The sequence below is a fragment of the Chrysemys picta genome, chromosome 14, assembly GCF_011386835.1.
Source record: "Chrysemys picta bellii isolate R12L10 chromosome 14, ASM1138683v2, whole genome shotgun sequence".
Lineage (NCBI taxonomy): Eukaryota > Metazoa > Chordata > Testudines > Emydidae > Chrysemys > Chrysemys picta.
Genome location: NC_088804.1, coordinates 6,844,492 through 6,913,431, shown reverse-complemented (window position 1 = coordinate 6,913,431; position 68,940 = coordinate 6,844,492). Strand labels below are relative to the sequence as shown.

The window sequence follows — 68,940 nt, the reverse complement described above, 5'->3', positions numbered from 1 at the left end:
TCAAGGCTGCTGGCCTGATTTCCAGAGCCCTGCATGGCATTGGTCCTGGTCAACTGTGAGATCCACTATCCTTCTGCAGCTACGACCTCCCATGATAGCTGCATTCCACTGGAACAATGAAACTGTCAAGCAAGAGGTGTAATCTCATGAACGAAGGAGACAGAACCTTCCCAGGAACTAGAGCAAGAATGGGGAGTATGCTGCCGGAGGATATAAGGCCAAGAATTAACCTTACCACATTCAGAGCTAAATGCAGAAACTTCACCCAGGCTTTCCCACAATAATACCCTCAGTCTCACAGATTCATTAATAAAAAACACCCAACCCCCCTAAGCCTGCTTCTGGCTGGCAGAGAAGGAAGAGAAAGAGCAGGTCATCTTTTAATTTAAGAGAGGTGTTTGGGTGCTCTGGTTTGAACATAATATAAGTGGATGGCTGTGTGGGTGGGTGGATAGAAAGGTGACCTTCTGTTGGCCCTGTGGTTCTAGGAATGGAAGATCTCAGTGGAATAGCTAACATAGATGGGTATTAAGTAGTAGGATCCTTTGAGTTGAAGACAACTCTGGTGGGTAAAGTCCTTTCCTTAGTCCTTGGATAGACTGGAATTCGTTATCCCAAACATCCCTCCTGGATACCAGTAGGTGCCGCGTGTAAGCTTTAAAATCTGTTTTGATGAGAATTCCAAAGCCTACCACTCAGTTCACTGCTAATATTTAACCTCCATTTTCTCCAGTGCAAGTTAAGCTAAGTATTTCAGATCCAGGGCAGCGTGGCATCATTACTGTGTGATGTGCAATACTCCTATTAACATAAGAGACTACAGCAGGTATTTTGTGTGTGCCAGCAGCCCATAGTTGGTTCTCTTTAGTGGATTGTGCAATATAATGGCTAACTGCAACCAGTTCTCATTCTATATCTGGTTGTACCTTGGAGAATGTCTTCCTGCATGAAAGCAACAGAGGGTCCTGTGGCACCTTTGAGACTAACAGAAGTATTGGGAGCATAAGCTTTCGTGGGTAAGAACCTCACTTCTTCAGATGCAAGACTGCATGAATTATTTTATAGTCCTCTGCAATGAATTTCGCAGTCTTAATTTTTGCCTATTTGTGTAATTCGTCAAGATTTTAGTGTCTTTTAATCCTGTCATCTACAGCAATGTCAATCACTTGGTATCATCCTCAGATTTGTTTTTATGTTCTCCACAGCCACTGTGTTCCTAACGAAAAGAGCCTGGTATGATTCTACTGATACCAAACCATGAATAATTACTCTGGGTAGATTACACCCTTCGTGTTTCAACAGAACTCTCAACTCAACTGGCTGGTGCCATGATATGGCCCTGTGTGTTTAACTTGTTTTTGACTTGTGTATCCATTATATAGTATTTTCATCCAATCCACTTTTAGAGTTTCCTCCTGAGGATTCCATGTGGAACTGTAGTGAATGCCTTACGAAAATGATGACATACTGTACAAAGTCTGCTGTGTTTCCTCTAACTACTAATCCTGAAATCCTTTCAAGGAAATAAATTCAGTTCCAGTAGTTTGGTAAGACTACTTTATTGACAAATACGTGCTGCCTACTAGTTAGCGCCTCACTGTCCTCTCCGAAATTGTCTGCTTTGATTTATTTTTTTAAAGCAATTCACCATGTATTTAAATGAAATAGACCGGTTCATAGTTCCCTAGGTTACCTTCCCCCTTCAAAACCAGACACTCTACTCAGGGGCGGCTCTAGCTTTTTTGCCGCCCCAAGCACGGCAGGCAGGCTGCCGTCGGCGGCGCACTTGCGGGAGGTCCGCCGGTCCTGCAGCTTCGGCGTACCCACTGCCGAATTGCCACCGAATCTGCAGGACCGGTGGACCTCCCACAGGCATGCCACCGAAGGCTGCCTGACTGCTGCCCTCGCAGGGATCAGCAGGGTGCCCCCCGCGGCTTGCCGCCTCAGGCACGCACTTGGAGCGCTGGTGCCTGGAGCCGCCGCTGACTCTAGTAACGCTTTCCCAATCCTCTCTACCCCCTGAGTTCTCAATGACCATGTCCAATGCTTCCCCTGCTACTCCCTTTAGCACTCTACAGCAAATTTCGCTGAGTCCTGCTTCTCTGAAAACAGTCCAGTGATGATTAACCAGTTCTCCTCCCAGATCCTGCCTTGTCTTACTTCCACATTAACTATTATTACACCAAATACCTTGTTACTATTAGCCTTTTTATGGACTGAAGCCCAATAACTATTAAGCATATTGGCCTTTGCCTTGACATCTATGTTTTCCCCCGATTCTTGCCTTGTTCTAAGACCCTTGCCCGCCTTCTCTTCAGGATTTGGTGGTCTATACCAGTGGTTCTCAAGCTAGGGCCGCTGCTTGTTCAGGGAAAGTCTCTGGTGGGCCAGGCCGGTTTGTTTACCTGCCGCGTCCGCAGATTCGGCCAATCGCAGCTCCTAGTGGCCACGGTTCACCGCTTCAGGCCAGTGGGGGCTGCGGGAAACGGCAGCCAGTATGCCCCTTGGCCCACACTGCTTCCCGCAGCTCCCACTGGCCTGGAGTTACGAACTGCGGCCACTAGGAGCTGCAATCGGCCAAATCTGCGGACGCGGCAGGTAAACAAACCGGCCCGGCCCACCAGGGGCTTTCCCTGAACAAGCAGCGGCCCTAGTTTGAGAACCACTGGTCTATACCGCTGCCCAAAGTCCCCATGAATCATTGTCGTTACTTTGCTTCCTTTGTCTTAAGCAGAAGACTTTCAAGATTTGTATCTCCTATATCCATATGTGCCCAAGCTGCACAGTATAAACATGTCCTCTATGCAACATCCCCACCCCATACTGATCTGATAAGGAAAAAGGGGCCGTTTTTACACAGCCGGTCTTCTGACCACAGCCTCGCCCTGTAACTCTGCCTCCCTTACCTATTGTGTTTGTCAACCCATTCCTGTGATTTTCATGCATTTTAACATAGATGAAGCTCTCGCATAACCACATGCCCATGCAAGACCCGTGCAGTGAACAGGGAGGGATAGAAGTCCGATTGCATGAACGACAGCTGTGATTCACTTAGTAGACTGTCTGAAGCGGGAGAGTTAACTCTAAAGGGTAATGCAGGTATAACTCATTCTAGAATAGAGTTAGGTTGCTTCTAAAGAGTATTAAGTAAATCAGGATAAAACGCCAGGTACATTGAAAAAAGAAATTGTGTGTATGGCTGCAAGGGAATTTATGGAGGAAAAACTAAAGTTATACCAAAAAACTTTCCAGTGTAGACAAAGCCTGACTCATGAGTCCTCATGGAACTCCTGTGATGTAGGTAACTGCTAGGATCTCCATTTTATGGATGGGGAAAGTGAGGCGGAGAGATGAAGTGTAACTGCACCTTCAGACTGCCGCTCAAATGTGCATTGTGTTAGATCTTGCATCTCATATATGTAAGTGTGACATTACACCCCATATTCTTCATAGGAATATCTGTGTGATATGAATACGGCATAACTAAAATACGCTTTCTGCAAGATGGGTCATGTGAGGTATCATTGGAAAGGTTACGATTTACTGGATATGATTAACCTATTTGTAGGTATGTATCATTTCTGTATCTGAAGTTAGAAATATTGACTATGTAATAATTACAACTGTGTTTTCACCTGGGGAACGCCCACCAGACAGTATGCAAACATCCGGGATGGGCCATTAGGAAGGACAATAGGTCTTTGAAGATACTAATCTTCCTCCGTCCTGAGAAGCTTCTTGGGAGGCTGCTTTGACACTGCAAGGTCATGTGATCATGTCACCTGGTACGGGATTCCATCTTGAGCTGGTATTTTTCCACTGGAAGGGGGTGGGCTAGGAAACAAAAGATTCCCGCCACATGTAAATCCTATTTAAGGCTGGGGAGTGAGTTAATCTTGGCTCTTCTCCACTGCCTCCCCGCCCAAGAAGGAAGACTGCTGAAAACACCTGAAGAAACAGAGGAACTAATCTGGGGGGAGGCACAGGCTGAGCCCAGGAGAGAAAGGTCAGCCTGTAAAAGGAATCCCTGGAGATTTAAGCTGAAAGCAGTGCAGTTTACCTTCAAGAAACTGCAACCTGCTAGAAACAACATTTAGGGTGAGAAATCATTATTTGTAGCCAGTATCCCTCAGTGTATTAAGCTTAGTTTGTGTGTTTTGTTTTATTTGCTCAGTAATCTGCTTTGTTCTGTTTGCTATCCCTTAGAATCCCTTCAAATTCACCTTTTGTCGTTAATAAACTTGTTTTTTGTTTATTCCAAAACCCAGTTTGTGCAATTCATAACTGGGGGAAGCTGTGCATATCTTCCTTCACATTGAGGAAGGAGCGAATTTCATGAGCTTACACCAGGGGTTCTCAAAGTGGGGGTCGGGACCCCTCAGGGGAGCGCGAGGTTATTACACGGGAGCTGTCAGCCTCCACCCCAAACCCCACTTTGCCTCCAGCATTTATAATGGTGTTAAATAGATTAAAAGTGTTTTTAATTTATAAGGGGGGGTCGCACTCAGAGGCTTGCTGTGTGAAAGGGGTCACCGGTACAAAAATTTGAGAATCACTGTCCTACGCTGTATAAATCTCTCTACATCCCAAGACAAGATAATTTGGGGTTTACACTCCAGAGGGTGTGTGCACCAAGGGGCTGGGCAATTCCCCGAGCTCCCCCACAGAGCTCATTGCAGACTGTGTGATTCTACAGCTGGGTGTGTCTCTACCTGTGTGTGTGCTGGAAGGGGGTTTGAGAGCCTGTCACAGCAGCACAGAGTGAGGGGAACCCAGGCTGGTGGGACAGGCGGGCTCAGTGGGACCCCAGCACATCAGGGGCACCCCAGAAGGGGGGTCCAACCCGTCACAGTAAGATCAACCACTAAGGCTGAATCAGAACCTAAAAGAGGAAGCACATGAACTGCAACTCCAAGACACTGCCCGATCAACTACAGAGTTGATAGAGAAATAGGAATATTCTGCACTAACATAACACCACTATTATCCGAGGATGCCAAAGTACTTTACAAAAATCAGTTACAACTCTCCGCACCCGGTGAGGTAGGTTAGTAGCATCGTTTCTATTTTATGGATGGGAGAACTTGCTCACGATCACCCACTGGAAACAGAAACTGGAAGTCTTAACGCCCAGTCCCCTGCTCTAACCACTAGACAGCACTGTGCTTTACAATGGCATGTCTGTCTCTAAATATTTGCAGCAAAACAAACTCTAACTGGACCTCAGTCCATCTACAGGACAAACTGGTTCTAAAACTTAAGCAATGCATGGATTTGAGTTTTCCTGGCTGCTCCAAAACGTAAAAAACAATGTAGCTATTGTATAGCTTTTAAAGAAATATTTTAGATTTGGGCTAATAAAGTGTAAATCGAGTTTCAGCTGCGCACAATGTAAACCAGGACGTAAGACAGGAAATGGCAGTTTAAAAATACAATAGCATGTCTTCTAATGGAAAAGTGACTCGATCCTTGAGGCATGAATATGCTCCAGGAGCCGTAAATGTGAATTGATGCAAACAGTCCGAACCAGAGGAACTTGCTTTGCTACAGCTGTGGCCTGACTGCATACAGATGTGATTGTCTCAAATAAGTGGCTTCCTTGGCAGCTGTGTTCTTCGCCCATACACACATGCTCGGCACCCAGAGACCTGTGCCCAACAGCTGTGCCCTACTTCCACACACGTACCCTACACCCATTCATGTGTTCCCTAGTCATATACCCAGCTACCGTGCAGCTGTACCTTTTGCTCGTTCATACATGCCCTACTCCCCAGTCCCTGTGCCCAGGCAGCTAGCCCATATTCCCAAATGCCTGCAAGTCACTTGCTGTGTCCTGCAGAACCGGAGCACCACAAAAAGGCTGAATCTGGGAGCAAATTCTTTTCCTGCTGCAAATGGCAGCTCTCTCTGTTGCATGTCACCTGTTTGCAAAAGAATTACACCTCTACCTCGATATAACGCTGTCCTCGGCAGCCAAAAAATCTTACCGCGTTATAGGTGAAACCGCGGTATATCGGACTTGCTTTGACCCACCGGAGCGTGCAGCCCCGCCCCCCCCGGAGCGCTGCTTTACCGCGTTCTACCCGAATTTCTGTTCTATCGGGTCGCGTTGTATCGAGAGGTGAAGTTCAGGTCGTCTGCATTGATTTACGGGCATCTCAGGAAAACACGGCACTCACTCTTCAAAGCATCTAGTTCTTGTTATGCCGCAGGTGGAATCCATTAAGGTAAGAGATAGCAAGTATTTCTGGGGCTATTTGGAGCTCCTTAATCCACACGTACCCAGCAGGAAGCAAGAGAGTTTATCCCATGCACAGCCACAGCCTTCTGTCTGCAACATATTGTAAACTCATCCCGCTCACTGGAAACAACTCGGGGTTTGGACGTTCACCCTCGCCCTCCGCTTAGCACAACAGCTTTTGCGTGCTCAGAAATCTTTGGATCCTTAGTCAATATAAACCCATAGTGAGGCACCTGATGAACACTGCCCTGATTGCTACAGGTATAAACGTGTGCGGGGTGCAAAAATGCACGTTCAATTGCACACCTAATTTGTGCGTGCAACTCTTGCCTCCCACCAAAAGTGCATGCACAGATTGGGCACTTTTTTATTATACGTGATACTTTGCTATTATTGGTTACTTGGAAGGTGTGCGTTCAGTGCGGCACAAAATACAGAAACTGTCTCTGCCCAAAGAGCTTTGAATTTAAAAGATTTTAGACAAAAACAGACCCAGAGGACAGCAATCACTTCATGGGATGGTTTCTTCTGGAGAAACCGTTGGGTGAGCAGGATAGTAGAGAGAACACACAACAGGGTTGTGTGGCCTAGTGGTTTTAGCACCAGGAGTTTAGGGTAGTCACATCCCTCACAACTGGCAAAGTCAAGAGAAAGTTATGCGACTCCCTCCAAAATGAGCGTGGATAAAATCTTCCAGGGCTAGAAGTGAATGTTGGTTCCCACGGGAAAGCTTGAAATCTCTCTTCCCATCAAGGTCAAGAGATAGTAGAACGTAACCACCTCATCCCTGGTGCAGGAATGAATATTGCACCAAGCAAAGTTGATTTTTCAGGGGGTGGAAGATCTGTGTGTAGGGTGGGACTTGCACAATGGGAAGAAAGATGGAAACATTTCCTTGGCAAGTTGCTTTAACAAAATATGGCAACTCTTTGAAGCTTGTCATGGGTTTGGAATGTGATAGTTAGACCCGGCAGAGACAGATTGGTGGGCAGAGTGCTGGTGAGAGGGTCAAATGTGCAGGATAAACTGCAGATATATTATCATTAAGTTTTGCAATTTATCATATATATTATTATTATTTATTATTATCATTGATGCCAAACCCCAGAGCGTGCTAGGTGCTGTCCGGATATCCAGAAGCACTCCCTGCTATCTAGAGCATAGGGGTGCAGTGCTGAGAAGACAATGGTACAATGCAGAGGTGGGTTAAACATTTGTGGGTCTCATAAGAAGTTGGTTTTCAGGAGAAACAGGAATCACAAGAGGCCGATGATTTGCCCGTGCAAGTAACCATTGGCATGGCAATTGTACTAATTGCATGGGCAAATGAGGTGCACAATCATGCACACATTTTTGCACACACATGCATGGTTAAAAATAAGACACATGATGTCTGCTAGCCTCTCTCTCCCCGCACAAACACCCGGTAGCAGTGTATCTCCATTCCATACTGCTCCTTACCACTGACTAGTATTTGTACACAATTCACGCCAGGCGAGCTTATCTTGGGACACTGCGCGTGGCCCTATTGGTTGAGCTGAGAATGCCAGGGGCGGGACATTGGTAGAGTTCCACTAGAATCGCAGCAACAAGTGAGCGCCTCTCTTTCACTGTACCCGCTCATACTCCAGCCGCCCCCTGGCTGGTTTCTAACCTATTGCCTTCCTTCCTTTGAATACCACATGGCCCTGGAACCGGCAGGAGGCAAAGAAATTATTAGCAACTTTAAATAATCCGAGAGCCATTTTAAAGTTCCCTAGGGTGGAACTGAACTTGTGTCACTCAGTTAGTTACTGGTTAAGCACAAGTGACCAAGCTTCACTCTCTGCTACGGGCACCACCCACCTGCTGTTATTCTATGTTCTCATAGTCACCTAATTACACGTCTGCCCCACTATCCCACAGCCGCTCCCTGTATCATTCCGCTTCAATTGTCCCTCGCACCTCTGGCTCATTACAGATCAAACACCTCCAGGAGCTGTACAAAGCTGCCATGATCCCCAGTGTATCATCTTCCTCACATCTTTCACTGCAGAGCAGAGCTCTCCTTCATCCTATACAACCCTTCTGTTATTCTGCCTTCACTCACTGCTCGCTCCTCTCTCTCATTAGCGATCTGAACTCTCCACTCTCACTCACCGGTTTACGATACTCCTCACTGTTTCTAGTGAAAGAACCCAATTCCTTTCTTAGCGGAGACTGCAAAATTCAAATTAGGATGCACACTTTCCCAAAGTTTGGGGATGTTCGGATACAAGATGTTGGTTTCGGCCCATCTACCTCCTCCCCTCCATTAGCTAACTTGAACAGGGAGGGGGCTGGCATGCAATCACTGAGAGCTTGGGAGGCCACAAAGCTTCAGCTACCCCATCCTTCTCAGACCCCATCTCCACATCCCTCAAACCCTTTGTGGATTCTCCTAGGGGCCCAGTAGGTGGCTTCTGCCTTTCACCCCTTTGGTTCTTCCGGATACCAAAGGGGGAAGTGCCAACCAGGATCCCAGCAGCTGCGGATTTAGGGGCAAAGGATCTCTAAATCATTCCCAGTATGGGGTCGCTCCCATGGGCTACTGTCCGAAACACTCGGCTGGTCACATTTCAAAATGCAAACAGACAGGCCGTCACCCCTACTGCATGGTCCCTCTCCACACAAATAAATCCCCAGCAATCCCCCTCCTGCTTTCCCTTTACCCACAACCTCAAAGACAGAATTTCAACATCAAAACCAAAGCCAGAGAGTTGGATTCAGCCTATGGCTTCGGCCCTACAGCAAGCTCCACGGGCTACGAACCCCCAGAGCTGTTGCCCTGTCACTTCTACTACACATCAGCCTCTCCGCTCATTGCATCTTCTTCCACGCTCACTCCAGCCGCCCGGTAACAGGACTTACCACAGGGTGTAGTCTGGAGTAATGCAGAGGTCCTGATTTTCCCTGTGTCATAGGAATTCTCCTGCCAAAAATGCTCGAGAGGAAATGAATCTAAGGAAAGGAGTTTGTGTCCTTCTCTGTTTACCTTGTGATTTATTGTAGCAGCTAGTGCGAGAGCCTGGATTACACAGAGTCACTTTAATCCTGGCAGGGGATTAGCAGAGCACACCGTATGAAAATGGGATTAATGGAGTAGAGCTGTCCTATAATCCAGAGGCACAAGACTGTCCCATAACTCAGACACGCCAAAGTGCGTGACTATTCCAGACCACGGGGTGTGTAACGATGCCCCACATGGCTGACCAACAGCCCAGTGTGATCTCTATTCGCATCGCTTTCCGCGCTGTATATCAGACACGGATCTCTGCTTCTTAGCATGGCACTTGGGAATCTGCACATTCCTCTTAGGACTTGCCGCAGCTGGAGACGTGAACATTATAAAGCACCGAAAAGACCCCCAAATTCAGAGATCTAGGGCTGCCCCAAAACTCAGGTACAGGAAACTACGGAGCTGTCCCAAACGATAGTGACTGCAGGTTTATCATAATACTGTAGTCCAGGGGTAAGCCCTGAAACTGATGCAAGACTGCACAGAGGTGCTGGACTCTAAGATTGTCTCCTAAACCAGGAGTCTGAAGGTGGGGGACTGTAAATATTAGGGGCACAGGAAAGATCTGTCTAAAAGCCGAAGGGTAGGATGATGCCAGGCTCTGCCCTAGCTCAAGATTTAAGAACACGGAGGGCTGCCCCTCCTCCCAAGGCTCCATCCCCGCTATCACACGGGGGGAGAAAGCAAGTCTGATGGTAGGCAGAGGATGTCATTGAGCTAATCCTGCCTTTGCTGAGGATGCCAACTGCAGGCTGATCCATTTACTGCTGACCCTGTGAGGCTAACAGGATTTCCAGGTGTCCCTAATCCCTCCCTCGCTGTTTTTACGTGCTTCTTCTGGAGAGCAGGGGGCGCTGAGTGAGGGCGTAGAATCCTCCCGTCCATGGCTGGATTGCCCAGGCAGACAATCCATGCCAAGCACAGCCCACTTTCTGCACTCCTCTTGCTGCCAGCGGGCAGGTGAGTGGGTGCATTCTGGGTCAGCCTGTATCAGCACTGACTTCAGAGCCTGGCAGAGTGAAAGGCAGGTGGACTGGAGCTGTAAATGCAACAGGCAGTGGAAGCGGGATGCTCAGCCTACCTTAGATTAAATTTTCCCATGATGCAATAGAATCCAGGCCACTTTCCAAGAGTGCAGCTGTAACCCCTGTGCCTTGTGCTGCGATCTTTGATGTTAAAGTCTAAAGAAAGGCAGAGAAACAGGTGGGGAGGAAACATGGACTTTTGTTTGAATCCTCTGCTCAGCAGCGGAGCTAGAAAGGCCTAGAATCACCCACAAGAAGGGTCTGCGAGTTACTAGATATCCTTGGTAGCTGTTTCTGAAGCTGTATAGAAAGTTTCCATTAAGGGCAAGCAGGCTTGCAGGCCATACACATATTAACAATCTGACAGTTGAGCTACTCAGTGGGGGGAAAGTTATAAGTACAGGCAATAAAGACAGTCCTGTGGAGTCAGTGGCTGATCAATGCAGGACCAAGAGATATTTTTGCTGTGAGGGCTGGATCCCAATCCTGTACCACTTTGGATAGAAGGGACAGGTTTCCTATCTCACCAGGAGCTGAGGAGACCAATGTCCTATTAACCCAAAGCCTGGAATGCTGCTAGCTGGAAGGTGCCTCAGACTTTAGTTTGCTGACAAGATTTGGAAGTGTTTGGACAGGAACAGAGATGCTGCATCTTCTCAGGAGAATCCCAGTGGCACACACTACGGCCACCGTATAGAGACTGAGAAGTCATCACTGAAAGATGAGAGGGGAATGGGTTCATACATGGGTGCTAAAGTATTGAAAGTAAATGTCATGTTAAAATCGGACACTGAATCTGACAGTGGCAGCAGAATGGTAAGATACCGAATGAGGAACACCAGCAGATTTACAATCTAATAGCTTTTGTTTAAGAGCTTTTCATAAGCATTCCAAATACGCTCTGCAATATTTTTGCGTGTGTTAAATATTTGTGTACTAAGAATTGTGGGGTACTCGGTTTGAACTGGGGGCTGTAATTAACTCCCACATGCAGGGCCTTGCATACAATAACTCTGAGGCCTAACTCTGTTAAATGTCTTCCTAAAAGACAGAACCCTGGTCTGTGCTTCCAGAGCCGAGGTGCAGGAAAGGCACGTGGAATAGAGTGGTACATAATATAATCCCTAGCATGCCCTAGTGCCCCCCGCCCCTGGCCCCGCCCTGACTCCACCCTTTCCCCGCCCCTGCCCCGCCTCCATTCCAACTCCTTCCCCAAAGTCCCCGCCCCAACTCCGCCCCCTCCCTGCCCCTATTGGACCCGTTCCCCAAATCCCCGCCCCGGCCCTGCCTCTTCCCCGCGCACACCGTGTTCCACCCTCCTCTCTCCCAGCCGCGCAAAACAGCTGTTTTGCGGTGCAAGCGCTGGGAGCTGGGGGGGAAGCAGCACGCGGTGCGCTCAGGAAAGGAGGCGGAGGTGAGCTGGGGCGGGGGGGCGGGGAGCTGCCGGTGGGTGCAGAGCACTCATCAATTTTTCCCTGTGGGTGCTCCAGCCCCGGAGCACCCACGGAGTCGGCACCTATGGCTGAGGCACTGTGAGCACTAGACTCAAGGCTCCAGCCTTCACTAGGTCCCCTTTAACACTCCCCGTACAGAGGAAGTAGCAGGATTATTTGCCTAGGCCTGCCAAAAATAAAAGGTGCGAATACACCACTAGGCACAATGACTTTAACACATACAATGGACACCTACCCACCAGCTCCTAGCGCAGCCTCTATGGGGGGGATGCCCATGGCATTCCTCAAGCCTCACACTAGGCCTGCTCCCTTTCCAGTCCATCCATCTCCCAGGGAAATGCTGATCTCAGTTAGAGATCTCGTCCATCCATCCATCTCCCAGTTAGTCTCTAAGGTGCCACAAGTACTCCTGTTCTTTTTGCGGATACAGACTAACACGGCTGCTACTCTGAAACCTGTTTGAAACAGGCCACTCTGATTACCACTTCAAAAGTGATTTTTCCTCCCTTGGCATCCTGCTGTTAAGTGAATTGTCTCGTTAGACTGACCTCCCACTTGGTAAGACAACTCCCATCTTTTCATGTATTTATACCTGCTCCTGTATTTTCCACTTCATGCATCCGATGAAGTGGGTTTTAGCCCACGAAAGCTTATGCCCAAATACATTTGTTAGTCTCTACGGTGCCACAAAGACTCCTTGTTGTTTTTGCTGATACAGACTAACACGACTACCACTCTGATACTAATCATTTTGGTCGCCCTTCCCTGTATCTTTTCCAATTCTATCTTTTTTTGAGAGGGGGCGACCAAAATTGCACATGGTATTCAAGGTGTGGGTGTACCATGGATTTATATAGCGGCATTATGATATTTCTGTCGTCTTATCTCCTCCTTCCCTAACGGATCCTGATTCTGTTAGTTTTTTGACTGTCACGGCACATTGAGTGGATGTTTTCTGAGAACTATCCACAATGATTCCAAGATCTTTCTTGAGTGGTAACAGCTCATTTAGATCCCATCGTTTTGTATGTAGAGTTGGGACGATGTTTTCCAATGTGTGCTACTTTGCATTTATCAGCATCGACTATCCTCTGCCATTTTCTTCTCTGGCGCTAGGGCAGAAGGCAGCCAGGCTGCTCGAGCTCTTCCCCTCTCTCTGCTCCCCTTGCCAGCTAGCAGCCAGCATGCAGTGAGAAGGAGGCACCGGAGCCCCCTCGTGCCCCTGGCAGGGAGGGGAGAGGCTAATGGGAACAGGGTGGGCAGAGGTTGGAATGCAATACCACAAGGGTCGGGACAAATGGGGCATTGTTGGGATGGAGGATCCTAGAGCAGAGGGGTGGCTGGGGTAGGTGAGAGCTCCCCTATTGTATCCTGTATACAGCTGCTCCCTAGGCTCCAGGGTGTCCCTTCCCAAAATCTGCCCCTCCCCCAGACTCCCTGTTTATCCCTGGTTCTCCCCACACACGCTCCCCTCCCACCTGCACCCACTCCTTGAGGGGACGGAGTCCGTGACCTATTCTCATCAGGGGAAATGTCTCACACGGAGCGGCACAAAGCTGAGCAGCTTCGGGTGCCTGAGTTTGGATGTGAGGGGCTAACTTTAGGCTGCCGAGTTTGGAAGTGATGGCCACAGCCTTCTGCTGCGTGGCTGGGTGCTGTTCGCACTGCTTAGGGTTACCATATGTCCGGATTTTCCCGGACATGTCCGGCTTTTGGGGCCTCAAATCACCGTCCGGGGGGAAATCCCAAAAAGCCGGACATGTCCGGGAAAATAGGGAGGGAGGGCTCGGCGGTGCGGGGCCGGGGCCGCTGGGGCTGGGGCCGGCGGTGCGGGGCCGGGCCGGGGCCGGCGGTGCTCGGCAGGGGCCGGAGGTGTGGGGCCAGGGCCGGCGTTGTGCCGGGCCAGGGGCCGGGCCGGGGGCGCGGTATTGGGCTGGGGGCCGGGCCGGGGGTGCGGTGCCGGGCCGGCGGCCAGGGGCACGGTGCTCAGCCAGGGCCGGAGCCGGGGCCGGGGCCAGGGGCGCGGTGCTCGGCCGGGGGCCGGGGCCGGGGGGGCGAGCACTTGGCCAGGGGCCGGCGCCCCAGGGCCCGAGCCGAGCCGGGCAGGAGACGCCGGGGCCAGAGCCTCTTGGCCTGGGCCGGCCGGCCGCCGAAGGAGCCGCTCAGCCAGGGGGGCCGGACTGGGCCGCGCCGCACCCCGCCCCAGGCCCAGCTTACCTGCTGCCTCCCTGTTTCAGGCTTCCTGCAAATATTTGATTCACTGGAAGCAGGGGAGGGAGCAGAGTTGGGGCGGAGCGTTCAGGGGAGGGGGCAGAGTTGGGGCGGGGCTGGGGGCGGGGAAGGGGCGGAGTTGGGGCAGGGGCGGGGCCCCATGGAGTGTCCTCCTTTTTAAAAATTAAAAGATGGTAACCCTAGCACTGCAGGCCTGGCTGTTCTGAGCACAACGGATGCCCTTTAGACACCCACCCAGCTAAGCGCACAAACTGAGAGGCCCCTTGCAAAATTAGCGACTCCTAAAAGTGAGCATTTTCCTTACCAAGGTAGGGGAGCCAGATCCTTCCATTCAGTGGGGCTGCACCGACTTAATGTGTCAGATCCTGAGATGACTGATGTATTTTCTAGGGCTGTCAAGCAATTAAAAAAATTAATCGCGATTAATCGCGTGATCAAAAATTTTAATCGCAATTAATCGCGTGATTAATCGCATTGTTAAACAATCATAGAATACCATTTATTTAAATATTTTTGGATGTTTTCTACGTTTTCAAATATATTGATTTCAATTACAACACAGAATACAAAGTGTACAGTGCTCACTTTATATTATTATTTTTGATTACAAATATTTGCACTGTAAAAAAACAAAAGAAATGGTATTTTTCAATTCACCTCATACAAGTGCTGTAGTGCAAACTATTTATCATGAAAGTTGAACTTACAAATGTAGCATTATGTACAAAAATTATTGCATTGAAAAATAAAACAATGTAAAACTTTAGAGCCTACAAGTCCACTCAGTCCTACTTCAGCCAATCGCTCAGACAACCAAGTTTGGTTAGAATTTGCAGGAGATAATGCTGCCCGCTTCTTGTTTACAATGTCACCTGAAAGTGAGAACAGGTGTTCGCATGGCACTGCCAGATATTTACATGCCAGATGTGCTTAAGATTCATATGTCATAGAATAGCAGGGTTGGAAGGGACCTCAGGAGGTCATCTAGTCCAACCCCCTGCTCAAAGCAGGACCAATTCCCAGACAGATTTTTGCCCCAGATTAGGGTTACCATCCGTCCGTATTTCCCCGGACATGTCCGGCTTTTGCGTCTCTAAATAGCCGTCCGGGAGGAATTGGTAACAAGGTTAAAATGTCCGGGGAGGTTTTCTCCCTCGCCTCCCTCCCTCCCGTCCATGCAGAGTGTGGCTGCTGATTGGGCGGCTAGGCCGATTGACCCACTCCCATTGGCCTCCAGCAGCCAGAGCCCTCCCCTGCTCCCCCCTCCCTCTCTCTGTAGTCCTCTGTAACACACAAACCGACCCACGTGGAGCCAGAATGGTAAGAGGAGTTGGGGGGGGGGGCAGTCAGGGAGTGGGGGAGTGTTGGATGGGTCCCCAGCCTCCACCTGCCACCCCCCCTCCGTGCATTCCCCCCTCGGTGGGTCCCCCCTCCCTGTCTGCCTCTCCCTTGTCTGCATGTGCTGGCTCTGGCAGTACACGCAGACAACTGCTGTCTGCTGCCCCTGGGTCCTAGTGCCCCCATCCACTAATGGGAAGACAGGCTGCCCTTACCCTGCCCTTCCACCCTAGCCCTGAGCCTCTCCAACACCCCAAACCCCCCAGCCTTCATCCCCACAGACCCTAATCCTCTGCTCCATCCCTGAGCCCCCTCCTGCATCATGAACCGCTCATCCCCAGACCCACAGCCCTCACCCCTGCATCCCCTCCTATCCCCAAACTCCCTCCCAATCCCCCACCCTCTTCCCACACACCCCCTCCTGCCCTCAAACTTCCTCCTAAAGCCTGCACCCCCTCCCTTTGTACTGCCTCTCACCCCCAAACTCCATCCCAGAGCCTGCACCCCTCACCCCCTCCTGCACACCCACCCCCTGCCCCAGCCCGGAGCCTGCACCCAGCACCCAAACTCTATCCCAGAACTTGCACCCCTCCTGCACCCTAATCCCCAGCCCAGGACCTGCACCCCAGACCTCCTCCCCCCACCCAACCCCCCTCCCAGAGCCTTAGGCAGGTGTGGTGGGCGGTTCTGGGCACCACCAAAATTTCTACAACCCTGCTACCCATGCGAGTGGATAAGGGTCAGGGCAGTCAGGGGACAGGTAGGGTCCTGGGGGGGGGCAGTTAGGGTAGGGGGTTCTCAGCAGGGGACAGTCAGGGGACAAGAAGCAGGGGGGGTTGGGGTTCTGAGGGGAGCAGTCAGGGGGTGGGAAGTGGGAGGGAGTGGATGGGGCGGGGCTTCCCCCCCCCGTGTCCTCTTTTTTGTTTGTGGAAATATGGTAACCCTACCCCAGATCCCTAAATGGCCCTTTCAAGGAATGAACTCACAACGCAAGGTTTAAGAGCCAATGCTCAAGCCACTGACCTATTCCTCCCCCTTCATGGCCTTCATGTTTAACCACCATTCTAGTGGACATGCATCCATGCTGATGACGGGTTCTGCTTGATAACGATCCAAAGCAAAGCAGACCGACGCATGTTCATTTTTATCATCTGAGTCAGATGCCACCAGCAGAAGGTTGATTTTCTTTTCTGGTGGTTCAGTTCTGTAGTTTCCACATCAGAGTGTTGCTCTTTTAAGACTTCTGAAAGTATGCTCCACACTTCGTCCTTCTCAGATTTTGGAAGGGACTTCAGATCTTAAACCTTGGGTCGAGTGCTGTAGCTATTTTTAGAAATCTCAAATTGGTATCTTCCTTGCGTTTTGTCAAATCTGCAGTGACAGTGTTCTTAAATCAAACAACATGTGCTGGGTCATCAGCCGAGACTGCTATAACATGAAATATATGGCAAAATGAGGGTAAAACAGAGGAGGAGACATACAATTCTCCCCCAAGGAGTTCAGTCACAAATTTAATTAACGCATTATTTTTTAATGAGCATCATCAGTATGGAAGCATGTCCTCTGGAATGGTGGCCGAAGCATGAAGGGGCATACGAATGTTTAGCATATCTGGCACGTAAATACCTTGCAATGCCGGCTACAAAAGTGCCGTGCGAATGCCTGTTCTCACTTTCAGGTGACAATAGGGTGACCAGACAGCAAATGTGAAAAATCAAGAGGGAGGTGGGGGGTAAGGTGCCTATATAAGAAAAAGTCCCAAAAATTGGGACTGTTCCTATAAAATTGGCACATCTGGTCACCCTAGGTGACATTGTAAATAAGAAGCAGGCAGCAGCATCTCCTGTGAAAGTAAACAAACTTTTTTGTCTTAGTGATTGGCTGAACAAGAAGCAGGACTGAGTGGACTTGTAGGCTCTGAAGTTTTACCTTGTTTTGTTTTTGGGAGCAGTTATGTAGCAAAAAAAAATCTGCATTTGTAAGTTACACTTTCAGGATAAAGAGATTGCACTACAGTACTTGCATGAGGTGAATTGAAAAATATTACTTCTTTTGTTTATCATTTTTACAGTGCAAATATTTGTAATAAAAAAATAATATAAAGTGAGCACTGTACACTTTGTATTCTGGGTTGTAATAGAAATCAATATATCTGAAAATGTAGAAAAACATCCAAAAATATTTAATACATTTCAGTTGGGATTCTATTGTTTAACAGTGCAGTTAAGCGCGATTAATTTTTTTGAGTTAATCGCGTGAGTTAACCGCTATTAATTGACAGCTCTAGTATTTTCCTATCCCAGGAGTGAAACATCAGGCGCAGTGTCCTCAATTCTCTAAGGTGCATAATTCCGTATTAGCTTCCCCCACTGAACATGGGTTATTGCAGCTGGCACCACTATGGGTGGAGCTGTAGGGTCCTATGTGATCTCTGTGCTTGGGGATAGCTTTGGTTGTGGGGCGATGCAGTTTCCCACGTCAGCGCTCTCCACTAGGGCTGCTTTCCAGTAGGTTGCAGCCACCCAGCCCTGTGACTTTTCTCCCTCTGCAAACAAACCAGCTCTTTATCAGGAAGCTGCAGCAGCTGGCTGGAGGCCTGCGGGGCTTGGAACTTTCCTTTCAGCCAGGCTGAATGGGGGTCACCGGTTACCAGGTAACTACAGGGACACTGCTCTGGTTACTTAGCAACCCTGCCCTCATCACCTAACAACTACTTTTGATACTGGCTGCCTGTTGCCATGGGGAATAAGGGATCAGTAAACAGAATGACTGGAGTCCACCTCAGGCCTGAGACAATGCGAAGAAAGCTGAGAAAATAGGTATCGCTTCGGTTTAGGTATTTATAATTATTTACTGTTTATGCTGTGGCAGTTCCCCAAAATGTGCTAGGCTCTGTACAGACATTTATCGTTGATCCTAAAGCCCGGGTGTTGCTTTTCCTTTGCACTGTCTTTGTCATGTCTTTCGGCCAACCCTGCTCAGGGAAGAATTTAAGGAGTCCAGCAAAACTGGCACATCCTGGGGCTGACGTCTCTCTCTTTAGATCTGCAGGGAGCTTTTCTCCTGGGCAGGGCCGGCTCTGGCTTTTTGGCCACCCAAGCAAAAAAACGAACCTTCGACGGCAAAGCAAAAAAAAAAACCTTCGACACGGACCGGCTAGCGGGGGGGAGAGGGAGGGAGCGAGCGGGAGAGAGAGAGAGAAGGGGGGTGGACAGGGCTACAGTGGGGTGCTGCCACGTGGCCCCTCCCGCCGCGCGGCGCGGCGCCGCCTGCCAAGAGGGCTCCGCTCCAGTCGGCGGGGAGGGAAGGATGAGGACTGCCCTGCCGGGTTTGCTGCAGGGCGCTCCCGTCCTCCACGCTGCATCCCCCTACAGGGCGGCCGGAGCGGAACAAAAAAAAAAAAAAAAAGCGTCCGTGCCGCCCGAGGATTGGGCAGAATGCCGCCTCATTCAATCTGCCACCCCAAGCACCAGCTTGCTCGGCTGGTGCCTGGAGCCGGCCCTGCTCCTGGGAGTCAAACGTTCATCACACAGCTGCCATGGCAGTGCCGTGAACTCCCTGCCAAGTGTTTCCTGAATGCAGCAAGATGCACATTTCAGAACTTCCCTTCCCCAAGTAAAGTTCAGAGGGGTTAGAAGCCAGGTTTTGAGTTCAGCCCTCTTTGGAGCAAGGGGTCCACTGGGAGGTGGTTCAGAGGTGGATATGAACTTTCCCAACATTTAGGGGGATCCAAACCAGAGTGTTGATTCTGGTGGACCCCTGGTAGGTGGGTGATTGAGTCGTTTGAGAGTGAGATCAGCTCACAAGAGAGACTGAACCAAATAGTACATTTAATGGCTTAATTGTGTCCATGTTTTTCTAGGCAATTTTCACCACTGATTTTACTGATTTCAGAGTAAGAGATTTTCCATTGACTTTAACCAAGTTCTTCCCCAGCTTTGCAGATTAAAACAGGCTTCCAAGCAGCCATTGTTCTCGGTCTCTTCTCCCCCTCCTGCTTCAGAAACTCAGGGACGTGATCTACATTCCCCCTTTTTGCTTCATTTGCAGTCACGTACCCTCAGCAGATCCTGGGCACATTGTTATTTCTAAAGTGCTGTAAGGGCCACGGCTCCTGACAGCTGACCAGGTCAGGTGCCATACGAGACTGAAATCTCTGCCCTCCAGCGTTTACCCGATTCCACTGCCTTTGCAGGGAGCAGCTTTCAACTGACTTCAGCGAGAGTCGGATCAGGCCCTAAAAAGTCCCAAGCGGCTCCAGTACAGACCAATGCAAACAGAACAAAGCCAGGGTGGCTCCTGGACAGTGCCGCTGGAGCTGGGCTCACATTAGCTAGGAAGCTGATCCCAGCATTCAAGGCAGCATAAGCAGGCACGAAGTGAGGAGTGGGCATAGGGCACGGAGGACGTAGTCAGGAGGGAAGCGTGGGCGCAAGGCAGGTGTTAAGGTGTCTCTGTCTGAAGATGGGGACTGAAAAAGCACCTCAAAGTAGGAGCCGCTTCTGAGAATTTGATCCTGAGTGATAAGGCCACTGTTGTCCTGGGACTGCATGTACACCCGTCCCTGTGCCTTCACCAGGACTGCACAGGGGTAGCTGAGCTCAGAGAGTGGAATGTTTCATCACCTGCCTGGTATGCCTGCAGCAAGTCCAAGCCCATGCGTCTTTTGAAGGGATTTATTTAGGGGCTCATGGAACACCTAGCAAACATTCATTGGGCCATCTCCATTTGACAGGATTGTGTGTTGTTCCCTTTGCTATGATACCAGCAACAAAACAGGGAAACAAACCATGCCTCCTCTCTAGGGGATAAAGTGGACATCCTGTACACAACACGTTATCAGGTCGCACGGTCTGTCGGTCAGGATGGCTATAGAGCTGTTAGCAAATAAGTGCCATGTTTTTGCACTTGTCTGTTTCATTTTGCTCTCTCTTTGGCTTTGCTAGTTTACAGGAATGGCCCAAGTAATCGATTTGGTACCATGGCCTGAAGATGGCCATCCTGTCTACACGGCCCCAGCGGTGCTACTGCCGCTGGACCCTAGGAAAGCCATGCTGGCTGGAGTAAAGGACAGGCTTTTCCACCCAGACCTGCCAACCTTACGGCAAATGGACATGGACTCAGCAGGGAACAAACTCCCAGATGAACATTCCAGGACAACCACTGCGTGCACCAAAGGTAATGCTGCCACTGGGCTTTGATATACTCTGTTGGGAGGCAATATGGGCCTGGGGATAGTGCACTGGATGGGGACTCAGGAGAATGGGTTTTATTGGTAGCGTTGCCAATGAGTCGCTTCAGGTGGCACATCTGTAAAATGGAGAAAATGATCCTCCCCCCCTTTGAGGTCCTGGGCAGAGAAGCACTATATAAAGTGCTAGGCAGATAACACCACTATTTCTCACACTCTGATGTTATCCTTAGAATATCAGGGTTAGAAGGGGCCTCAGGAGGTCATCTAGTCCAACCCACTGCTCAAAGCAGGACCAATCCCCAGACAGATTTTTGCCCCAGATCCCTAAATGGCCCCCCATGGATTGAACTCACAACCCTGGGTTTAGCAGACCAATGCTCAAACCACTGAGCTATCCCTGTCCCCTATAGAATAGCACCCTGGTTTTCACAGGTGCTGAGCCCCTACAACTGCTAGGGAAGTTAACGTGAGCTGTGGTTGCTCAGCACTTCTGAAAGTCGGGCCGCAAGGTCTCCGTCTACCTGCAGCCACTGGTCACCCAGAGCAGTCTCATAGCCTAGGTCACACGGAAACTGTGGTGAGGCACTAAGGCAGGGGTAGGCAACCTACGGCACGCGTGCCGAAAGCGGCACACAAGCTGATTTTCAGTAGCGCTCACACTGCCCGGGTCCTGGCCACCGGTCCGGGGGGCTCTGCATTTTAATTTAATTTGAAATGAAGCTTCTTAAACATTTTAAAAACCTTATTTACTTTACATACAACAATAGTTTAGTTATATATTACAGACTTCTAGAAAGAGACCTTCTAAAAACGTTCAAATGTATTACTGGCACGCAAAACCTTAAATTAGAGTGAATAAATGAAGACTCGGCACACCACTTCTGAAACCCCTGCACTAAGGTGACTTTCTTCTGTAATGTCGTGCAGTGTCTGGGCACCAGGTGAGTCCGGCATAACCCGAGGGACTCAGCTAAATACACAGCCTGCCCTTGACTACTTTACTGATGCTTGTATGAAGTGCGCTACTGGTGCACAGACAGACAATTCTACCAATCTGTATTCAAATTAAGATTAGGCTGGTTTCAATAATAAAGCCCTCCCATCCCAGGGTAACTTCTCACTTGCATGCACGCACTTGCAAGCGTGGCATAGCCCAGGGGTTCTTCTGTAATCTTTGCCCTGGCTCTATAGAAAGATGGTCTAGATAATCCTTAGTCATGCCATGAGTGCAGGGGATTGGACTAGATGACCTCTCGAGGTCCCTTCCAGTCCTACGAGTCTATGGGCTCGCCTGAGGTTTGCAGAGCTGGGCACACCTCGTGGTCTCTAGGCTTATCCCTGAACCCACAGCCAGCAGCTTTTCAGATCTTTTTGGAAGATGAGACCCCATGGCCACTACTCAGAGGCCAGGCCTGGATTCCTTCCTACAGGAACAGCCCCCATTCACTATCTGCAGTTCAGATTAGCGATGATAAAACCAGATATGTTTGTCTTAGAAAAATGGAGGGGGAAAAAATCAAAGCAAGTAAAAGTTAAGCAGAATAAGCCATGACTGTCTAGACGTCACAGAGTCTACCTAGCCAGGCCAAATCCCATAGTTAGTGTCTATTGATCAGTTCCTTTCATCTCGGCAATGGCCTACATTGCTCTTGCCAGCAGCAGGCTGGGTTCAGTCAGTTCCAATGCATGTCTCCCCTGGGCTAAGGCTTGTATCCTCTCTATTTAATAGATTCCAGCTCCTTTGTCTTAGGGTGTCAAAATCCCTCCTTGCAATGTCAACCCTCCAACCCAGCCTCCCTGTTCAATTAGCACTGAGACATTGTTCATTAAGTTTGTGATCTCCGCTCCCCCAAACTGAGAGCAGTTCCTCCCCAATTAGCAACTGCGGGGTAGTTAGCATATCAAAGAGTTCTTTTCATGCTCTCTAGGGGCTTGGGGAATACGCAGTTAACAATGTCCTCCTAAAGGTGTTGTTTGGCTTCCTGGCAAGACAACTGTTCCCGCTGTGACTGTGAGCAAACGATCCCCTTTGAATAAGAACTGTTAGCATTTAAAATGCCACCGCCTCATAGACAGTGCCTTTGTTTTCCTGCCTGAAGGATTGGGGTAGCATATTTCCTTTACCTTGTCTATACACAGAAGCTGATTTTAATCAGCTGAACCCCTTGTTTACATGGGGAAATTTACCAGTATAATTATACAAAGCACTATAAAGGGGTTAAGCTAAACTGGAAAAAGACACCTTCTGGAATAAGGATGCGGCTTCACTAGGGTGACCAGACAAGTGTGAAAAATCAGGACAGGGGGTGGGCGGTAATAGGAACCTATATGAGAAAAAGATCCAAAAATTGGGACTGTCCCTATAAAATCGGGACATCTGGTCACCCTAGGCTTCACTCAGATAATCAGCACCTGGGTTAGTCTAGCCTGGGTATGAACAGTCACATTACAAAGCCTTACTGCATCCTCACATCCCATCCCATGGGTCTTTGTGCTGCAGAGCGCTGAACCGCTCTGTGAGTCTTTCCAGGTTGGAAGAGACCTCAGGAGGTATCTAGTCCAATCCCCTGCTCAAAGCAGGACCAATCCCCAACTAAATCATCCCAGCCAGACAACTTGTCTGTCTTACTGGGCACAGGAGGGGATTGTGGGAAGGCACTGGACAATGCTCGGCGCTCGAGGGGTTTAGCCTGCATCCTCGCTGCAAAGTGGGCATTACCAGACCAAGTGAAAGTGGCAGCCAGGTTTTAATCTATAGCCCAGGCTGGGGCAGCTAGCCTGGGTGGAAAGAGCCACTGGAATTGAGTGAGGAGGTTTTGTGTGAGAGGAGGCTGGGGCAACACCCAGTGTAGAGCCAAGTGCAGCGAAGACATTCCCTGAGCGTCTCCACAGGGAGTGATACTCCTCTAACCAGAGTGCTATCATTAGACTTGGGATAGCTGTGTCCCCATGTACACTAGCCCATTAAAGCTAGCGCTGTTGGTGCAGCTTTGTGCCTGCCAGGCCTTGTCCACTTGCGGAAGTTGTACCCATTTACCCCCAAAAAAGACAACCCCTGCCCACAGGGCAGGCTTACCTCGGGTTTTAATTTACAGAAACCAAATGAACGCTGCATTCAAACTAGCTCCCAGGGCGTTCAAGTCCATACCACGCACACTCGTCCTGCACAGAGACCCGAGGCCAGTGTCATCAAGGTTAGGCCCTGCCCAGGCTATATGGGTTAGGGCCAGGAGAGCTTTCTTTCCCTCACCCTGACGAGTGACAGCCTTTTTATCGGGCCTGCTGGGTCCTGACTGGTCTCCGCCTCCTGCCGGCCCTTCTAGCTACTGCAGATCCAAGGCTGGCTGGTTCTGACTGCAGCTGATCATGGGAGGCCACTCCAGGCAACCCTGGAGGGCTGAACTTGCTGCTCGTCTCTGCATGGAGGGCGTGCCCCAACTGGCAGCGCCTCTGGCAGGGCACAGCAAACACCTAGAGTAGGGTTACCATATCTAACAAATAAAAAAAGAGGACCCTCCACGGGCCCTGGCCCCACCCATTTCCCCACCCCCAGCCCCACCCCAACTCCGCCCCCTCCTCCCTCCCACTCCCAGCCACGCGGAAAGGGCTGCCCGAGTCCTACCGGCTTCACGGTTTGCCGGGCAGCCCCCAGACCCTGCGCCCCCGGCCGGCGCTTCCCCAGCGCAGCTGGAGCCTGGGAGGGGAAGCGCCCAGCCGGGGGCGCAGGGTCTGGAGGCTGCCCGGCAAACCGTGAAGCCGGTAGCGCTTGGGCTTTGGGCAGCCCCCTTGCCTCCGGACCCTGCGCCCCCGGCCGGGCACTTCCCCTCCCGGGCTCCGGCGGCGCAGGGTCCGGAGGTATGGGGGCTGCCCAAAGCCCATAGCGCTCGGCTCTTAAACAGAGCTGAAGAGTTGGGGAGGAGCAGAGCCGCCGCGGCCGGAGGCTCTGCTCCTCCCCTGACTCTTCGGCTCTGTTTAAGAGCCGAGCTGCCCCAGCGCTACCGGCTTCGGGCAGCCCCCATGCCTCCGGACCCTGCGCCGCCGGAGCCCGGGAGGGGAAGTGCCCGGCTGGCGGCTGGGGTCCGGAGGCAAGGGGGCTGACTGAAGCCCATAGCGCTCGGGCAGCTCGGCTCTTAAACAGAGCCGAAGAGTCAGGGGAGGAGCAGACCCACCGCGGGAGGGGAAGTGCCTGGCCGGCATTTTCCCGGACATGTTCGGCTTTTTGGCAATTCCCCCCGGACGGGGGTTTGAGTGCTGAAAAGCCGGACATGTCCGGGAAAAAGAGGACGTATGGTAACCCTAACCTAGAGCACCCCGTCACATGGCCCCAAAGAGATTCTCATAGATTCATAGAGCTTAGAGCCAGAAGGGACCATCTAGTCTGATCTGTAGGTTACAAGCCATTAAATCTCATCCAGTGACACCCCCCCCCCCATGTTGAGCCCAGTGACTCATTTGGGGCTACAGCAGCTCCCAGAAAGGCGTCCAGTCCGGATTTGAAGACAGCAAGAGCTGGAGAATCCACCACTTTATGTACAGGCCAGGCCTGATACACCATCTGAAATGCATTGTCCTTCTCAAATAGTGGCAATATGTTTGGAACAAGAAAGGCTCATATTGTCACAGATGACATCATCCTAGGTCACTGTCATGTGATCCTCACAGTCAGGTGAGGACAGTTGTAGTGCCTCCTAGTGGTTGCAGATGTGAGCTGAGACTGTGGCTAAGAACAGGATGCATAGTGCGATTAGGGTGACCAGATGTCCCGATTTTATAGGGACAGTCCCAATTTTCGGGTCTTTTTCTTATATAGGCTCCTATTACCCGCCACCTCCTGTCCCGATTTTTCACACTTGCTGTCTGGTCACCCTAAGTGCGATTTCAGGGGGCCAAGCCTTCCTCTCTACACCAGCCATCTTGGGGTGCACTTCCATTTGTGGTACCAAAGGGGGGGCTGCCTGTGTGTCCAGGGGAGGGGTGTCACGCTCTCTAATCCTGAGGCCTAGTGACACAGAGCTGAGACCTTAGGCAGCTGTCTGTGCCCCGTTGTCACAGATCCTAGCGAGCGCCCCCACTTGGCCTCCCACTAGGGCTGCTGTGAGGGGGATCCAATCTTCTATGCTCTGAATCCCCTGGGGGGTTCAAGCCCCTGTAGACTGAACAAAGTCCAGCCACTGCCCCAATCTGGGAGTCACCTTGCAGACGCTTAGGGCACAAACGTTCTCTCAGGCAGCCCCCTCCGAGTGCTGGAACCTGCCGTCCACACCCCTCTGGGAACAGCGCTGACCCTTCGGACCCCCTGTTCTTAACCACACCCCTTGTCCAGAACTCCACCCGAAAGTGCGATTTGGGAAGCTCCTGCTTATGGTCTAACTCTCCCTGGGACATGCAGCAGTTGCAAAGCAGTCAATATGGATACACGGTCCAGTCTAACACCTTTATGTACCAAACAAAGCACAGGAGATCGTAGAAAACGATCAAACATGCGAAAGGCCGTGTGTCCCTCCCTGCTCACCCTCCCTTTGGGGAATCAGCCATGTTCCACAAGGCAGGGTCAGTCCTCCGCCCCCTTGCCTGCCCTGCCCCTTGCAACAGCCTCCCTCATCCTAATCTGGTGCAAAATGACTCTCTCCCCCCAGTTCAGTTTTCCCCAGTGAGTCCCTTTATAGACTCTTGCTGGGGTCACCTGCGGCTCTTGTTCTGCCTTTTGGTAATTTTCCACTTCTCTCAAGCTCCCCCTCCCTTCAGACGAGAGGAAGACGTGTCTCCTGCCGTCTAGAACAAACCCATTGTCCCAGGTTGTTTTACTTCCACCAGCTTGTCGAGAGCTGCTGATCACTCACCGGGGTCCCTGGCTCGGCAGAAACATGCCCCAACTCTGCTAACTCTGGGTGGACCCCCATGCCCAGAGGCTTTCCTTGACTCTGTAGTTTCATGATCCAACTTCATCAGATCAGCCCCAGTTCAGAAGTGGTGCCAACTTCATCGCACCCGTCCACACTAACATACCCCCTCTTGTTACCACCGCTGGAGGAGCACCCGGGGTGGCAGGCGTCCGAGGCAGACGAGCATACAGAGGGCCTCCGCGGCCCCGTTTGTGCTGAAGTCTCAACACAGTTCCTGCTAAGCTGGTTTTGAACACTATTATTTATTTGGAGTATTTCAGAAGAGTCTAGAGGCCCCAACAAACATCGGGGCCTAATTGTGCTAGATTCTGGTGCAAACACCTAGTGAGACACACTCCCTGGTTCAAACAAAGACAGATGCAGCGTGGGAGGGGAAACTGAGGCCAGGAACGGGGATGTGACTTGCCCAAGATCACCCAACACGTCAATGGCCAAGCCAGGCAGGAACCCAGGTCTCCTGACGTCTAGCCTGGGGTCGTACCCACTAGACAACACTGCCCCCGCGTGGTTTTAATCAGCAGAGGTGAGGCCAAACTGTTTTAAAGCCATTTTCTAAAGCCCTATTTAGACTGTTCCATTGCAGGACCCCAGGGGTCGCCCTTGGGATCTAGGATCACTCCTAGTTTCCAAAAAATGTTCTAAAATAGTTTGGCCCTGTTTGGACACGCTCCTGGGCCAGACCGGTGGGCTAGGCCAAGCCCGCTCTCCACCCTTTGGAAGCGACCAAGAAGGCCGCGGGTCTCATTTCTCTCCCTTCTGTTTCCCGCAGAGGATTTTGCCAACGCATCCTTCACTCTGGTGGGAGTCCCCAACAAGCGCCTCCCCTCCCTGGTGAGTCACTTCAGCCAAAGGAAGCGGGATTATGAGGGACATTTACACATCTGTGGACTTTCGGTCCAAGTCCTGGCCTTCGTGTAACCCACTTGTGCCTTCCCCGCCCTGTAAGCTCAAGCCTGAATATCATCCAGATCCACCTCTGCTTAAGCACTGAGGGACCTTCAGACATGAGCCAGCATCAGCCGTTTGCTCTGCCCTGTGCACACAAACAAGGAGCTACAGTCCCTGTTCCAAGGCACTTACAATCCAGACCAGGTACAGACAAACCAGCTCATGTCTACACTAGGATAATGTTCTGGAATTTGGCAATCAGTTTCCACCACTGGTTCCCAGCTTGTCCCCCAACTGGGGTTGAAAAGAACATGGCTGCTAGTAGACAGAACCAAATCAGTTTCAATACCAGCTACAGAAACGTGCCAAACACCTCCTTCCAACCAGGGCAGAACATCCCTTCTGGCACGGGTGTCAAACCAATTGGTCCATTTGTTTTCAGCCCTGGTTGAAGGAAGATGTGGGGAGGGGACCTGTGGCTGACATCTGTTGCCCTTGTCTATACTGGACTATTCAATTTTCCCACTGTTGCTACCATCAACACAGTTCCAGCAGCAGGAGCCTGAGTGTAGACAGGGCACCTGCATCCTGTGGCATCTTAACCACCATGTTGAACCAGATCTGGGCAGGGTTAGATGACAGGTAGTTAAAACACCAGCAGAGGTTACTGAAAAAGAAAAATAGTCCAACTCTAGAAGAATGGTTCAAAAAAAAATTGGGAGGTGGTTATTATGGAAAAAATAATGCACCAATTACATACTGTGCTGGGGTGTATTCCTGTAACAGGATGTATAAACCCCTCACTGGACAGTAAAGGGTTAAAGAGCAGTTCTGGGCTTGGGAGATCCCGCCCCTGTGCCCTTGCAGAGCATGCGCCAATTGGAGGCGGGGCTTAAAAGGGAGCCGGCGGGCTCAGCTGGGGTAGGGAGGAGTTGCTCTGAGAGTGCTGCAGGAGGATGTAGCCAGATTGGGAGAAGGAATGGCGGTGAGCGGCAGTCCTTGCGGGCCACAGCCGGGTAGGCAGCCTGTGAGATAGCACTTGTGGGGACAAACCACAGCATGCTGTAGGAAAGAGGGGGATAGGAAGTGACCCAGGGAGTTGACTTGACATGCCCCAGGGTGGAAGATGCTGGATGGGCTTTACAGGGCCCTGAGTTGGAACCCAGTAGAGCAGGAAGGCCTGAGTTCTCCTACTGCAGCCACTGGGTGGTAGACCATGGACCCGGACCTGTTCTCAGCTCCCCACACGGGCCCTGAGAGAGTTGCATTAGGCCAGGGGGTCCAATCAGCCCATTAAGCTGCAAAGGAGGGAGATTTAGGCTGTGTGGAGAGTGCTAATGAGAGGGAAGCTCACCTGTGAGGGGACAGGCAAGGCTTCTCTAAAGCCAGGAGTCTAGTAATAGTGAAGGCTGCAGAGAGGAGGCACTGAAGTCTGTCTCCATGAGGTAGGTAGGAGGAACAGGAACACCTGAGAAAGAGGTTATCTAGCAGCCTTAAGAGGGGGGTCTGACTAGGAAGACTTCACTGGAGAATGAAAAGATTGGGGACGCATGGTAAGACATAGTCCAGGGGAAAGAGCGCTAAGGAAGGTGTAGCCATAGCCCTTAACTACTTGCTGTAGGGCTCTGGGCTGGAACCCAGAGTAGAGGGTGGCCCCTACCTCCACTGCAGAGTGGTAGTGCAGTGCTAGGGGCAGTGAATAGGAAGACTGCCGGAGTGACACAGGGCAGCGGGTGTGAGGCCTGCCTGATGCTGCTTGTGGAGAGAAACTTTGAAAGACCCCCCTGGAAGGGGGATCACAGTGGGACCTGGCAGGAGAGCTGAGTCACGAAGCCACATTGCAACTCTGTGAGCAAAAGCAGAGCTGCCAAGGTAGAAGAAGAGAAAGGGGGTGCTGAACCAGGTGGAGCTAATCCTCAGAATTGCCAGAAGGAGGCGCCACCCAGCAGTGAGCAAAGTGCCCTGTGACACATACCCAGCAAAACAGAAGATAAATAAATAGTCAGATATTTTGTTACCATTTATTCAATACTCAAAGTACATGCCCTTGCCCAAAAAACAGCACATCAGTCCAATTCTTTTGAATAGCGACATTTGACAGACATGCCTGGTCTGTTAAATGTATGTAATCAGAGATTTCAATCAGTAAAAATCACACAGTAAAAAAGCCCCCAAACAGCAGATGTTCTCCACTAGGATGCCCATGTGACTTCCGCCACAAGAGGCTGAACTTCTGGTGGCAGAAGTGGGAATTTTTAAGGGGGGAAAAATATCTAAGCCCTAATTCTCATTTGTACTAAGGCCACTTTCAGCTCTCTAGCAGCTTAAAGGATTTTTCTGCTTGTTTAAGAACCCTTTACACCATCTTAGCATAAATGAGACTCGGGGCTGTAATGTAGACACATTCTTGGACAACTGGTGGTGAATATCCCCTTGTGATAAGGACATCAGCTACCACGTGGGGCAGGACTCATTGCTGAAAAGCTTTGGGGAATAACTGTGTTGATAAGAAGGGATTTAAGGGAGGAGAGGGGGAGAAGGAACAGTGGGATTGGGAGTGGCAGGAGAAGAAAAGGTGTAATTGAAATTGTAAATACACTTGTTTCTTTATGATAGATTTGGCCCAGATTTCTCGGGTGTGTGGGTCTTGTTCTCTCTTCGGGCACTGGGGGGCAGCCTGAGCTCAGGTTTGCTTCATGGCTCTCTCCCCCAAGGCTTAGCTTTCTCAGAAGCTGGTTACCTGTGAAGAGCAAACAGAGATAAAGAGGGACTCAGTTCTAAGCAGGATTCCCCTACGCCCCACATCCCATCAGAGTTGGATCCATCTGGCTTTTACTCCAAACTCTCTTAAGCTTCAGTCTTTCCAGTTTCAGAACAAGAGCAAGTAGCTTGCAATCGCTTCTCAGCTCACCTCCGACTAGTGAATTCCGTTGCCTCTGCATTTTTTGTTACCGTGTGCCATAACCGTGGGGCCTAGAGATTAAGGCAGCAGGGCGGTTTCTACAGGTACTGTTATCTGAGGATTTTAGAAGCCAAAGTAAGCTCAGAGAGCAGCCAGTCATAAAAAACTTTAGAGCGGTAAGCAATGGTGGTTTTGCGGTGGAAGAAGGTAAGGATCCTGGATTGCACTATAAAAAAGCTGTTTGCGCTGAGTGAATTCACAGAGAACGCAGCCACTCATTTCAGATGTTCAAACCCCAGTTTAGCCCCAAAAGTGGGATCATTTTCAGGGCGGGTAATATGATGCCAGTTATTAGACCAACACATGCTTTGCAATACCCCAGCTGACAGTCGTTGGCACAAAGGGGCTTCTCATTGCGTATTTATTGGCCTATTCAAAGGGACTATGTTGTGTACTTTTAGTAAGCAATGCAGATACGAACATTTTCTCTATGTAAAGACCATGTGTGATGGAGTGGGCCGAGCATAGGAGTCAGGAACCCCCGCTGTCTAATCCTGGCTTTGACACTGACTGGCTTTGAGCATATCACGTCACTTCACAGCTCCTCAATTGTTCCTATTTGTAAAATGGGGATAATACTTGCCCTGTCTCACAGAGCTATCAGGGAGATCGATGTTACTCGACAGTTCTGTAGAACTTTCTACCCCAGGCTCTCAAAGCCCATCGCAGGCACTGATCTGCATAAACCCTACAAGGCAGGTCTCTATTAGCAGCTCCATAGACTACACAGCAGGCCCCCGGATGGTGGGACTGAAGCCCAGCCAGGTTAATGAGACATAGCTGTAGATTCAGCAGGGAGTCGCTAGCCGATCTGCTGGCTCCCTGTACTCTCCCTTGGCCCAGATCCCCAAAGGTGTTTAGCTGCCCAACTCCCAGTGAAATCCTTTAAGGATCTTAAGTGCAAGCTTGTTCTTCCCCCATTAATCAGTTAAGGTGGACGAGGCTTTGCCAAGTCTATAGCATTACACATATTTGCTGCATAAAAATAAGCCAACTAGCCAAGACTCTGGAGCCAGGCCTGTGCCAGGTGGATGTGGAACAGTCTGACTATAGGCGCCGACTCCTGCTCCCGCCGATGGGTGCTCGACCCCCCTCTGCCCTTGGCCCCGCCCCCACTCCACCCAAGTCTCCACTCCTGCCCTGCCTCTTCCCACCCCTGCTCCGCCTCCACCCCACCCCCACTCCACCACTTCCCGCAAGTCCCCACCCCTACCTTGCCTCTTCCCACCCCTGCTCTGCCTCCATCCCGCCCCCATTCCACCCCCTTCCCCAAGTCCCCACCCCACCTCTTCCCCCCGAGCGCATTGTGTCCCCGCTCCTCCCCTCCCTCCCAGAGCGCCACCAAACAGCTGTTTGGCAGCGGGCAGAAGGGCTGGGAGGGACAGGGAGGAGCAGGAACACGGTGCACTCAAGGGAGGAGGCGGGAAAGAGGCAGGGAGAGCTTGGCTGCCAGTGCGTGTGGAGCACCCGCTAATTTTTCCTCATGGGTGCTCCAGCCCCGGAGCACCCATGCAGTCAGCACCTATGAGTCTGACTGTAAAAGGATACCAGATGGCTCTGGATTTTCTACTTGCTGGCTGCAGATTAGGGGGAGGGAACTAACCTCTATTGTTGTATTGGCCTGCTGGTCAACTGCATAGGTGGGATGCAAAGGGTTCAAAATGGCTGCTTGCCCTGCACCCCACCCTCCCTGCTGAGCGCCCAGCTGGGAGCCTGCAGTAACCTCTCTCTTTGGCTTTGCTATTCAGGGGATGACCGAGCTGGGCCAGTCGCTCACTGCAAGGTACCGAGCAGGGAAGATGGCTCCACTCACTCCCAGCACTAACCACGAGGAATGGCCAAGCTACACGCGGGCTATGGATGACTGGTCACGATTCGTCTCCTCTGCTGGAGAATTCAAGCTACCCAGCGTCAATAAGAAAGGTACAGCCAGGCACATGGTAGGGGCAAAGCCTCTCTTTGAAGGAAGGGAAAAGCCAGCGTCATTTCATCTCTTAGATAGGCAGCTCTACGACCCACCTGCCTGCCTGTTTGGGAGACAAGCTCAGATGCTGCCTACTCCTTTTGAGGTTTAAATGACTAGCGGCTCTTCCAATGAGCAAAGTGAAGCCAGGCCAAGACTTCACTGATAAAATTACAGCTGTGATATTGACCAACACGACACCATGGGAGCGCCGAGGTATTGTATGTGCCACTGCCTTCTGGCTCTGCCAGGGCGTTGTAAGGGTGGCATTTCCACATGTGTACATGCTGCGTCAGAGCCAACCCATATGCACAGTAAACTGTCCTCTCTTTTTGGAATAGCCGTGCTGTCAGATCAGGGCTACAGAGCCAGCTGGAGATATAGATGAGCCGGATGCAGAAATCCATTCACCCTACCTGTATTTTCCAGAATGACTTGCTAATCCCCAGAGCCCCATCGAGAATGTGATTATGCAGAGTTAGTTGCCACGTCTGTGGTATTCTAGATTCTTACCTTTCATAGTAAAAATATTAAGTCTCTAATCCTGGTGGCTGCAAAGAAAGCTTTCTGGGTGTGGAATGAATGCAACCAGTGCAGTGCCTGCGCTTGCTCAGAAAGGTGCACAAGCTCCCATTGGTCTCCATGGGGTGTTAACTCAGGAACTTAGTGATGACAAGTCAACACCAGTTTGCTGATCACTTTCGCAGAACGTGCTTCCTCCAAACTACCCCCAGCAGAAGCCCCAAATGTAGTACAGAAATTGGCAGCAAACTGGCCAGGGCAGATTTGAAGGCAGTATAAAATAAAATGAAATTAATATCTAAATGTATTAGACCAGGGCACCCAGATGCTCTGGTGATGGGCACCACATCGGTACCGGGCTGGCTGGGGCAGTGAAGGGGAAAGGACAGGAGGGGCCGTTGCTTTATTTCGTTTTACATGGACACTGGCGAGCAGGGCGAAGCAGCTCTCTTGGCAGCGCAAAGACCATCAGTTCGGACATGCTGACTGGAGCTCCCTCCACCTTTCTCCTTCCTCCCTCAGCGTGCACGGGGGCGGGGGGCAGAAATATGTTAGACTCTTGCTGCCCACCTTGGAGGACAGGAGTCTAGAGCGCAGGTGGGATATTCACAATGAGGGAGTCACTCTTGTCGCATTCCCATGGGTTGCCAGGCTGTGTTCTCCCAGGATGCTGTGCTGCCTGGGTATGGTGTGGGGCTATCAATTAAAGCCATAATTAAAATATTGGCGTGCGACAGGGCTGGGGTCACTAGTGATAATAACATGTGTACTGTTCTCTCTCCCCGCAGTGCTCGGGTTCAGCTGTTATGCTGTTAGGTACTTAAAGCCAGACGTGTCTCAGACGTGGAGGGTAAGGAGTTCTCCCTGCTACTGAATCGTCGTGCTGCTGCCTCCTGCTGGGAGCCCTGGGGATCACAGGTTGCTTGGGGGAAAGTGGAATTTATGTTTAACCTCCTCAAGACAGGCATTTTGCATCAGCACATGGGCTATGAGCCACGGCCACCCCGTCCTTTCCGTATTGCTCACTCGGATGGAGGTCCCAGCTAGAGGGGAGGGGAAGTCTAGGAGTTGCCAGTACAGAGAAATTGAGACCCACTGGGTTAGTGGAACACTGTCATGGGCAGGAGGCCAGACTAGATGATCACGCTGCTCCCTTCTGGTCTTAAAGTCTGAGTCTAATTCACTTCCGGAGCTGGTTGGCTGATGTTGGGGAAGGCTCTTAGTGTAGCTTCATAAACATGGGAGGAGGAAAGGGCTTTTCCCTCATAGCCTACCAGACGCCTAGACCCCCTACAAGGGTTCTCCGATTTCTCTTTTACCAACTAGGACTCGACTTCATATCCCACCTGGGTTTTACCACGGCAGAGAATTCCATTTCACCATTCCCCACCCCCTAGGCCGCCCTGGGATCCACTGCTCCAGCTTTACTCTCTCCATGGGCACAGTTACATGTACGCTCATGCCCCAGTGTGTGTGCACCGGGGGGCTGCATGTATACAAGTCAGGTCCCTTGGGAGATTTGGGTCCAGAGATATAGGGAAAAGCTGCCTGGCAGTCAGAGTGGGGAAGGGGAGGTCAGGAGAAGGAAAGGAGCAGGCAGCGGCCAACTGGCAGGAATATCTTTATAGTCCCAACCCCGGCTCCCCAGTAGCAGCAGCTGTAACAGCCCCGGGCTGCCTAAATCACAGGAACTGAACAGGAAGCAGCTCAGAAGTTCTACATTTCCTTCACAGTAATAACCCCCCACCACTCCCAGCCTGGACCTTCTCGCCTGAAAGCTTCTAGAGTGCTCTACAAGTTGTACTGCACATTCCCTCGCCACTAAAATGCAGCCACCTCTGGGGTGGAACACGGCAGCCCTTCTGCACCTGCCACAAGGTTTTTTGCTCTTGTTTCAAGACGGGGAGGCCCCATGGGCTCACCAATGACCACAAGACGTTAGATTTTACATCTCATTTGAGCAACTGTGACCCTGGGCACCAGAGGCAGACAGACCTTGCAGTCCCTTCTAACCCTATGATTCTATGATTGGCTCAGACCTGACTGAGACAAGAGCGCCACCTATTGAAACATGTGCACCGCTGCCTACAGCAGCTGGATTTGCCATGATTATGTCCCATCCAAGGTGTGACCTATTCTAGCACTTATTAGCTTCCAGACCTCAGCGTGTTGTGGAAGGAGGTCTTCCCCGGTCACAGAAAAGGTACCTTTATTCTTGGGAAATACAGTTTTGGTTCCTTTTCTTGAGACTAATGCAACCTGCCAATATAAACCAGATGCGACTGGATTGAAATCAATAGAATGACACTGGGGTAAAACAGGTGGGAGAGGAGAATCAGGCTAGTGGCCTAGACTCTACACTGGGCACGCAGCCAGTCAGTCAGGGGGTTGCTATGGAAACCAATGGGAAACTTGACATCCACCTGTAGTGGTCAGGAGAGGCTGGACTCTAGTGCAGTGGTGCCCAAACCTCTCCCCCGCCCCCTTACCAGCAATGGAACATGTCCGTGCCACCCCGGGCCGGGAGCGGAGTCACGGAGTGATACTACCTCCCCACCCTCCCATGGGGGCTGGCCTAGGCCCCGCCATGCTCCTCAGATGTTCCTCTGTGCCCCTCTAGGGGGGCACGCCCCACAGTTTGGGGACCACTGCAGTAGTGGCTGGACAGGTGGCAGCAAAGGGGTGCAGATGGAGGGAGGGGGCTACTTGGTTACAGTGGCCATCTCTGACCCCCCTCCCCGCTCTGCACTGTCCTTCCAGTACTGCCTCAATCAGAACCCCAGCCTGGACAGATATGGATAGAAGCCCCTCCCTTACAACAGCACGTAAGTAGCCCCCGGCTCCCCAACCCAGGCTGCCGTTGTAACCCCGTTGTGCCTTTCTGTGACTCACACCGTCTTCTGATCCTTTGCAGCAATGTCTTCAGGAGCTTTGGGTCAGCATACAGGTAAACAGCAGAGATGCTTCTGAATTCAGCAAGTGGGCCAAGGCCAGTAGTAAAGGGGGGGAGATTTGGGGGGACACGAGGGTGAGGAGTGCATGGAGGGAGGTAATGTGCTATCTCACCCTAGGGAAGTTGGCTGTAGGGAAGGAGGAGAGTAATTTGCATACAGCCCCTTATCACCCTCCCTCTGCCAGATATTCCCTGAGGGCCAGGTAGTAAACTCCCTACTCTCCGCAGGTGAATAACTGCTCACCAATGGAAGGAAGGGGTTCACCGTCTGGCTCAGAAGCCAGCACCATCACCAGCCTCAGCTGGGGAGGAGACAAATGCCCCACGCCTCCCAGTTCTGATTTGCAAGTGCTAATTGGATTCCAGGTTCACACACAAAATCAGGGGACCAGCTGTCCTGCTTTGACTTGCGGATGGATGGGATAGTCCTAACCCATCTGCCTTTGGCCTAGCCTAAATTTGGACAACACAATGCTACTGTGCAACTCTACCATCACACTGGACTGCTGGCAAAAAAACCCTGTCCCCCTCATGAGCCTGTGCAGAAAGCTAGCACCCACAGGGAACGCAGTTAGTGAATCATTCATCCCCCCACGCCTTGCAGTTGAACGTCTTCGAGCCTGTAAGAAGCACCCGTGCATACCGTGGCTGTAAAGACTTTACAAACAGCATTGTGTCTACTGAAGCAGAGTATATTAATACCACATTGTGGCTGAGAAGTTTACAGCACAACACTCAGGGACTTTAAAAGTTGTGGTCCTTACACCAAGTGCAATTCCTCCTCCTTGGCAATCGCTAGTATTCTGCTTCATTGGCCAGGATTGCTGTAACTAAACCAGCATGTGGGCGGATGGAAGTGGAGCTTGTTGTGACTGCAGTCACAAGTTACTTTTTTTTTTTTTTTTTCATTTGCACAGTCTTGCATTTCACTTCTCCGCCCCGGCACGCTATTAACCTAGCACGGGCTTTCCCGTGGGATTTTTTTTAATTGAAATAAATCCATGTCAGGTTACACGCTTTGTAATAAATACAGATGCCAAATCCAGCTAACGCCAGTTAGGTGCATGTGCTCAAACATTGATCCCCTGCCAAAATGAAGTAATTTGCATGTGTATACATGGAGCACCTACTTGTGCGTGCGTGCAGGCCATTCAAATCAACACACTGGTTTCTACAAGCTCCTGCTAGGTGAGAGAGAGGGGGCCTGGTACCCTAGGACAAGACAACGGTTGCCTGACTAGTTGGTTCCAAATATTAGAGGCAGGGGCATGTTTACTCTGCACTTTCGAGGAAGCGAATAGCTGTGCTTTAAGCTGGATCCCTAAGAAGAATAGGGAGGAGAGCTGAGGTAGAAGGGACAGAGAAGAGACAGGGATGGTCCCTGGAGTGGATAGAGAATGGGTGGGACTCAGGGAAGGAGAGAGAGGGAGAAGTGGATTCTCTTAGGAACAGACAAGGGGAAAAGGAAGTGCTCCAGGGGAGGAAGAAGGGCTAAGGCCTAGTACAAGTGCTTAGGGGAAAGGGGGGTCACCCAGTGAAGCCATTTGTTGTGCTTCATCAAATGCCGTGTCTGTTTTCCTTCCCAGCCGCTCGCACTACCTCCAGCCCTGGCGCTAGATGGCAGGAAACAGGAAAAGGTGCGGAGCCCGAGGTGAATCTACTTGGCCTCTGACAGCCAGCTCCAACAGCCAAGGCGCACAGGATCCGAGAGCGGCCGTGGGGAAGGGCAGGACATACACCTTGGTTGCACTTCCTAGCAAATAAAAAACACTCTTAAAATGTCTAAATATAACGAAGAGAGGATGAGGGAGGGGCTTCCTGAGGGTTTTCAGACCTTTCTCCCCACACCCTGCCCTTCAGCCTGAGCTGAGGGGAAGCCAGGAATGGAAAGTTGATGTTAGCTGAAAAGAAAGATGTTTGCTGGACGTTTTCAGAGATGCACCAGTCAATTATACACAGAAGCACCAAAAGGCCCCAGTCAAGGATCAAGGCCCCACTGCGCTAGGTGCTGTACATATATCAAGATATCTTCTCCTTCCCTGCCATGCACATGTAGCTCAAAGAGCGAATGCTGGACACTGAGGCAACCCTTACCTTGTGTCCTGGCTGTTGGAGATGCTCATAGTGTCCCTGTTCCCTCTTTCCTCCCACCCATCTAACCTGCTAGCATTTACTTCCTATCATTCACTGGGATAAGGCTCATCTCTCCCACACCCAGCCCCACCTCCAGAGCACTCTGTGCCTCCCAGGGCCGGGGTGCTCTCCCTCCCAGCAAATACCCTGACTGCCCAGAGTGCCAGACCCTCCCAGCCCAGCTCTCTGTGCCTGCTTCACTCCTAGCGCAGTTCTGCACAGCCTGGCAGGATAGGCAGAGCAGATTTACTAGTAGTTGGAAGGTGCCTTTAAAATGGGCACGGGCCTAGACTGGACCAGTGGAGCTCTTTAAACTTGGGTGAGTCAGCCTCTCTGTGCCTCACTTCCCATCTGTGAACTGGGGATGGATATTCACACTGCCCTGCCCCTCAGAACTGTCCTGAGGATAAAGACATGAATTGTGCAGTGCTCAGATTCTCGTGATAGGAGCGAGACACGCACCCTAGGTAGACAGACAAACTGGATGTAACAAAGCAAATTACTGGAGAGGCAGGAGAAGCAGCACTGGAATGGGACCCCGCTGAGCGGACACAGTCTTCTGATGCCCAGGCCAGAAATGCATGGCCCTGTTATCAGCTGGAGAGGAAAGGGCCATTGCATTAAATTTTACACTGACCCCTTGCTTAAGCGACATTCCTGGGCTAGAATGCTACCCAGAGACGGGTGCGAAGGGAAGGCATGGAGCTGCATTATGCCAGCAAGAAATACCCACAGTATGTTTGATACTGAACCAGGGGGCAAAAATCGATCCCTTCGGCGCTGCAGCGTCTGACGTCCATTGGCTAACTTAGTCCGGCAGCTTGGCTTCGTTTGAAATTGTAACAAAGGGAAGCTGCCCCCGTACGGCGACCAAGGGCATCAGCAGCGACCGAACACCGCAACTTCAGCACCAAAAGGGCAAGCCCCTGCCACCGGAACTACTTTGAACAGCGTTGCAGCTGTTTGAGTGGCTAGGGCGAGACATCCTAACTAAGCCAGCACATTTCAGAATCACCTCTTAGTAGAAGGTGCCTAAATGAAAAGAATTCGAAAGGCTTTGAGTCAAAGACGAACATCCTATTCTAGCGTTTGGCTTGGAGAAGAGTGGACGCAGACACAGAGAGGTAATGCCCGGGGTATATTAATTCTTAAAAACCTACACCAGAAAAAGCCTGTATTAAGAAGGTGGACAAGCAATCACAAGCCAAATGATCACTAAGAAAGGCCAATAGTGGCAGATGGGAGCCTAGTGGTGTCCCACACTCCCAGGAACTAGACTGTCACCTCTATGAAATGGGTTTAGATTGAATGTGGTTTATTCCTTCTGGTGCAGCATTCATGGCCTGCACGTTGATTAATAACTGGTGCCGTGCAGCTCACTGGGCGTGGTACAGGTTTTCAGGATGGCGCCACAGGCCAGAGGATGGGAGCACTGGCCTGGGATTGGGAATCGAAAGACCAGGCTTCTTATCCCAGCTCTGCCAATGACCTGGTCAAGTCACTTCACCCCTCCATGCTCCTGCTTCCCCTCCCTCCCTTTGTCTTGTCCATTAGACTGAAAACTCCTCAGGACAGGGAGCGTTTCCTACCCTGCATGCACAGCCCCTAGCCCCAGTCTCAGTTAGAACCTCGAGGTTCCTGTAATAACGTGTGTATGAAATAGGGTGAAGCATCTACAGCCAAGGAGAGGTACAGGAAACCAACTACTAAAGAAACCACAACGGCATTTGCTTTTAATAGGGTAATTGTACTATAGTGGTGCAGTCCTAACCCAGCAACCACAGCCACACCACTCCAGCCAGGGCCTACAGCAGCAATGCTCACAGTGCGGTAGGAGACTATAAAAACCATTCAGCTAGTTGTTCAGTCACAAGACAAGTAACAGGTTTGGGGCGAGTTGGTGCCTGCAGTGTAGTAATGCTCTGGGCTGTTCACATTCTGCCTACCCTCAAACACAAGGACAAGTGCCAAAAATCTTACCTGAAAGCCACGAATGCTTTTTTGGGACAACTAAAAAGCCATTCAATGTACATTAAGCCTGAGTAATTATTGGTTCTGAGGAAGGATGAAAAGAGTCTGTAAAATGAAGGTTATCCCTGCTCTGCTTCAGTGTCTTTAGGTGGAAAACACATCACACGTTTATACAGAGCACAATTCTGTCACCCGTGCGTGGAGCAGTAGGATTTACCTGCAGAGGTAGGGGCGTCTCAGCGAGAGACCGGCTGGCAGAGTCAGGCCCAGAAGAGAGGAGGCAGACACCCCAGCTGTCTAGTTGCTTGGAAGATCTCGTAGTACTTTCTTGTTCATTGATGAGACCCAAGAGTAGCAGGGAGGCTTCTGTTACCTGCCATCTCACAGCCCAGGACAACTTCGGGGAACAAGGCATTGCCAAGGGCATTTAACAAAACGGAAAAATGGTGTTAAGAGGCAAATACTTATTTCTGCGTGGCAGGCCCCTCCAAGCAGGGTTAGAAGGCGCTTTTGGTACAGAAATCAGCGTTCACCAATTCTGTTGTGCAGTTAAAACCTACATCAGAACTGTGTGTTGTTCAGTCCAGTCACATTGCTGTATAGGCCATGTTCATTGCCTGCAAGGAGCCTTACCTCAGAGAGCTTTAGAGGGGCACTAATATAATGACTATCACCAGCTTTGATTCCAAAGGAAGTTTCAGCTCCTGCTGCCCAGGCCTCAGTGGGTTTTGGCAAGCACAGTAGTCTTGTGCCTAGGGTCAGTTAGAGTGGACAGGTTAAGTTACTCGAGAGCAGGGCTTTAGAGCCATGAGGGAGGATAAAAGAGGGAGATACGGTTCTCTTCCCAGACTATCCATGGAAGGTGGATGAAGCAGGTTAGGGAGGATGATCAAAAGGCAACTTACAAACAACAGGACATATCCGTTTCTAAGACAATTAGGAAGTTGAATCAAATACAGGATTTCAGTTTCCAGCGGGCTAGGAGTAACAGCACAGAACATTACCAGCGCCTGTCAGTAAACAGACGCCAGTCCCTGAAATGGAGAGAAGCCTCCATGATCTTTGACACAGGCCCAATTAATGGGATCGCACAGAAAGGTGGAAACTAAAGATACAAGCTGAGAAATAAAACAGCCCTTCAGTACTTTCAAAGCAGCATGAAGCCTTTCAGTTGAGTGAATTTCAACTACTTGTATGGGTAGCCTTCCCCCCTGGTACTTAGCTGATTGCATCTATCGAAGCCCCACCTCACAGTAGGATGGTAATAATGCCTATAGATTAAATAGCCTCTGTTGCTACTCACATTCCCACCTGTGTGGCATGCTGGTTTAAAGTTAGACTGAGAATGACGACAGGAGAGGTTTTCTATGCTGATAAAGCCAGTGAAAAGATTAGAAGTGCTTACCTTACAGAGGAGACAACACGGAGCAAACGTGTGAACGATATACAAAACATCGAGTGGTCTGGACAAGGAGGATGGACTGGACGCTGCTACCCACCCTCTCAAACATTTTAGATGGGGAAAGTGAGGCCGCGAGGTGAAGTGCCCAAGGTCACTCAGCTAATCAGTGTCAGAACCAAGAACAGAACTCTGGTCTCCGGATTTGTAGAATGGGAAAAGCAGTAACCCTTAAACTCCTCAAAGCAGCACTGAACAATACAAATACCATCACAAGCAACACAAGCTGGTAGGAGAATTCGAGAGTAGCACCATTGAATTACTAAGGGTGGGCTTTTTTTTTGGTGGGGGAGACACAGAATAGGTTTTTCCAATCACAGAATAACCTTTTTTAAAAAAAAATTAAGTTTGGTGAGAAATTGTCACCGTTGTGGATAGTCTCTCTTTTCTAAACGCCTTTCCATGACATTTTTAATAATTAATGGAGATATCCTATTTCCTAGAACCGGAAGGGACCTTGAAAGGTCATTGAGTCCAGCCCCCTGCTTTCACTAGCAGGACCAAGTACTGATTTTGCCCCAGATCCCTAAGTTGCCCCCTCAAGGATTGAACTCACAACCCTGGATTTAGCAGGCCAATGCTCAAACCACTGAGCTATCCCTCCCCATCCTTATTCATTTCTCGAAGACGTTTTCTAAATTACTGAAACTCCTCATTGACCAAACCCCGGTTTGCAGTAACAAAACACAGTTTTTGGTAAACGACAAATGGCTATCGCAGTTTCAAAAGCTACTGCAAAAAAATTTTTAAAGGAGGGAGGAGGCCTCCAACTTTGAACCCTGTGAAACAGGAACCACTTCAACATTTTGGGCAGTCATTTTCCCACTGTTTGGCCAGCTCTACTTATTACTCCAGTTAGGATTTAACTAGCTCTTAACCCTCTGATTTATGCACATTTCTTGGTTTTATTGCTATTTAATGAATTCCAAGTCAAAAGACACTTACTGTGCAAAGCTGCCAGTGTTTGGGGGGGTGAACCTGCCCCAAAGACAGAGTATTATCTGATGCTCTAGAACAAAGTTCAAGCAGTTCCATATTTTAAAACCTTAAAACACAATTTAACTCCCCCCGCCCCGTGTCTGGCTTGGAAATAACCTTACAAAGAATAAGGAAGCCAGGCAGTGGTGAAGGGCAGCCCCCATTTATATCAATAATTGGACACAAGGTTTGAAAAACAGGACACAGAAGTTTTAATGGCATATGGTCAGAATCATGCGTTTCTCTCTCCTTCCAAAAGCCGGGAACCCCAGCAACACAGAACCACTCATTCAATACTGACCCAGAAGGGAAGACAGCCACCTAGCTGAATTGCCAGCACCACCTTCCTGAAGGATCTAGGCCAGGGGTTCTCACAACAAAAATTTTGGTGGCCTCAGAGTGCGGCCACCAACTCTTGCTGGTGGCCGCTCTGACAATTTTTCCTAAAATAATTAACTTTAGGAAAAACAAATAAGTATGCACATAGACATGTCCATATCATTGTAATTTATTTATGATGGGATTTTTTGCAGACTCAATAATAAAAATAATGGACAGTTGTCCCTATTCTTTACAGGACCTAAACAAAATAGAAACACAAATAAGGTTTTGTTGGTTTTTGTTAGACTTGCTAGCAAGTCTGCTATTGTAAAAAGTGATGTTTGTTAATATCGCTTTTCACAGCAATATTACTCATCCCCGGCAAGCTGGAGGACAAATTTAAACCCTGGATGGGGAGACGGGTAAGGAGGCAGGAGGGCATGGGGTGAGGAAGGACTGGATGGGGAGGTGGAGGCGGCTGCAAGGGTCAGGGTGATGCAGGGAGGGGGTGAGTCCAGGGCTGGAGCCTGGAATCCCACTGCACGGGTGAGGGGGCTGGAGGAGGCAGCGGGAGCCAGGGGCAATGTCGGGGGGGGGGGGGAGGGTGAGCCCAGGGCCAGAGCCCAAAGCCCAAGCCCCACCGCCCCCAGGAAGGTGGAGAACTCACACTGGTTGCCTGCTCCTACAGTGTTTGTGGTTCCAGAAGGGGGCATGGACCAACCCCTGCTGGCGACCCTGGGGGAGGGACTGCTGCTTTGCCCCCCTACTGCCCCGCAATCACCACCCAGGAGGCGGTGGCCGCAAGAAAAGCCCATGGTGGCCGCATCTGAGAAACGCTGATCTAGGCCTTAATTACAAGCTTTCCCAGCCATGTATATGATGCTGCCCTGCCCAGGTTAGGGGGTCAAAGTCTCAGGCAACTGTCACATTTACAATTAGAAATCTCTCTTCACAATAAAGGATCTAAGCAAGCAATAGATCCAACTTCTAGAATACAGAATTGGAAGATTTTCCCTCCCCCTCAAAACCAGGAAAATGTAACGTGCTGTCCCCATAGTACAGTGTGATGGGCTGTTTCTAGCGGGCAAAGAATTTCATTCACTGATGCAAGTGCTTCTTAACACAGACCTGAGTTCTGTTCCCAGCTTTGCCACTGGGTGATCTTAGGCAAGTCATTTTCCCTTCTGTGCGCCTCCTTCCCCGCCACCTGTAAAACGCAAATACTACTTACCCTTCTTTTGTCATAGCGCTTTGAGATCTATGGGGGACAATATTTATAGGCAGGACCATTTAGAAGGGAGAAATGTTTTGAAGGGGCTACTGCTGCAGGACAGGATCAGATGGGAGACACCTAAAAATGAGGAGGAAAACAGGCTACATTTGTTGCAGCGTGAGTTTTGATGTCAAGAGATCCCTCATGCCTGATCAGGGTCTCTCATTTTCAGAGTCTCTCATTTTCAGAGTTACATAGCTCTGCCATCTCAACCCCCCTGATATGAATCGTGTGCTGGTGGACTGGATGTTCTCTCCCAGTTTTAGATCTCAAGAGGGGTAGGGAGGAAGTGGGGCCACAGACAAGCAAAACTATTTTCCTCTTCGCATCTCCATTATCTGGCCAAAATAACAAAACCCGCATGATGGAGTGGAGAATAACTTCGTGCATTTGAGAATTTCTGTGCCTGGTTTCTGCCCAATTCACCTCCAAACCACAGAGTTATTACAATGCCATGACTAGATGAGCATTGAGCGAGAAGCAGAGCTCCTTTTGACACTGTGGGAGCCTTCCATGGAATCTGGATCCTTGGAGCAGGAATCGATCCATTTCACCAATGAAATCATTGCTAACTGTACTGGATAGACAGAGCACCCATAGCCATCACTGCTAAGCTCGTGGTAGTGGAAGCCTTTGGCCATAACCTTCCATCCAGGGAAAGCCAGCAGATAAGAGGAACATGCTCATTTCTAGCAGGAGTGGAGCACATCAAAACTTTTTCCTCTTTTGTTTTAGTTTTAGCGGCTTGAATCCTGAACGTTTTCGCATTTCGTGACCTTCGGTATCAGCCGCACAAGCTATTGTTTTTCCCTCCACAGATGCTCAAAAACAAGAGCTGCCCCAGGAGTAGATTTACAAAAAAACCACAGTAAACGCTTCGGGTAAGAGGGGTCATGCGTGATGTCCCCCTCTAGAAACCTTACACACCCACAAGAAGGTATAAATAACTATAAATTTATTAGTAAAGCAAAACCATTTGACAATCACACAGGAGAGCCGGACAGGTTAATACAATATATATATATATATACACACACACACACACGTATGGGATATAGTCTTATAAACACACGGAGAGCAGTGTTAAAGGCACTGCAAGCCACACAGAAGCCTCATCGCTCACGAGTACAATCTCACACAGCCCTGCTAATTCCCAGGCATGGAGTCACAACCATAGGTTACGCGATCCACCTATAACCTCACCCCATCAGAGACTGTGTGTGGGCCAACAAGCCCTCTGCTACTGACCCGGCTCCACTGCAACGAGGAACTGCCCCTGAAAAGAAATCAGATCCATGGATCATATAAAACTTTAGAGACAAGCACCTGGAGTTAGGGGTTAGAATTCCACCTCGGGGTTCTGGCAAAGGGATTCGCTCTGAGGTCTAGGGATGTCGGGAGGCTCAGCTCCTGGATGACTAAGACGGTCAACAGGGAACATGCCACGGAGGAACAAAGTGGATCCCAAATCACAAGAGACGCTCAAGTTGCCAGAACCCAAGACGGAGTGGTAGCCCAAAATTCATACTTGCCTGTCCATCTCTATGGGATGTCTGCGTACACAGGAACAGAAATCTTCCAGAGAGTTAACTCAGCGTGTCACAGCTTGATCAAGAATAGTTAACATTCAAGGTTAAGGTTTTTGTTTCATGAGTTAAACACCCAGTTATCAGTTGCAGTCCTGGGTTGACTGTAATGCCCGAAGGAAATAAAAAAAAAGTGCTCTTCTCCTCCTCAAACACATCATGCAGGCAAGTTATTTCAGCGGAGAGCCAGGAGACAGTACCAATCCATTGTCACAGGCCGCTTTGGCCTCATCCATCCTCCAGTTTTTCCCATTAGTGTTCACTTTGATCAGCACCAACTCCTCCAGGAGCCACATGGCAACCCAACGCTGAGCACGCACATCAGCACCCAGCTCTAAGAGGGACACCCTCGCTCCGCATCACGCCCCTAAACAATCACTGAATATGGGACCAAGATCAGACAGCTGGACCCAGGGAACAGGTACAAAGTAGGTTGTACCCATCATGGTGAAGCCAGGATATCCTTCCACCTTGAGAGCTACAGCGTGACAGCCCCATAGGCAGTCGTAGGAACAACCATTTAAGGATAGATTGAAGTTTTTTAAATTCCATATGCACAGTATCAGTGCGTATCTCGATACACCGCTAACTCACCATTTCTACCCCATGAACCCTTTAGGGCTCTCCACTAAGTTACTATCAAGATTTGCCTTGACAGTGTCAATGGACAATTTACTGGAGAAACTGCAACTCATCAGGCTATGTCTACACTACCGCGGTAAATTGACCTATGTTGCACAACTCCAGCGACGTGAATAATGTAGCTGGAGTCGATGTAGCTTATGGTGACTTCCAGCCTGGTGTAGACATCGCAGTGTCAATGGGAGACGCTCTCCCGTTGACTTACCTTACTCCTCTCGTTCATGGTGGAGTACCAGGGTTGACCGGAGATTGCTCTGCCATCGATTTAGCGGGTCTTCACTAGACCCACTAAATCAACCTCCAGTGCATCCATCACCGGAGCATCGATCCCCGGTAGTGTAGACATAGCCTCAGGCGAGCGCCCGTTTTACAGCTATGCTGACCAGTCTCCTCTTGGTTCTGCAACCTCAGTTTCCTACAGAGGAGCATTGGGACACACTTTCCCACCAACACCCCCGCCTGTAAGGCTGAATTGACACGCCCAGGATGGAACTGACCCTAAAAAAAGAATGAGGAATGTGGCTGCGCAAATCCTTTGCTAGCTTTGGCTGTGCCACTGCGGGCAATGGCTCTGCAGACTGCAATGGAGTTAGCTGCTCAAATCCCATTGGAATTCAATGGAACTGGGCACCTTACCCATCAGGTTCCTTTAAAATCCCCACCATTCGAGGTCTTCAAGTAAATGAGAACTACCACTGGTCTCCGAAAGGTATTTATTTTAAAGAAATCCATAGTAGAAAAATAATCAAACCGGCAAAAGGGAAAAATGTACCATCCTTTACAAAGAGCAAAGCCAACATAAGAGGTGCAAAGAAACCCAGAGGTGATTATAAAAGGATAATCCCCAAAGACTGCTGAAGAGCGCACAAGAGACATGGGGAGGGAAAAAATAAAAAGATGTCAAGGCATCCTGTGGCTACGTTGAAGGAAGGGAAACAGGAAAAGGGAGGAGGACAGAAAGAGATGGATAAGAAGGAATCTCTCCTTCCTGGAGGCAAACACACAGCTATGAAGAACTGAACGCATTGTCTGGAAGCCAGTTGCCCGGCTGCAGAGGTACAACGTAGGTTCCCCCCACCATCCCATCTTTCTATGAGTTTCCAAAAGTTCCGTCTTTTCATTCCTATTCTTCTGACCTTCAAGGGCTTCACGCTAGAGAAACCGCCACACGCAAGACGGACCCGCATCTAGCCCATAACATCTTACAGCTACTGAGCTATTGTGCCTGGCTTCCCATGCTCAGGGCAGATAAAGCTGGCCGGGACTGTTAGGTACCATGAGCAGACAGAGGAGTATCTTTTGAAACCAGGATGTGGGGCTACAGATACCCCAGCCATCTCTCTCTCTATAAACGTCAGAACGGAAGAGAAAGGAAGTGCAATACAGATAGAGTTTAACACATTTTATCCCATAGAGGCTTTGGCCACATTTGCTCTTTGGTTTGAAAGTAAAAGGTCAACTGAAAACAGTCAATAGCGGATGAGCCCTTCCGCCCTGTAGGATGGTGTCATCATAACCCGCTTTGGAAAGGCAGCCATTATATCAGCTGCAGGAGCCCCCCAGAAGCAGAACCAGGGAGGTTCTCTTGCAAGATGATGTTCTACTATTTCTACCACTTACCCCAGTTTAAAAAACACCTGACTCTGAAAGGCACAGCTATGTAAACCAACCCTCTTCTCCCCAATCTAAACATCTTTAAGGGAACAGCTTGTAGTTAAACAATTTTCTTTACCTAATCAAAATCCAGGGCTATAGCACCAGTTCTACCACATGACTTGTCCCCACCCTACCCTTGTCCCAGGAACAGCATTTTAACACTTCTGATCAAAGGTATGGCCACATACACCTGACTATTAATCTGCTCCTGCAACAGATGCTCTCATCGGCTGTTAGGACAATCAGCGTTTTTAATTGGAACTGGACTGCACTGTTACCAAACAGAACAAGCCAACTGTAGTCCTGAAGCCACACATAGAATCACAGAAGTGTAGGGCTGGAAGGGACCTCAAGAGGTCATCTAATCCAGCCCCCTGGGCAGAGGCAGGAGCAAGTAAACCTAGGTCATACCGGACAGGTATTTGTCCAACCTGTTCTTAAGAACTCCCACACCCTCCCTTGGAAGCCTATTCCAGAGCTTAATTTCCCTTATAGTTAGGAAGTTTTTCCTAACGGCTAACCTAAAATCTCCCTTGCTGCAGATCAAGCCCATTACTTCTTGTCCTACCTTCAGTGGACATGGAGAACAACTGGCCACCTTCCTCTTTATAGCAGCCCTTAACATATTTGAAGACCCAAATCCCTCCTCAGTCCTTCAAGACTAAACATGCCCAGTTTTTTTAACCCTTCTTCATATGTCAGGTTTTCTGAATAGTTAATCGTTTTTGTTGCTCCCCCCCAGACTCTCTCCAATTTGTCCACATCTTCTCTAAAGTGTGGCACCCAGACCTGGACATGGTACTCCAGCTGGGGCCTAACTAGTGCTAAGAATAACGGGGACAGTTACCACCTGTGTCTGACATGTGACACTCCTGTTAGTGCACCCCGGAATGATATTAGCCTTTTTTACAGCTGCATCACATTCCTGACTCAGTCAATGTGTGATCTGCTATAACCCCCAGACCCTTTCCGGCAGTACTGTCACCTCAACATTTACCAACGATTAGGGCTCCTGGGATGCATCTACGCTACCCGAGAGCTGGGTAACAGCCCTGGGTGCATACAGACCTGAGAAATGCATGTCTCTGGTTTACAGGGTTGCAGCTATGAACTGCATTTCCACAGACTGGACATAGATTCAAGAGATCTTGGGCCTGATTCTGTTACACTAAGACCCTTTTATGGTGCTCTGGCAGCATGAAGGTGCCCTAAAGTGGGTGGAAATGAGTAGCCCCCGTGCAAAGGGCCTGCCCACAAACCTAACACTCCTGTAACACTGGCATCAGGGGCAGGCCTCTGTTGTGTATGACCAGGTATTTACTTTACAAATGAAGACTCTCTGGCAACTACAGTCGTACATCAGCATCCTCCATCCTTAAATGTGTAATTCATAGAATATCAGGGTTGGAAGGGACCTCAGGAGGTCATCTAGTCCAACCCCCTGCTCAAAGCAGTACCAATCCCCAGACAGATTTTTACCCCAGTTCCCTAAATGGCCCTTTCAAGGACTGATCTCACAACCCTGGGTTTAGCAGGCCAATGCTTCCCTTCTCAGAAAAGGACCAGATCTCTCAATTATGCAACACAAACATCCTCTCCATCCCCTTCCAGGTCATCACCAACCATCCCCATTTTGGGGACTAACTTAGAAATAACTCACACAGCAGAAGAGACAGAACCGCTGTCTTCTGCCACCGCTGAGGTCAGCTCCCCACTCCAGCACAGGGCAGCCAGGGTACCAGCTACGCACTGCACTGCCTAGCTACCTGCTCCCGCCCTGAACAGTTCAGCAGCTCAGGGATTTCCCGGCTGGAGCAGACAGCTGAACACAGCATGAGAGTGCACTAGAGCCAGTGGGGAACGCAATGAGGTTTAGCCTGGGTTCACATCCTCATAAATTGGTTACAAAAACCAGGGAGAGGTACTGAGCTGAGAACAGATCCTTCACATCCAGAGCTAGCTAGTGCTCTGAAGCGGATGGGACAGAAATCAAAGTCGGAGGAGAGGAAGAGGAGAAACTATCTCGTTAATAAAAGTAGTATTGCAGAGATGCAACGGGAGCCTGTATATCTGGACAATAATTTATCTCCCACCCCACTGCTGCCTACTATACATTCAGATCCACCTCTACAGCACCCCTCTGATCTCTTGAGGAGGGTGTGGTATTTGCCACCCATAATAAATCTATTGTTTGCTGTTTAACTACAGTAGAACCTCATTAATCCACTTTTTGGTCTCTCCACAGCCAAGTTGAATACAGCAGCTGGCAGAGCACTAACAGCAAGGTCAGTTACCCAATCTTGGTGGCGCAGTTTACTGCAGAACATTTACTTGTAGGTTCTGAACTATCAATGCTTCTGGCTGTCAAAACAAAACGAGGGAGGACACTGGGAGCCAGTCTTGATTTTTTAATTTGAAATGTGTTTATCATCTTATGAGCCAATTCACCAGCGCTGGTGGTTCCCAATGGATGTCCCGAAGGCATTAGTGCAAAACGTAAATGCTCTGCAGCTGGAACAAAATGAGTCTCTATAGCCAAATGTCTTGCATGTTGAACAATTTGGTTCCTTAGTTCTCCCCTCATATCCTGAATTTCAATTTCCAAAGCGATGTCCCCTCCAACGCCACCGCTCCCTGACTCCCCCAACCTTACCCACTTATAAAGACAACCTGAACAAGATTAGCTTTTCTTGTTTTTGTTTCAGTTTTACTCCTATAGTTAAGAATACACTGAACTCTATATATTAACATCAAAAACCAGCTACCTAGAACTGAATCTCTCTTTTTAAAGATCCAAAATGACATCAAATTAAACTATACAGGATTTCTTTTAATGAATATTAACAAACTGCTTTTTAAAAAAAAGCAAAATGGAAAATAAACGCAGACAGAAAACTTGGTAGAAGTCGGTTCTACATCTTTGAGGCAGCGTGAAATACGAAGAGCACTGACTGAGTCGCTCCTCCTCAGGTGCCAGAGGTTCATTTAAACGCCTTAAAGCTGCTCGTGAGGAAAACTTGGCCCTGCTGGGACCTGTTCATTCAACTTTTCCAGCCCCCTGTGGAAATAAGCTCTGGTCCTCTTTATGGTGCTGGAAGTGGACATGGAGTAGGGGATCCTTTGAGAGAAAACAGGCGTGACTTAACCTTTTACAGAGTTAATGTGGGTGTCTGTCACCCACAATGGAACTGCTTTTGTGACCCTATCCAGCTGGGCAGCATACAGGTAGTTTGACCACCACTGCTCACTAGTTACAGCCAGTGTACCACCAATTCAAACACTAGCCAGCCAAGCTGGTGGCAAGGAAAGGATTTTGGGTAATGCAGCAGGCACTCCTCTGGCCTAGGAGGTGCCAAACGTTAGCTGAAGAACCCTTGGTCATGAGACGCTAACAATATTCTGTAGATGACAGCTCTGGGGGCTGGATCAGCCCTGTCAAATGGGAAAACAGATGATGGTGATTTTTTTTTTAAATGGTTCCTAGTTGCAATATAAAGATGCAATTCCCATGAAGGATACAGGTGGGATAAGGGACCAACAAGTGGGGTCCACAGGGACTCCCAGGAAGGAAAACATTCATCCCTGACCCTCTGCTAACCTGCCCTTTCCTGTGTAATTGGCTTCTTGGGGAGAATTAATTCTCCCCTACTCACTGTCTGATCAGAATAAAGAGGTCATGCCCCATACGATCACAATTTAATGCCACAGAATTTGAACGTGGGTTACAGGCTCCTACCTCTCAATTAGGATCCCAAATCCTCAAACTCATTTCTAAACAAACTTCTCTTTTGCTGATTTTTTTTTTCAAGTTGTATTTTAATAGTAGTGTTTCCCCCACCCCTTAGTGTTTTACTGCTGATCCCACTCAGAGACCTCTCTCTATTTCGGCACGGAGGCCCCTGAGGCTGGGATCGTATGCCCCGTCCAAGTGCATCGCTGAGTAGCACGACGAGAGAAGGGCTTGTGTTGGCTCCAGATACCGTGCAGCACCCTTGTAACCCTTCGACTGCACCAGAGCTCCTGGGGGTCAGGTGAGAGGGAAAGGAACCTTTGCAGACTTCTACAGCCAGCAAAGGACTCGGTACATCTGGAGCACAGCAGTCCTGATGCTGTTCCCTTCTGCTCACTCTAGTGAGAAGTAGGGCTGGGGAGCTCCAAGGACCATTTGGTCAACCAGTGCTACTGACTCGAAACTGCCTTCAAGCAACGTAACTGTATTTGGACTAACAAGCAGGAAGGCTCCCAAACTGGAAGTCTGCTGTTTCACTGCAGAAAATGCAGCTATGCCTGGGGAGGAAGTCGTGCCTGGGTCTGGATTGTTCCTGAGCCTCTCTGAAGGCCAGGGACAGTCAGCCGGCTCTCTCAGGGAACCTCGTTACTGGGGGGGGGGGGGGGGGGTAAAGGGTACAGTCCCCGGGGGCAGCTGAGCAGAGACCTGCAAACTCACATCTCTTTGAACTGCAGGTGCAGTGTGAACTACAATCCAGAAAAGGACAAGCAGGTATTTGATTTGCTTTCACTATTTCCTTCCCTTCTCCTCCACCCCCCTGGACTCTTCACATATTGTCCGTCAGATCAGTAAGACACTAATACAGGTGGAACAGAACAAAGAGGCCAGAGCACTGTCAACCAGGCCAGCAGCCCATCTCCCGCTGCCCCACCTAGGTACGGGTATCGGTCCTGTACGATCAGGGAAGGGAAGAGGGCGGTTGAGAGGTCTGCATGCACGCTGAAGCCTGCCGAGGAGGCTCACGGCAAGCAGGCCGCCACCTGGTACGCCCCCTCGGCGGTGTGCTGGACGCTGTGTTCCTGCAGCAAGCCCAAGTCCAGGAACCTCTCCCCACACCACATGCACTTGTACTGCTGCTCCCGGGCATGCACGCTGTGGTGCTTGTTGAGGTGCTCACGCTGCTTGAAGGCCTTCTCGCACGACGGGCACTTGTAAGGCTTCTCGCCCGTGTGCACGCGCCGGTGCCGCTGCAGGTCGGAGGCGTATTTGAACCGCTTCTCGCAGTCGGGGCACTTGAGGGGTTTCTCGCGCACCGGGTCGCAGCGGTGCTGCACGAACTCTGAGGAGGAGAAGAAGCGTCTCTCGCACAGCGTGCACTTGAGCGGCTTCTCAGCGCAGTGTGACAGCTGGTGCTTCTGCAGGGCCGAGGACCTCTTGTAGGACTTGTTGCACACGGTGCACTTGAAGGGCCGCTCGGCGTTCTGCACGCACTTGTGCCGCAGCAGCTCCGAGGACTGGTTGAAGCCCTTCTGGCACACGTTGCACTTGAACAGGTTCTCTATGCCGTGCACGTGTTGGTGATAGACCAGGTGCGAGGGCTGCACGAAGCCCTTCTCGCACAGGTTGCACTTGAAGGGCTCCTCCACCTTGTGGGTGCGGCGGTGGCGCATGAGCGCATACTGCTGCTTGAAGCTCATCTGGCACAGGTCGCACTTGAAGGGGCGCTCCTCGCTGTGCGTGCGCTCGTGCTGCCGCAGGTCCGAGGGGCGCTTGAAGGACTTGTGGCACTCGCCGCAGCGGAAGGGGCGCTCCCCACTGGGCGTGCACTGGTGGTGCAGCAGCTCCGACGACTCCTTGAAGTGCAGCTCGCAGACACTGCACTTGAAGAGGTGCTCGCCCGAGTGGGCATACATGTGGCGCACCAGGTGCGAGCGGTGCTTGAAGGTCTTCTCGCACACCGTGCACTTGTACGGCCGCTCCGAGCTGTGCGTCCGCTTGTGGTGCACCAGGTGCGATGATTGACTGAAGCTCTTGTCGCACAGGGTGCACTTGTAAGGTTTCTCGCCGGTGTGGATGCGCTCGTGCCGCGAGAGCTCCGACAAGTGCTTGAAGGTCTTCTGGCAAATGGAGCAGCTGTAGGGCTTCTCCAACGAGTCGAGGGCCTGGGAGTGCTCCGCCTCGGGCGGCTTGTAGGTCTTCTCGCAGATGGAGCACTTCATGGCGCTGCCGTTGTGGACGTTGTGGTGCTGGGCTAGGGAGGTCAGCAGGGAGAAGCCCATCTTGCAGACCCCACACACGAAGGGCTTCTGTTCTACCTGGATGCACTGGTGCTCAAGCAGATCAGTAGCCTGGTGGAAGATCTTCAGGCACTGAGTGCACTGGAAGGAACGGTCGTGCCCTGGCAGACACTGGTGCTCATGTGGGTTGGACAGGTGAGTAAGGTCGTGGCCGCACACGCCGCATTTGTGGGACGGCTCTCCAGCCTGGATCGGGGGGGGCTGGTGATGCTGCGGATTGGGGTCTGGTTGGAGCAGGATGCCGTAGACAGCACAACCCAAAGGGTTCTCAGCTGTGCTCGAAGGGATCGAGTGCTCAGTGAGAGCTGCTGTCCCGGCGTGATGTTGTTGCTGTTGTGGTTGTGGTTGCTGCTGCTGTTGTTGCTGCTGCTGCCAGCTTTCTGACATGCTTGGGAAAAAGAAATGGGGTTTTAGCAGACACAGCTTCAGCTTCTCGGTCGAGGGGATCAATTCAGAAGATACTGATTCCCAGCAGCTGGTCCTGAACTGGGGGTGGGGAATCCAGCCCACTCTCTAGGTATCAGCAGCAGGGAGTGCTTTTCATTAGATCCTGTCTCAATTTTTTTGGATAAACTAAATGGAAACCAGAAGCAAAAGAGTGTCTTGAAGACAACAGGAGGCCCTTGTCCGTGTTGACCCAATGCACTCACATTGGGGAAGGTGAGGAACACACTCCAAGGAACAACTCTGCAAGAAAAGAAGACAGCTCACATCAGTTCCCACAGGTAAGCAAGACAACTGTGTGTTCAACCCATGGATCAGACTAAAAATAATCGATTCTACCTAGTCTATGCAAGCCACACTTACGCAAAAAAGGATGGAAACTAACTGAACCAGGAGGAACACACAGTCTGGGGGAAGTTTTACCTAGGACCAGAAGGGACCGAGTCCTGCCCTGACAGCCACACCCCCATTAGACTGACTTTGTCCTAGCGACTAGCGGCCTTGGTTTTTGGCTCCCTGCATTTTCAATCAAGTACGGTGGCCCAGAAAGGGAAGCGTGTGTACATGTGACTGTGGCTCTTTCAGTTTAGAGAGAGTCTGGGGATTCTTTTGTCCCCATCTGGGGCACAGATTGAGACTATCGAATGACCTGTCACCATCTCTTTCCTAAATACTCAGCAGAGAAGACTATATAGTCAACTGGATTAATTTAATCAAGTTTGATTTCAAATCGCCACGCATTCACTTGTTATGAGACCATTGGCTAGTGATGGTAAAAGTGGCTTGCTCGCCAAAAGACAAGTCCAACCTTTCTAATGATTTCATGTAAACCTCACTCAAGACGACATACAGCCCCTAGTCGGACTAAAAATACTGCCCTCCACAAAAGGCACTGCCCTCCTTATAAAAACCACATCACTGCACAGGAGCGTGACAGGATCTGCTGAGGTTCAGCACATCTACTAAAACCAAAATGTTGTCTCACGGTTGTGCAGTCCAAGGGGGTAGATACACCCTACTGTATGCTAGGAGCCAATCAAGTTTTACACTGAAATCTAGCATCACAAGCGGAGTCCACTCTGATCCAGTTAGGACTGGTTGAGTACCACAGGCTTACTTGGGGAAACAGATATCTCAGGATTTACTTCCAATTCCCAACTTCGTTAGTGTACCTGACACCACAGCTGTAGAAACGAAACAGCCTCACTGAAGAGGGGATTCAAGTGAATAAAATATCTTCTTATTTTGAGACTAGGAAGAACAAGAGCGCTCCAGGGAAACAACTACTCTGCTTATGGTGGGCCACACAACATTAACCCATTAGACTAGAGCAAAGGCCCACTTACAGACAGATCACAGTACCCAAAAGTGTTTGTAGCCATATAGGTCTCTTAGTGAACGTGGCCAGAGTACATAACGTGATTGTTTGGTTACAGAGACTGTCAAACTGCTGAAAGGAGGATCACTGGAGCCTACAAACTTGTGCATAATTTACTCATTGTCCCAATGAAAGGTATCCCATTTTCTGCCTTACAAAGAAGGCTCAGCAGGAGTTGTAATCCTCTAGATGCATAACATAGAACTAAGAAAATGTACCTCCTAGTAAGAAGACTAAACCTATTAGCCAGAAGCAGATACAAGAGGAAGATAGTGAGGTAACAGCGAGACCCAGGAGCAGGCCAATCCCCTGGCAAGATTCCAACACCACCTCTTGGGAAGAAGGAGGGTACCGATATTCCTCCCAGGCCCTGCTCAAAAGCGCCATCTTTCAGATTAGTTTCCCGTTAACAGGTGACTTTGGATTCAGCAGAAACTGATGGCTTAGTCTCCCACTCATTGCTGCAACTGTCTCACACATCAGTGATAAGTGGCAAAAAAAAACAACCCAAAACTTCATCTAGGCCACCATGGCATTCAGCTCAGATTGAGTTGCACTATTTTGGTACTCAATAGGATGCTCCACTAACCAATTTGCCTTTACAACGTTATAGTCAATGGTGCACTATTCAGAGAAGCCACCAAACTCCTTAGGGCTGGCAGCTTCACTGGGATCTCCCTTTCCAATCCTGCATATTCCACCCTATCCCCAGCTTTAATTTAGAACTATTTACAAAGAATATCTGCAGTTACACTAGCTGGAATAAGACTATGAATAGATAATCTCATGTTTCAGGGCATAAGCCAACCACTAACTGCCCAGGAAGAAGAAGAAAAAAAAACTCCCCCGGGGGCAAGTTTAATCTATAGTTGGCTGTTACGCAGTCTGATAGGTAAGCAGAGACAGCACTCTGGACTATGGCCTGATGCAATATGGAAATAGCTAGGGAATACCCAAATAAAGCTGTTAGGAAATACCAACCTGGGTACATTGATATATATATATAAATATAAAAGTGAATGCAGATGTTCAGTCTAGCTCATCCCTTGGTGGGACACAGAAGATGATGACACTTGAAGATCTCTCAAGCTGGAGAAGAGGATGGCAAGGTAGCCATCTGAAACATAATTTGATCCACCTTCTGCTTATCATTTCTCTTGCCTTTTTGTTATGAACCTATTTGTGTTCTGATCGGGACCTCTCCATTTCAGGCCCAGGTTCACTTCCCGTTCCACCTCCAAGTCACAATCACAACACCAAATTCAACGAAATAAAACATCACAAAGATAACTCCCGAGTGCAGGCCAGCAGCAGAGGCTACATGCAAGGGAGACGGGCTCAGATCCCAACTCAAGTAGATTCATAGCAGCAAAGGGCATAGAGGAAATCGGAGCACGGGCCTGCGCCTTAATTAAATGGTCTGTTCCCACAGGTTTACTCCAGCACAAGTGTTCCTCTGAATTTCCTGGCGTTTGTTGCCTGCAGTGTACCCTTAAGGTTAATGTGCTTGTTAAACAGGTTTAATAATTCCCCATTAGAAGATCCAGCTAGATCTTGAGACGAAACCAAGCACCCTCAGCTGCCACCTGTTCCTCAGGACATCTTTACCTTTTCGCTGTATGATCTAGTAAGCTACCCCACACTCAGTCACACCCGAGTCCTCTATTCGGCTTTCGCCCTGGTGGGATCAAAGGAAAGCCAGTGCTGAGTAGAACAAACTACACCGTTATGTTATGGAGAACTCACAGGATAGTTACAAATATGTAAAGAGAAGCAGGAAACGCTACAAATACCCCACTGAAAGTCCTCTTTGTAATGAGCCTATAAACATGACAGGAAATAAAGCCTCCCCCTCAGTCCCATTTATATTACACCCCCTGTTCAACCAGACCTTAAGGTGAGACATCCAAACCACGAAGTTTAACTTGCAGATCAAAAAAAAAAAAAAAAAAGTGGTGTTTAGTTAACTTAGAAGTAAAACCCCCTCCTTCCAGCCCGTGTCCTACGTGTGAAGCTGGGGACATTTCCAGCTGGGAAGAACAAAAATGCAGGGGAAAGCGAAGGGAGAGACAGGAGACAAACCTGGGAGTAGAGCTGGGGAAGAGGGAAGAAATAAAACACCCAGTTCAATAACTGGACTGTGTCTCGGGGAGGAACAGCTCCCGGGGTGGGAGGAGGAGGAGAGGCCGGGCTCCCCCGGGGATAGGGTCCGTAGGGCGGACCTGAGGAAGCGGGACACGGAACGAGGCAGCCCCCAGCGCTGGGAGGGGGGGGCAGGGCCGGGGGCACCCCAGGATTTGGGACACGGCCCCCGGGAGAGGGGAGTGGCGGGGATCCCCCAGCGATAGCGGAGGGATCGGGGCAGGGGAAGCCCCCCGGAGAAGCGGGGGACACAGCGGGCTACGGGAAGCCCCCCTGGGCCGGGGAGCCCCCGGCAGTGGGGGCGGGGAGAGGCGCTGCCCGGCCGCGGCGCTCCCGGCTCCCCTCTCACCTGCAGGCCGGGCCCGGCGGGGGTGGGGCGGCCTCTGTCAGCCCGGCTCGGTCCCGGGGAACGCGGCCTGCGGGCTCCTCCCGATCCCCGAGCTGGCGTAGCGGGCGGGGCCGGCGGCGCAACCCGGAGCACGGGGGCCGAGGCGGGGCGGCGGCGGAGGACGAGGCGGGGCCAGGCGGGCAGCCGGCGGCTCGGCGCTGGGGGGGTCCCGCTGCCGGGTGGGGCCCGCTCGGCTCTGGGCGGCGGCTGCGAGCCCCGGGATGGAGGGAGTCGGAGGAGGCGGGGCCGAGGGAGCGACCGGGAGTGGGGCTGCCCCCTGCCGGAGCGCGGCGGGAACTGCGCCCCCACACTGCCCCCTGCCGGAGCGCGGCGGGAACTGCGCCCCCCACACTGCCCCCTGCCGGAGCGCGGCGGGAACTGCGCCCCCACACTGCCCCCTGCCGGAGCGCGGCGGGAACTGCGCCCCCCACACTGCCCCCTGCCGGAGCGCGGCGGGAACTGCGCCCCCCACACTGCCCCCTGCCGGAGCGCGACGGGAACTGCGCCCCCACACTGCCCCCTGCCGGACCGCGGCGGGAACTGCGCTCCCACACTGCCCCCTGCCGGAGCGCGACGGGAACTGCGCCCCCACACTGCCCCCTGCCGGACCGCGGCGGGAACTGCGCTCCCACACTGCCCCCTGCCGGACCGCGGCGGGAACTGGTGCGGGCTGCTCTACGCTGGCCCCAAGGGGCGGAGAGAGGGGGGCTGCCCCGGACAGGCTGGGGGTGGGGGGCTGCGGCAGGCCTGCCCCTGACTGGGGTCGGTTGCCCCACATGGACTGGGCAGGGGCCATTCTGTGGGAGTCTTGCCCGTCACAAAGACCCCCTGACTCTGATTTCATGGACCTAGAGGTGTCTCAGGGATCTCAGCCCCATTCCATCGGTCTGAGGCGGCCCCTCCCCGCACCCCGTGTAAACGGGGTGCCAGAGGCTGGCCGCGGATTTCTTGTAAAGATCACAGGTTACTCATGATCCACCCCACTCCGCTCCCCACTCACTACTTGCCCAAGTCTGGCTTTGGGCCCAATGAGCCTCAGCCTGGATTGCTTGGTCCCCGCACCAGTTCGGGGCTGCAGGGGGGATGGTGTCACCTGGGCGGCCACTGCCACGGGTGAGGTGCCTCCAGCTCTACTGAGCTGCTAAGATGCCCTCTGGGTACAAGGAAAAAAGCCTCCTGTGAGCTTCCTGTGACCAGGAAAGTGCCCAAGGCACAGCAGCCCGGGATGAAGGGGTGGATTAGACCGGGGCTGGGGGTGGATTAGAATAAAAATTAATTTCCTTCACTCGCTACAAAAGGAGGCAGGGAGGACCTGGACGTCCCTTGGGCACGGGCACGGCTCACCCCCTGGGTGAATGCTTCCCCACCCGCCTGAGCCCAGGCCCAAACCCCTTCACCACCTCGGCCCGGTGAAAGCTCCTGTCTACACACCCGGGACCCAGATGCCTTCTCTACCCGCTCCAGCATGTGAACAACACCGCTGCAGCCCGCCTCCTGCCACCTATGGAGTGCACCCCCACCCCCAGGCAGCCCTCCCTGCCCTCCGACCACCCCACCGGCTCCCTGGCCATGTCAGCATCTCGCCAGTCCGGAGCCCTCCCGGCTTCTCACACCCTCTGCGGACTTGCTCCGCTTTCCTGCTCTCCAAGGCGCCTCCTCCCCCGCAGCATCCCCCTGCCCCCGGCTCCCCATCCCGCGCCCCGGCTCTGCCCCGGGGCTGGCCAAGCTGCAGCCTCCCGGAGCTGGAACAGCGCGGCCGGGGCCCCGAGAGCCGGGGGACGCTACACGCTGCGGCACGGAGGCGCCGCGGGAGGAAGGGAGGCGGCCGCGGGCGGAGCGGAGGCGATCCGGTGCCGGCCCCCATGAGCGGGGCGGGGCTGGTGGGCTACAGCAGCAGCTCCGAGGATGAATCCGGCGGCTCCCCGGGAGCTGCGGGGGGAAGAGAGGAGGGGGCGGGAGGCTGCTCGCGGGGGGAGCCGGTGGCCCCCGGAGCCGGCCCCGCCCAGAGCAGGTGGGTTTGGTGCCGGGGGGCTGCCCGGTGGAGGGGGGGCCCGGTGCGTGCGGCAGCGGGACGGGCTCAGCGCCGTGCGTTTCCTCGCTTGGTTTGTCTCCTAAGGTTTGCTTCGAACTGAAGTTTCGAGGTGAGAGGAAAAGAGGGATGGAGTGGGGCTGCCCCAGGCCTGACCTGCAGCGTCCTCTGGGCCCCACACAGCTCTGCCCATGGCCCCCTCAGCCCAGACCTCCTGGGGTTACTCCTTGAGCCCCCACTAAGGCTTGTCTACACGGGGTCAGAGCCAGAAATAGCGGATGTTTCGTAGCCCAGGCCAGGCCTCCTGAAATCAGGAAGTGCTGCCGGTCTGGACAGAGCACTGGCAGATCTAGGGGCTTGTCTACATGGGCAACTATTGTGAAATAAACTAGATTGTGAATTTTAAAGCACAACAGCTATTATCTCCCCCTGCGGACACAATTATTCTGCACTACGAGCACCTTTGTCCCGTTTAGTTTAACCCACTTTGGAAGATCTGCTAGCTCCCCTCAGTCCTGACCTGCAGTACCTCCTACTCTAGGCCTGGATCCCCCTTAGCCAAACACACCCTACCCCTGACCTGTAATGCCCCTTGCTGTTTTATTTCTGGATCTCTGCTAGGTGGCCTGCTGGTTGGGCTGAATTGTGTAGTGGCTTTTCAGTGTGGGTGAGTAGTTTTCACAGGTTTGGAGCAGCCGAATGTTCTGTGACCGTAAGATGTAGGACTGACCGCAGGGCCGGGTGTGTGTCACTTTCCAGTTTGTCAGTGGCAGCCAAAGATTGGTCGTCCCTGCGTGATGTTGCATTTGGTAACTGAAGTGTTCTCCCTCATTTAAGTGTTTGAAATACAGCATCATGAAAGTGTCTTTGGGAAAAGAGTGAGTGCAAAGCCTCTGTTAGGGGAAGAAATAGGAATTGGTCATGGGGGTATATTCCCTCTTCCCTTTCCTTTTCCAGGCCTGCAACCGGGCTGTGTGGGATTATCTGTCCTCTGCAAAACCACAAATATTATTAGCAATGGGTAGAGCAAGAGGATCCCTATTGGGCTTCTGAATGCAGTCAGGGCTTTAGGTTTCATAAGGGGAGGGTGGGTTAAAACTGGTTGCACAGGACAGGGCCAGCCACAGGAACCTAGGGCTAACAGATGGAGACCCTTGCGTTGAGAGGGGGAACTCTGTATAGAAACTCTCCTTGCTGGCTGACTTTGGAGGAGTCTAGAACACGTCTGTGCAAATGAGGAAGGATGAGCCAGTGTCTGTGGTGCACCTAGCCGTAGACACTTGCCTCTCTCTAGGGTTGGGCCATGCCTGTTAATTTCCTTTTCTCCTCCCCCCATCTCTCCTGCAGCATGCCGATTCCTCGCCTCCCTGTGCCGGACAGCGTCTTAAACATGTTCAGGGACCAGGAAGAGGAGGTCACAGATGACAGCACCAAGCATGGCGGACGAGTGCGCAACTTCCCGCATGAGCGGGGCAACTGGGCGACGTACGTCTACCTGCCCTGTAGGTAACTTCAGGCCTGTCCCCTCTGTTTCCCCGGTATGGGGACAATGAGGGCTGAAGAAGTGAGAGCACTGGAGAGAGGAGCTCTCGGTACCAGTGTGGGGCTGGTGTGGGCAGGAACAGATGAGGGTAGGCAGGAGCAGGGTGTGTGGACCCGCATGTGTCGCTCATGGAGCAAATCTTGTGAACATCTGTCTCTGCAAACTGACGACGAGCCCAGTCCCTAGTGAGAGCCTTCGCTCCCATTCCCCGTGATGGGCTTGGACATCTCTCTCCAATGCCAGCTGCTTTCCAGCAGTATGGTCCGTAAATGCACTGGCCTGTTAGACGGGTCTGGCACACCCTGATGTTCTGGCCATTCAAACAGAGCGGGTAAGAGAGACGCCTCCATTAGACCAAAGGAGTCAAAAGGGAAATGTGTGTGTATATATTCAAGTTCCCATTTGATGTGTATTCTACCGGCTCTGCGGCTTAGCAGTAACTTCTAATTGATGCCTTGGTTGGTGCTGGTTACCTTTGTAAAATAAGGAGGCAGAACAGCAGACTGGGATTCGGGACTCCCAGGTTTTATTCCCAAGTCTGTGCCTTATTTCCTCATGGGGAATAAGGATAATAATGGTCCCCATTTTCACAGGGCTGGTGTGAGGCTTCCTTAGCGTGTGTAACAGGTATGGGAATCCAGGGGTTGCCCTGCTTTCTAGCTCATCATTGGGCTGACGGATCAGCCCCTTGGCGCGGGGGCAGGTGCTGTGGAGGGGGGCAGGCTCTAATCCTGCTGCTCTTTGCCCTGGCAGGTGACATCCAGGAGGAACTGCTGGAGCTGCGGGAGCTCCTCATTTCCCACGCCCGCAGGTACGCGGTGTCGCTCACTGCCATGGAGGAATTCCACATCAGCCTCTCCCAGAGCGTGGTGCTGCGCTACCACTGGATAAACCCCTTGGTCCAGTCCCTCAAAGAACGCGTAGCCTCCTTCTACAGGTAGGAGCAGCACAACCCTGGAGGCGCATTCCCCACGTGTCCCACTCTCCTCAGGTCACTCCAGCCGTTCCTAACCTCCCAGCCTGGTCTGACTCTGGGACTTCTAGCGATTCCCCCTGACGGCTGTGGAGCCCGGTTAATCCCGTGTCTGCTCTCGAGACCGCTACGCAGGGAAATCAATGGGCGTTTTTCCTTGGACTTGAATGGGTGCAGAATCTGGCACCAGATTAGTCTGGCGAGCAGGCCAGTGGCCCAGGAGGCTCTGGGTTCAGGAGCAGTGACCGTGTTGTATTGTCTTGTAAAGGTCTTACCCAAGGTCTCTCCTGAGTTCAGTGCTCACAGCTGGCTTGGCGACGCCGCAGGCACAGCCAGTCTCATGCTATTGCTAGGCTCGGGACGTGCACAGCAGAGCGGAACCTAAGGGAGGTAAGGACTGATCCGAGCCCCAGGAAAGTTCAGTTTGGACCGATTCACCCTTGATAGAAACAGGCCTTTGCCCATGCGCTTGGCCAGCAAGAGGACGGCCCTGCTGCAGCAGCTTCATGGCGGGGCACTTCGCGTCTCCTCCTTCGTTTCTTGCCTTAGTTGAATTTGCTTCTTTCCCCATTTCAGGTTCTTCTGTACGGCCAGCCAGGTCAAGGTGTATACCAACCAGCACAAAACCAGGTGGGTGACTAGCATAGCTCTCTTTTGGAGAGCACTGGAGAGTAGGGGAAAGCCGGCACTAGGAGGGGTGGATGGGGAGTGGTTCATGCTGTGTGCAGACCCCTTCATCGATGTCAAGCAGCTTGGTGGCTTTGTGATATCATCTCCATTTGTCCCAAAATCCTGCTGCTGTTGGTTTTCATAGCCGTTCTCCCAGTCCCCCCATAGCTTCCAGGCATGGTCCTGGATGGGTAGATTTTGATCTTGGGCTGCAACTGCTGGCAGCCCAAAATATATGGATAAATCCAGTTATCTGACTGGGCCAGTTCATGGCATCTCATTGAGCTGATACCCTTCCCTGATGGTTTCACCTTGCACGGCAGAACCTCAGCTTTCATTCAAAAAAATAATTTAAGCCGCGAGCCCTTTTAGCTGCAAAGGTGACTTCAGTGTAACCAATGCAGTGACGTCTGCCTGAGTCTGCAGACAGCCTGTAACGATAGCCCTGACGGAAGTAAGAGCTGTCCCAGTCATCTCTGTTGTGTGTTAACGCTGAAGCCTAACAACGCTGATTTAAAATGTTGAGATTGTTAACTGTTTCATTGCTGAACAAAGCACATGGAAAAGGAGGACAATCAAACTAGGAAAAGTTGCTGACTCCACTGTGGGTGCTGGCTTGTGTTGGTGTCATGAACGGATGGAACTTAGGTAGCAGGTGGAGTTTAGGAGAGTTCCACTACTTTTTTCCCCTCAGTCTGACATATGACCCTGGGAAGGGATGGGGACTTGGTTGCCCTTAGCAAGCTGCCCAAATTTATAGGGGACTCCGATGTAGGGTATGAACACTGCTTTTCGTGTGTGACAAAAGTTTGCTCGGAGGATCTTCCTGCACTCCATCTTTCTCCCTGTCTGTGCGCAGGACCTTTGTGGGCTTGGAGGTCTCGTGTGGGCATTCTCAGTTGCTGGAGCTGGTCTCGGAGGTAGATAAAGTTATGGAGGAGTTCGATCTCCCAACGTTCTACAAGGTAATGGTTTGTCTCTTGTCCTCTCCCTCTTCTCTGCCTGTCCAAACCCTCCAAGGGAGGCCAGAGCTCTTAGCTGCTCCCCTGGCTTTAATATGGAAGCGGTGGGAACAAGTTCATAAGGGGCTTGAACTTCAGATGCAGCGAATAAAAGAGAGTGGGAAAACATATCACAGTGTGAACTCGCCTCCTGCCTCTGTCCTCGCTCCACTTTTGCCACTGCCAAGGGGGAGCCTGGTTTGTCTGCTCCCATGTCACTCATTTATCCTGCTTTCCCATTGGTGGCCATGCTGGTCATTATTACTGCCTGCAATAGCACCAAGTGCTCAAGGCCCCGTGTGGGGCATTTCCCGGCAGTCAGTGGCTGATTGGATCAAGGGCCTGAGGTCACTCACTGACAGTAATGCCTGGAGGTCAGTATTGTGGGGCTAACACAAGCCTTTCATGTCAAGATCACATCCCGCCCGGGACTGTAGTGATTTATAATCATTACCGTCCAATGGCCCGTCTATGAAATGTATTTCCTGGGTCTGAGCCCCGTTCCTAGGGCACAGGGGGACATGTCACAGAAACCACCACCACCAAAACTGGCACCTTGTTGGCAGGAGAACGGCCTAGGGTTGTATGGTCCATGGAGAGTCCCACCCCAGTCATCTTTGAGGCACATTGGCGGGGCACTGTGAGGAAGCTGGCACTGATGCTGCCCGTTCTGTGGACACTCTCCTGAGCTGCCAGTCCAGCATCTTTCACTGCCTAAATTCACTTACAGGGTTTGGGGGTTTTATTAAATAAACCCTGATCTCTGAGTCTATGGGCTGAGTTGTGTGCTTGCTTCTGGCTCAGAGGTGTCAAACAACTTCTCAGATCTGTATCTGTGTAGGAGGTGTTTCTCCACACGTTATGAATACATCTTGCAAAGCTGAGAGACACTAGGCGGGGAAAGGCAGCCTTTGCTATTGATACCGGAGGCAGGCAGACTGGGAGCCAGGATTCATGGTATCTAATCCCCCCCGCCCCCGACACAGACTCGCATTCGGTCCCTATCTGTAAAGTAGAGATGATGATGCTTACCTATTTCACGGTGGGTTGTGGGACTTCACAGATGTAAAGCGCTCTGAGATCCTGGGTGATGGGACCCTGCAGGGCTGAGTTACACCAGCTCTCTGATTTTTGCAGCCATCTTGCACTGAGCTGTTGTTCCTTTGCTCTGTCTGACCTTGTGTATCTCTCTGTACAGAACCCGTCATTCCATATCAGCCTGGCCTGGTGTGCCGGGGACTTGACTGACCAGCTGGAAGGGCAGTGCCTCCAGGAGCTTCAGGTAACTCCCCATGCAGCTGTCTCCTGAGATGAGGGTGGTGGTGGGGGGAATGCAAGTAACACACCAGCCAGGTGTCTCCGGGGACGAGGAGGGATTCAGGTAATTTCCCAGCCACGTATCTTCAGCTGGGAGCCTTCAGGTGGCTGAATTGTAAACCTTAGAGAGATGAGGGAAGAGAGCCTTTTAGGTGGGAGTTTCAGTTTAATTCCGCTTCTCTAAGGTGGTTTCCGTATGAGCTGCCTGGGAAGCCCGAAGCCCTCCAGCTGCTACCTCTTCATAAGGAGAGCCGTGGTCTGTGTGCTGTGAGTGACTGACTTGATCCGCGGGCAGCCTCCTGCGCTCACACACAGTGACGCTTCCCTTACGGGCCCTGGGTGTGTTTTCCAGGAGATTGTGGATGGGTTTGAGGACTCTGCATTCCTGCTGCGATTCCAGTGGGATCAGATCCGCTGCAGATCTGGGAACAAGTTCTTCTCCTTCCCCTTGAGGTAGGAGACCGGAAGCCACCCACTCCAGCTGCCCTGACGCCTCTGCTAACTGTTGGACAGTTTGGAGTTTCACATGCATGCCGATCGCTGTTCTCAGCTCATCAGCCTAAGGGGGTTTGTAGCCTCGAGCCAGGTTGCTTTTGTTTGAAGCCGCTGGCCCTAGATGTGTGTATATGTGAGGCTGTTAGGTTATTGTGCTGTGTAGACTGCCATCTACACAGGCAGTTCTAGGCTACCTGTGGTTGCCAGATGTGCTGATGTTTTAAGCCGTAGTTGCCTGCTAGTGCGGAGGCGAGGGAGGTTGCTAAGGGAAGTGTGTCACGCAGCTGGAAATTGCCCTGCATTGCTAAGGGGATCTAGAGCATAGTTACTGTCCTGAGCTCTGAGTCCTTAGCTATTAACAGCAAGTTCCAGGTGTGCAGAGTTAGGTCCTTCTCTATTAGGACAGAGCATCTCTCTGCCTACAGCTGACTGGGGACAAGTCCCCTTATAAGGCTCCTCCTCACCGAGGCCTTTATTGCCACACTGGAGAAATTGAGATCAACCCCTCAGTCCAAGTCCTGGTGGGATTAAATCTGGCAAAGAGGGGGAAGGCCCTTGTCTTTCAGTGCTAAGCACCTAACTCCAGTTTGGGACTAGTGGAAAGTGTTCCGTTTAAACTGATCCACAGAGAGACTTTGGGGGGGGGGGAAGAGCAGCAGGGCACTGATTTTCAGAGAATTTTAAAAGGCACAGGGCAGGTTTTTATTTTAAATAGGAAGCTTGTCATACTGCCAAATGCCCAAAAGAGGGCAGTGTTGGTTTTCCCAAGTGAACTGGCTAGCAATAAGGGTATTTGGCAGCCCTCTGATCATACCCAAGTCCAGAATTACCCCCTGTTGTTTAGCTTAATTTGGGCAAGCCAAGAACATCGGTCTCCAGGGAGGGGCACACCTTGCACCAGGACTAACTCCACTTTCAAATGAATCAAGCTAACTGGATCCTGTAATGACCACCCTGCACTTCCGCTCCTGAAGCGATCCTGTGCAGACTGTACTTTCCTGCCCTTGCCAGGTGCTTTGGCCTCTCGGACATTCTGGACAGGGCAGGCAAGTTATGTCCATCATTCCATAGTTGTCTGCCAGAAGAACCTGAGGCTTTTGTTTAGTATCAAACCCTGGTTTCTAGTTGCCATAAAGTTGTTTTCCTGGTATATTCTGGACATGTAGGGCCTGATTCTCGGAAGTCCTTAGCACCTGCAGCTCCCATTGACTTCAAAGGAAATTGTGAATATTGAACGCTTCTGAGAATCAGCCCCTCAGTGGCCCTTCTCTCCATTGAGATAGCAGGGAGGTGGTATCACGGGCCAACGTGGCTTTGAGAGAGACCAGTGTCGCAGGGGATTCATTGCCATTTAAAATCTTGCTAAGAAGTCCTTTATGTTTATCAACTTCTTACCTGCAACATTTGATTTAAAAAATTCTTAATGGACTCCCTGAGTGGGTTTGTAGGGGCCAGAAGATGAAATTCACTGTTTAAAATTTTGTATTAAATATATCTATAAATAAAACCTCCTATTTCTGCCTCTGGTCCCTGTGTCTGTGTTTTCATACAGACCGAAGTCTAACTGTTCTAGCATGCATTCATTTTCTTCCAAGCCAGTAACCTGACTGTCTTGAGAGCTCAGTTCTATCAAAGATCACTTCAGTCTATGCAGCCTTGCACTGAGTTACTTCTGTGTGGTCCGTGGAGTTTAAGGGTAAGATCTTGGGATCGATGGAAATTTTGATTCTAGTGGGGCCAGGATTTCACCCCACGCGTGCAGTTATACCCGCTACCTTTAGCAGGAAACACTTCAACTCTCTTTCCTCCCTAAAATAATCGAGGTATCAAGATCTTCCAGCTGTTTATTCCACCCTGTGATGGTGTGTTAGCGTGGTCGTGCCAGATGGGATGTGGTGGCATTGACCTGTGCCCACGTGACTGTGGCTTGCCCAGTGATGCACAACTTCATTGCTGGTGCAGTATGACTGGTGTTGGTAACAGTTCCCCTGAGGGGGGCAGCACCCAACTGTTGGGGGGAAATACATTGCACATCTGTATGGCCTGCCATTGGAGGATCTCAATGTGCTTTACAAACAACAATAATATAAAACGAACCCCCCTCTCCACTCTCATGGGTGAGTATCCTTAGCCACAATCCTACACATGGGGAAACTGAGGCTGGAGGAAGTCACTTGCCCAATGTCTCCCAGTGAATCAGTTGCAGAGCCGGGAATTCTGTCCAGATCATGTCCCCCCTCTCCTGGGTTTTAACTTCATGGCTTCCCCGCCCCCCCGCATCAATTTGTCCCTCTTTGTAACCCGTTAGCCACAGGGGCTAAAATTATCTCTGTCTCATTTGCAAAGTGTCTTAGACACTTAGCAGCCCAAGACCCACTGACTTTCAGGGAGATGGCGGTTCGGCAACGTACCCCTATCGGCTTTACTCATGGCTTGTCCCCACTAGCAATGGGTTAATGTTCAGTTGGTAACCATGACAGCCCCCGGTCAGAGGCCGAAACCAGCACATAGGGCCTTCGTGTACTGTTTTCGCAGTGTAGGCAGGATTCTCTTACTGTGCCCGTGTCCCCCTCTGTTCTCCCAGCTCTCTGTGTGGTAGGACGTCCCAGAGGTCATTGCTCCATGTGTTGCTGGTGCCTCTGTGTGCAGGTCTCCCCTGATGAGGCACGATGGGACAGCTAGCCAGGTTTCCCAGGATGCACCGATACAAACCTGGTTAGGCGGCAGGGTGCTTGGTGCGGAGTTTTCACAAGGTCATTGGGTGAACAAAGCTGCTGTTGTCCATGCTGAACTCCTGGGTGTT

The 68,940-nt window shown here is 51.1% G+C and overlaps 3 protein-coding genes across 6 annotated transcripts; 2 read left to right on the top strand and 1 right to left on the bottom strand.

Moving 5' to 3' along the window:
- The first annotated feature begins 18,009 nt into the window (after positions 1 to 18,009).
- Positions 18,010 to 40,968, top strand: SPMIP8 (sperm microtubule inner protein 8). 2 transcript variants are annotated; one of them, XR_010592467.1, is made up of 8 exons: positions 18,010 to 18,163; positions 20,274 to 20,505; positions 27,194 to 27,255; positions 32,023 to 32,197; positions 33,548 to 33,609; positions 35,520 to 35,584; positions 35,674 to 35,706; positions 37,299 to 40,968. XR_010592467.1 is itself a non-coding variant. In XM_024111033.3 (7 exons), exons 2-6 carry the CDS (start codon positions 20,283 to 20,285, stop codon positions 35,559 to 35,561), a joined length of 564 nt encoding a protein of 187 aa, XP_023966801.2. In that variant the 5' UTR covers positions 18,010 to 18,163; positions 20,274 to 20,282; the 3' UTR covers positions 35,562 to 35,584; positions 37,299 to 40,968. The 2 variants fall into 2 exon arrangements, 1 of the variants encoding a protein (XP_023966801.2); XM_024111033.3 differs by lacking the exon at positions 35,674 to 35,706.
- A 5,806-nt stretch (positions 40,969 to 46,774) lies between these two features.
- ZNF319 (zinc finger protein 319) lies at positions 46,775 to 58,500 on the bottom strand. Of its 2 annotated transcripts, XM_065566846.1 has the most exons (3): positions 58,072 to 58,500; positions 57,189 to 57,258; positions 46,775 to 54,445 (listed from the first exon to the last, which is right to left on the bottom strand). In XM_065566846.1, the coding sequence occupies exon 3, from the start codon at positions 54,143 to 54,145 to the stop codon at positions 52,481 to 52,483; it is 1,665 nt and encodes a 554-aa protein (XP_065422918.1). In that variant the 5' UTR covers positions 54,146 to 54,445; positions 57,189 to 57,258; positions 58,072 to 58,500; the 3' UTR covers positions 46,775 to 52,480. The 2 variants fall into 2 exon arrangements, with proteins under 2 accessions (XP_065422918.1, XP_065422917.1); XM_065566845.1 differs by lacking the exon at positions 57,189 to 57,258.
- Positions 58,501 to 59,809: 1,309 nt separating this feature from the next.
- Positions 59,810 to 67,664, top strand: USB1 (U6 snRNA biogenesis phosphodiesterase 1). 2 transcript variants are annotated; one of them, XM_008174528.4, is made up of 7 exons: positions 59,810 to 60,121; positions 61,487 to 61,641; positions 62,436 to 62,619; positions 63,232 to 63,285; positions 64,184 to 64,289; positions 65,524 to 65,607; positions 65,995 to 67,664. In XM_008174528.4, the coding sequence occupies exons 1-7, from the start codon at positions 59,973 to 59,975 to the stop codon at positions 66,097 to 66,099; spliced, it is 837 nt and encodes a 278-aa protein (XP_008172750.2). In that variant the 5' UTR covers positions 59,810 to 59,972; the 3' UTR covers positions 66,100 to 67,664. The 2 variants fall into 2 exon arrangements, with proteins under 2 accessions (XP_008172750.2, XP_065422920.1); XM_065566848.1 differs by having other exon boundaries at positions 60,111 to 60,251.
- The last annotated feature ends 1,276 nt before the right edge of the window (positions 67,665 to 68,940 follow it).

Bases quoted from the DNA above. Each gene is read 5' to 3' on its own strand.
- SPMIP8 (XM_024111033.3), top strand. From the start codon at position 20,283: ATGGCCCAAGTAATCGATTTGGTACCATGGCCTGAAGATGGCCATCCT. The intron at 20,506-27,193 runs GTAATGCTGCCA...TGTTTCCCGCAG, and splicing joins AACCACTGCGTGCACCAAAG to AGGATTTTGCCAACGCATCC. The intron at 33,610-35,519 runs GTAAGGAGTTCT...CTGTCCTTCCAG, and splicing joins ACGTGTCTCAGACGTGGAGG to TACTGCCTCAATCAGAACCC.
- ZNF319 (XM_065566846.1), bottom strand. From the start codon at position 54,145: ATGTCAGAAAGCTGGCAGCAGCAGCAACAACAGCAGCAGCAACCACAA.
- USB1 (XM_008174528.4), top strand. From the start codon at position 59,973: ATGAGCGGGGCGGGGCTGGTGGGCTACAGCAGCAGCTCCGAGGATGAA. The intron at 61,642-62,435 runs GTAGGTAACTTC...TTGCCCTGGCAG, and splicing joins GACGTACGTCTACCTGCCCT to GTGACATCCAGGAGGAACTG. The intron at 62,620-63,231 runs GTAGGAGCAGCA...TCCCCATTTCAG, and splicing joins CGCGTAGCCTCCTTCTACAG to GTTCTTCTGTACGGCCAGCC.